The sequence below is a fragment of the Gossypium arboreum genome, chromosome 9, assembly GCF_025698485.1.
Source record: "Gossypium arboreum isolate Shixiya-1 chromosome 9, ASM2569848v2, whole genome shotgun sequence".
NCBI lineage: Eukaryota > Viridiplantae > Streptophyta > Magnoliopsida > Malvales > Malvaceae > Gossypium > Gossypium arboreum.
The window spans coordinates 81,599,735-81,665,569 of NC_069078.1; the positions used below are offsets into that span (position 1 = coordinate 81,599,735).

Sequence of the window (65,835 nt, forward strand, 5' to 3'; positions counted from 1 at the left end):
TGAGACAAGGTCAGAATGAATTCAGGTTCCCTGTTCAGACTTTGAAAATAATAAAAAATGAAGAAAAATAATTAGAGGCTTAAATTTATATTTATAGAATCCTGAATGAGTCTAGTTTTATTAGAAACAAACTAGAACATCATTTGAATTCTGTAAAATGAGATAACTAATTTTTAGTGAAGAAGGGTCAGAACTGTCAGACAGCAGAACAGGGTGACTTTAATGAATAAACTGTACTAATTGGCTAAACCAAAAATTCTGAAAATTTTATGATAAGAATACATGTGAGTCTAGTTTCAGGAAAAATTAACGGATCTTAATTTCGAGTTCTGTAGCTTAATATATAAATAATTTAGTGACTATGACGCAAATGGACAGTTTTGAATGTACATATAAGTAAATAGTGAAATTATTGATAATGTTACTTGTTGTATGTTATATAAATTAAGGATGTGGAATGGAGCGGAGGAGGAGGAGGAAAATATGTATGAATATTCATCTAGCATGGCTAATTTGCATGTTTTAGGCTCGTGGACTAAATTGAATAAAAGTAAAATTTTATGGGCAATTTTGTAAAAATGTCGAAATGACTAAATTGCATGAAATAGATTATTTTATTATTTAAATTACAAAAATTTAACGAAATTATCAATTTAGTTCAAGATCGGGGAAAACATGTTTTAGGGATTAAATTGAAAAGTGTTGAAATTATGGAAAATTTTGATACTTTATAGAATTCATGGACTGTTATCAATATATATGAGAATAATAGTTGGAAATAAGGATTAAATTGCAAGAATTTTACTTTCCGTCCCTAAGGATGAAATCGTCATTAATTAAAGTTTAGGGCAAAATGGTAATTTTGCCTAGAGCATTAATTAAATGTATTAGAATATGAAATGAATGAAAATGATAATCAAATTTATTTATAAAGATCCGGACGACACAAATACGAGACTTGATCATGGAAAAGAAAATATATCATAATAATGAAATAATAAACACGAGCAATCAATGAGGTAAGTTCGTGTAACTTGAATTATATTCTTAAATTACTTGAGATTGTATGTTTTTTATATGAATATGATTTGAATGTTCATTGTATGAAAATTTATAAAACATTGATATATTTGATAAAATGGGAAGAAATCCCGGTTGAATGAAAGGAAAATTCGATGGATCTCTGAAAAGGAATTGACGGTAAAAAGGATCTAGCCTGGACGGGTGATCCTATCCTGATATAGCCCTCCCGAAGAATATGTGTAAAATGGATTTAGCCGGACGGGTAATCCGAATTAGGGTCTGAATTTAGCTTTGGATGGTAATTGGATCCAAGCTCATTAGAGTAATTGTCGTTGCGAGGATTTAGCTTTGACCGGTAATCCCGACAATACTCTATGAGTTTATATTGCGGGATTTAGCTCGACCGGTAATCCCGCTGCAAGGATGAGGTTCACGGGAGTGTGCTCTCTGATATGAAATGTGTAAGACCATGGTTGAAAGATACCATGGCAACCCGAGTGTAAGACCATGGTTGAAAGATACCATGGCAACCTGATATAAAATGTGTAAGACCATGGTTGAAAGATACCATGGCAACCTGATATAAAATGTGTAAGACCATGGTTGAAAGATACCATGGCAACCTGATATGAATGTGTAAGACCATGGTTGAAAGATACCATGGCAACGTGATATGAAATGAACAAGACCATGGTTGAAAGATACCATGGCAACATGACGAAAATGAGTAAGACCATAGTTGAAAGACACTATGGCATCATGTCAAAGATAAATAAGACCGTGGATGGGAGACGCTCTAGCATCTCATTGAACAATTGATATTCGGGTAATATGTATCGATGACGAATGGTTATATGAAATAATTATGAAGATAGATAAACGAAATAAGTATAAGTACATGAAATATAATTTATGTTAAGTTTGATATAAGCTATTACCTAATAAATATACATAAAATATATGGAAATGATGGAGAATGAAATATTGATATAATGAAATGAATGATATATGCTTATGAAGAAACGGTAAGAGCATGATATGTTTCATGACATGTACATATATGATTATCCATGATATGTTGATACAAGGAAATTATGTAATTGAGACTATTATTAAACTTAAGTGTGATATGTCGAGAAAATAGATATATCAGTGTTGAATTTATATGAGATATGTGCAAGTATACTAACAATGTTGCTGTTTGATGTTTATACAACTGTCAAACTGTTGATTGAATGGTAATATATTTATTTATATGATGCATTGAATCGGTAAGTATTTAAATTTTTTAGTGATCTGTAAATGGTAGTAATGTTCAAACCCCTTCGGCAAATGATACGGGTTAGGGGTTATTCTGATCTAATATTAATCTCTTTGGACAACAATGCTTGGAAAGATAGAAAAAACCCTTTTAGATTTCAGGAAATGTGACTCGTTCATGATGATCATTTCCCTCACATAGTCGAAAAGTTTCTGGAACCAACCTAGCCGCCCCTTAACGCCTACCATTAAAGCTTTTACTCAATTCCTTATCAGTTGGAATAATAATTTTTTCGGTAGCGTCTTTAAGAAAAAGACAAGATTACTTGCTCGTATTACAGGCACTGAAATTGCCTTAGCCGAGGCACCAAACCAATTCCTTATCGACCTCCACTCAACCCTCCAAAGTGGTCTTTAATGCACCTATGACAAACGATTTGGGCACTTAAATCTCGGGCTAGCTGGCTTATTGACGATGAGGGAAATACGATATTTTTTCACCTTTCTTCGATGATCCATAGAAGCTTCAACAAAATAACCTGCCTGAAGGATGATTCAGGCTCCTGGATCAAAGACAAGAAGGGCATTAAGGATTTAATTCAATCCTATTTCATGAACCTTTTCAAGAGTTCCAACTTGGAAACTTTTTTGACCGTTACCCCTACTGATTTTGTTTGGCCCCACATATCAAGTGGCCAAGCTAATGGCGGTAATTCCCTATAGTTTACAACTATAGAATGGCGACTTTTCCTTCAGACTCCAACACTTTTTTGCCATCTCACTTGATGAGAATTATCAAACAGATGGTTAGCAGAGCCACTTCCGGTCAAAAGAATGTTGTGCTGAAGTGACCTACTGGACAAGGATCGGGGTTACAGGCTCCAACCAAATTCCTGCGCTGTGGAATTCTAAAGCTGGCGTGTGGTAATAACCTGCTTTCCCAGATTTCGGATGTGGAAATAACAAAAGCTACCTGTTCCTTTAAACCTAGAAGAGCACTGGGACTGGATGCTCTTCACCCACTCTTCTTTCAACGTTGCTGGCCTAAAGTTAAGCTCAATGCTATTTTATAAAAATAACCCAATGTTTGCAACATGGAAAAATGAGACTTTTCGTAAAGGAATCTTGGAAGAAGGCAACAATAATATCCTCATCACTCTTATCCCTAAATGTCAATGTGCTTTATCCATCTCCCAGTTCCGTCCTATCAGCTTGTGCAACACAGTTTACAAGATCATTACCAAAATAATGGTAGCGAGGATTCAATCAATTCTCCAAACTATTATTTTACATGTCCAAGGTAGTTTCTTCCCGAAAAGGCAAACAACGGAAAACGTCATTATTGTCCAAGAAATCCTCCGCTCTCTCAAAAAAATGAAAAGCAACATCAGAGTGATGATTGTGAAACTTGACCTTGAAAAGGCTTACAATAGGCGGGAATGATCTTTCACTAGAAAAGTTCTCTTTTTTTATTTCCCACCCTCTTAGGTTAAACTCATTATGCATTGCATTTCCTCCACTACGACCACGATCCTTGTCAATGGTTCAAAGCTTCACACCTTTTCGAGGTATTACACAAGGAGATCCACTCTCCCCATACTTTTTTATTTTGTGCATGGAGTGCCTTAACTTTCAAATTTCAAAAAAAGTGGATGATGGAAATTGGAAACCTATAAGAGCCTCGAGAAATGGTCCCCAAATCTCACATCTATTTTTCGTGGGATAATGTTATTCTATTTACAGAAGTTGACTCGAGAACCACAAGGACTATCAAACGTGCTCTTGCAAATTTTATGGAAGAATCCAGTCAAAGTATTTGCTTTCAAAAGTCAAGAATAGTATTCTCCTCAAAACGTCTTGCTCGAAATAAAGAGGCAACTAATGGCCTCAATATAAAGGAAGCGCAAGATCTCGGTGAATATTTGGGCTTTGCTATCCACTCCAAGAGAGTCTCGAAGCTCGACCACGAGTTTATTGTTAACAAAGTGAGAGCAAAGTTGTGCTCTTGGAAAGCAAACATGCTCTCCCAAATGGGATGACTTGTTCTCATTCAATCAACCATGGCCTCTATCCCAACTCAAATCATACAATGTCCTATCTTCCCTCAAATACCTTGGAAGAGCTTGATAGAATTAATAGGAACTTCCTTTGGGGTGGCACGAAAGTGCAAGGAAAATACATTTGCTTATTTGGGAGAAAGTTACGTGTGAAAAATAAAATAAAATAAAATAAATAACACACAAATTTTACGTGGAAACCCTTTCGGGAAAAAACCACGGGCAGAGGAGAAGAAAATTCACTCTGTTGAAAATTTGAATTAATACAAAAGGAATAGACTATGTCTATTTATAGGCTTGTAAAGCCATATTCTAGTAGGATTGAAACACCTTATCCTAATACATATAAAATAGATGGAGTTTAATAAGGTTTAAAATACCTTATTCTAAAATAAAATAAAAAAAATTCTAGTTCTATATGGATTTTACTTTTATTTTATTTTCCACCGTATTTTATTTAAATAAGAATTCGGGTCACTTAATTCTAACAATCTCCACCTTGACACAAATTCTCAATGAACAAGTTCTTCATCGCGAACAAGTTCTCCACCTCTTCCATAAAACCCCTTAAGGGTTTAACTTCAACAATGAACACCAACTAAGTCTAAGCAATGCTCAAGCTTGGTTATAGGAAGTGACTTAGTCATCATATCTGCAGGATTTTCATGAGTACTAATTTTGCTCACAACAATATCACCACGAGCAATAATATCACGAACAAAATAATACCGAACATTAATATGTTTTGTTCTCTCATGAAACATTTGATCTTTTGTAAGGAAGATGGCACTCTGACTGTCACAAAATATTGTACTGATTTGAAGGTCTTCATTGAGTTCACTAAATAGTCCCTTTAACCAAATAGCTTATTTACAAGCCTCAGTAATCACCATGTACTCAGCTTCAGTGGTAGACAAAGTAACTGTAGTTTGCAAAGTGGCTTTCCAACTAATTGCACAACCTCCGATTGTAAAGACGTAACCTGTGAGAGATCTTCTTCTATAAAAGTCTCCAGCAAAATTAGCATCAACATACCCTATGACTTTATCTTTAGTTATTCCAAACTATAAGCAAACATCAGTAGTACCTCGTAAGTATCTTAAAATCCACTAAACTACTTTCCAATGTTCTTTACTGGGATTTGCCATGTATCTGCTAACTGCACTGACTGCATATGATAAATCTAGACGTGAGAAAACCATAGCATACATGAGAGATCCCACTACACTAGAGTATGGAACATGTGACATGTACTCAATCTCATCATCTGATTGTGGAGAGAAAGCCGATGAAAGTCTGAAATGGGCTGCTAAAGAAGTACTAACAGGCTTAGAACTCTGTATATTGAACCTACAAAGAACTTTCTCAATGTACCCCTTCTGACTTAGGTACAATTTACTTGCTTTTCTATCTCTGAGAATCTCCATACCAAGTATTTTCTTTGCTGGTCCTAAATCTTTCATCTCAAATTCTTCACTTAGTTGGGCTTTGACTTTTCTTATCTCTCATTTATCTTTTGCTGCTATCAACATGTCATCAACATAAAGAAGTAGATACAGAAAAGAACCATCACTGTTTTTCTTAAAGTAAACACAACTGTCTAAACTACTTCTTTTGAAATCATGAGAAGTCATAAAGGAATCAAACCTCTTGTACCACACTGTCTTAGTGACTGTTTCAAACCGTAAAGGGACTTTCTCAGCAAGTAAATATAGTCCTCTTTTTTTGAGATTATAAAACCCTCTGGTTGTTGCATGTAAATATCTTCCTCAAGTTCTCCATGCAGAAATGCAGTTTTTACATCTAACTGCTTAAGCTCCAAATCATGCATGGACACAATACCAAGCAAAGCTCGAATCGAACTATGCTTAACAACTGGAGAGAACACATCTGTGAAGTCCACTCCTGGAATTTGACTATAACCCTTTGCAACAAGCCTTGCTTTATATCTGAGTTCTTCAACTCCTGGAGTTCATTCTTTCTTTTTAAACACCCATTTACAACGAACAGCCTTTTTACCTTTAGGAAGTTTCACAAGGTCCCATATTCTGTTTTTGTGGAGTGATTCCATCTCTTCTTGCATAGCAAACATCCACTTTTCTGAGTCTTCACAGCTAACCGCCTCAGAATAATTAGATGGCTCTTAATTCGCATCTATATCTTCAGCCACATTTAAAGCATAAGCAACTAAATCTGTTTCGGCATACTTCTTTGGAGGTTTAATTTCTCTTCTAGTTCTATTTTTGGCGATAAAGTATTGTGGTGAAGAAGCAACTCTATTCTCAATTTTTGTTATGGCTTGAGGAGTTGACTCTGTATTAATCTGATGCTCCACCTGTTTTTAGTTTTCTTTATTGGAAGAGTCTTTAAGAGATAAGTTAGGTAGCATAGCAGTTTCATCAAAAACAACATCTCTGCTAATCACAACTTTTCTATTTTCAGGACACCATAACTTATACCCTTTTACACCAGCTTTATAACCAAGAAAAACACATTTAATGGATCTCGGTTCTAATTTTCCATTATCAACATAAGCATACGCAGGACACCCAAAAATCTTTAAATCAGAATAATTAGCAGGATTACCAGACTATACCTATTGTGGAGTCTTTTTCTCAATAGTAACGGATGGAGATCGGTTGATAAAAAAACATGCAGTAGAGGCTGCTTCTGCCCAAAATGACTTCGGTAAGTTGGCATTTGACAACATACATCGAACCTTATCCATGATCGTTCTGTTCATTCGTTCTGCAACACCGTTTTGCTGTGGAGTATGACGAACTGTCAAGTGTCTTATGATCCCTTCTGACTTGCACAATCTATTAAACTCATCAGAACAGAACTCTAAGCCATTGTCTATATGGAGGTATTTTATCTATTTTCCCGTCTGTTTTTCAATCATAATTTTCTAAGACTTAAATGAGGATAACACATCGCTTTTCTGCTTCAGGAAGATCGCCCAAACTTTTCTGGAAAATTCATCAATAAAGGTTAGCATATAATTAGCTCCACCTCTCGAAGGTACTTTAAATGGCCCCCACAGATCAGAATGAATATACTCCAACGTTCATTTCGTGTTTATGGATTCCTCTAGTGAATCGAACTCTTTTTTGCTTCCCAAAAACACAATGTTCACAAAAATTCTGTTTGCAAATTCCTTGCCCATCAAGAAGTCCTCTTTACTCAATTCTGCCATACCATTCTCACTCATATGCCCTAGGTGCATATGCCAAAGTTTAGTAATATCATCATCTGACAAGGAAAAGAAAGCGACAGCTGTATCACCAGTAACAGTAGAACCCTGCAAAACATATAACTTGGCAATTTTTATTTGCCCTTTCATCACAACAGGGGACCCTTTGGAAATCTTTAAAACCCTATTTCAGCTGTGTATCTGTACCCTTTTGAATCAAGAGTACTCAACAAAATTAAATTTCTTTTCAATTCTGTAACATGCTGTACGTCACTAAGTGTTCTGACAACTCTATCAAACATCTTAACTTTAATTGTTCCAACACTTGCGATTTTACACGAAACATTATTTCCCATCAAAACAACATATTCAGACACTGTTTCGTAAGTTGTAAACCAATCCCGATTGGGACTCATGTGGAAGGTACAGCCTGAATCAAGTATCCACTCCTCACTTACTTTAGAATCATTAACAGAAGCGACTAGAAGTGACTAGGAGTTCACCATCGCTGTAGTATTCTACAACATCAGCTTCACCGGAATTTTCTGGTTGTTTTCCCTTTTGATTCGCAGCCTCCCTTTTAATCTTATTTTGTAGCTTATAGCACTCAAATTTAATGTGCCCTTTCTTTTTGTAGAAGTTACAAGTTTTACTTCTATTTGAAGACTTCGATCTACCCTTAGATTTACCACGAGGATTCCGTTCCTGAGTCCTACCACGATCATCATCAGCATTCCGCTCTTGTCTCCCACGAACAATGAGACCCTCTCCTTGAGAGTCGGGTTTAACCACAAGATGTTTCATCTTATCATACGAGGTTAAAGAATCATAAACCTCATCAACTGTGAGAGACTCGCGGCTATATAAAATCGTGTCTCTAAAGGTTGAATAAGACGGGGGTAACGAACAAAGTAGAATCAACCCTAGATCTTCTTTATCATACTGAACCTCCATGGCCTCCAAGTTTGAGAGAATTTCTTTAAACACTGTTAAGTGTTGTGTACAGACGGACCTTCCTCCAAACGATAAGCATAAAGACGCTGCTTCATATGTAACTTACTTGTTAGAGTTTTCGACATACATATTTGTTCTAGCCTCTTCCATAATGCAGCGGCAGTCTTCTCTTTCATTACATCCTGTAAAATTTCGTTGGACAAATGCAGATGTAATTGTGTTAACGCCTTTCGATCCTTACGCTTCTTCTCTTCATCTGTTAATGTCAAATGCATCTTATCTACCCCTAGCAGGGCATCCTCCAGATCCATCTGCGTAAGAACTGCTTGCATCTTAATCTGCCACAATGTAAATCTAGTGTTGCGATCTAACAGCGGAATTTCATACTTCAAAGACACCATTACTGTGATTGAGATGAACAACCCGGAAGCTCGTATACCAATTTGTAAAAAATAAAATAAAATAAAATAAAATAAAGAACACACAAATTTTATGTGGAAACCATTTCGGAAAAAAAGCCACGGGCAGAGGAGAAGAAAATTCACTATGTCGAAAATTTGAATCAATACAAGAGGATTAGACTATGTCTATTTATAGGCTTGTAAAGCCATATTCTAGTACGATTGAAACACCTTATCCTAATAAATATAAAATAGATGGAGTTTAATAAGGTTTAAAAAACCTTATTCTAAAATAAAATAAAAGAAGTCTAGTTCTATATGGATTTTACTTTTATTTTATTTTCCATCCTATTTTATTTAAATAATAATTCGGGTCACTTAATTCTAACATTACGCAACTGAAGTCTCATAGAGGTTATCGCATTAGGAAGAGAAAAGCTAGGAACCAAGCTCAGCTTTTTAAGCTCGGTTGGCACTTAATTTAGGAAAAAGGCAAGCTTTGGTGCAAAAACTTTATTGTCAAAGTATACTCCAAATGGTGGCATTGTAAGATTTAAGAAAGACTTGTCTCTTACATCGAGTTCTTTATGGAAAGTTAGTCCTTTAATTGAGAAGGGACTAAGGTGGGTGATTCATAACAGGCTCTCAACAAGATTCTGGAATGATACTTGGTTAGGGCAAGGACCTTTAATGAGTTTGGTTACAAGCCCTTTGAGAGAGGAAGAGAGTTATTGGACTTTCAATCAAGTCTGAATTTTGCGGGATAGTTAGGGAGAAGACTGTTTATCAATCAACTCCCCTTGGAAATTGCCAATAAACTTCTAAGCACTATGTTGAGGCATGATGCTTCCCTCATGGACAAACTTTGTTGGGGCCCCTCAAAGAATGGGTCATTCACTTTGGCCATTGCCTATGATCTAACAAATGGATTCCTTGAGAAATCTCATGACATTAACAGGGACCTCTGGCGAACAATCTGGAAGCTGAAGCTTCCACCAAAACTAAAATTGTTTCTATGGAAATGTGGGAATAGAATAATCCCCACGAGAGCTATGTGTCCAGCCGAGGGTACTCGTTCGATAAGCTTTGCAAAGTTTGTCATGGTTCGGACGAAGACATTGGGTATATTTTCATTAACTGTCAAAAAGCCAAGGAGGCTTGGCTCGATGTTAAGGCTGCCATCGATTTCTCTCCACTGAGTTGGACAAATTGGAATGAATGGTTGCTGTCAATCTAATGTCTAAACAGTGGGTTCATAGACCAAAACTGCCTTTTTATCTGGTTTTTACCTGCTGTCTTTTGGAATTATGGTTGTAGCGAAACAATTTCATTTTTAACTTTGGCCACTAGGAGACGAGCTAAGTTTAGCTAAGAGCTTCAATATTAGTTACTCTTATTATTCATTTCATGTCTAATTTTAACTTTTTAAATATTAATCCTATCTTGTCCCCATTAATGCAGTACGCTCCTCCGTCCTTTGACGCCTACTAGCATCTCACATACTTTTCGGGAAAGAAACAAATGTGCAGAAGCTTTGGCTCTAATGGGAGCAATTCTCAATCAACTTCTTACTCGGATTGTAATTTCATCAAGGATTATATTTTTCATTAGTAATCACCCTTCTATATATTATTGTCATGTCCATTTTAGAGGCGGAGGCCAGAGGGACCGTTACTTATGGAACTCTTTTGTAATCTTTTGTTTTCTTTAGTTTTACGAATGAATAAAGTTCTTTTCTCGACAAAAAAAGAAAAAAAAAACACTTATGGTAAATAAATCGTATGGAAGAAGTTGAAGATTTCAGTGAATGAAGAGATTAATATTTTATATTAGTAGGTCGAATTATTGAAATTTTATAATTTTATAATATTTTTAGTATTTTTTACAAAATTACTTAAGCTTTTATAAAATTATTGAATTTCTTATAGCATTATAAAGTTTTGAAAAAATAATAAATTTCATGCAAAATTATTGAATCTCTTGATAACTTTCTAAATTTCTTTAAAAAATGTATAAAATCTTTTAAAAATTAAATGTGTCTATTATAAATTTACTATTTTCCTAAAAAAGACAATATTGAATCTCTTACAAATTTACTAAATTTCTTACTAAAATATTAATTTCCCCCTGTTTTCTTACTAAATCTCTTATAGCATTGTAACTTTTACCTATTTTCTTATAACTTTGTGCATTATTGGATTTCTTTTACGAAATTACTGAATTTCTTTAAAAATTTAATATTATGAAGTTTACTAAATCTCTTATTGTATCAGCTTCCACAAAATTATTATATCTCTTGCAAAATTACTAATGTGTACTTAATTTCATACATTTTGAAAATTATTAAATTTCTTTCAAAATTACCGAATATCTTAAAAATTACTAAATTCTTATAATATTATTGAATCTCTTACCACACTGTAATGCTATCTAATTTATCTCATAAATTACCATTTTTTTACAAAGTTATTGAAGTTCTTAAAAAATAGCAATTTTCTTAACAAATTATTGAATGCCTTGAAATTTATTAATTTTTACTGAATTTCTTGCCAAATTACTAAAATTCTCCTATAGAATTACTGAATTTAGTATAAATTAACTAAATCTCTTACAACATTACTATAGAAATAGAATAAGTGACTATTTCTAAAGCAATCAAATAAATAAATTTACTTTGAGAGTTTGTAATTGAACTCGAAATAACCCCTAATATGAAAAAATCTTTTACCACGTATTGTGTTTTGTGGATAATAGAGTAGTCATATTAACATCATTAAAATTGTGATGATAGGGCCACATTCCACTTGCATCGAATGTGGAAGTTGAACTTTGGGCATAAAAAAATGGTCTCGATCTTATTCTTAATATTAACATCAAGAAAATTGAAGTAGTAAACGGAACTGCTCTTGTAAGCCTAATTTCGAATAATATGCCTTCTAAATTATTGTTGCAAATGTTAATTGATGATTATAACACACACTTACTCGAATTCCAGGTCGAGACGTTGAGCCATATGTTTAGGGAAGTTAATTATTGAATTCGCGGACTTACAAAAATAGGGCTTATTTTCTATTGTTGACGTTGCTTATATCCATAATGAACCGCCCATTAAACTTTTTTTTTCTCTTTTCTTTCTGATGCCAATGGCTATGTTATGCACTGAACTATTATCTACATTAATGCTATGCTAATGTTCATCTATTTTTATCATAAATAAACAAAATAAAACACCCCTTCTCACTTCAAGGGAGTCGCCCTATAGGCTACAATAGATATAAATTTTAGAGAGATTATAAATATAATTATAATGTAATTGGTACAATTATAAATATATACTTAGAAAATTTATAAAATAAAAAAATTCATATAAAATATGATCAGATTAAAATTACAAATAATCTAGATTAAAACAAAATCATTAAACTAAAATTACACATAACAATAACATATATTGAAAGCGTGGCAGTAGCATAGGGCAATTGATATATATTCTTTTGTTGATGATAATTCTATTTTGCTCATCTATAATCTATAATATATAAAAATACGAATTTGAAATTTTTAAAAATTATTTATAGATATAATTTATAAATAAAAGTTTTATAATAAAATATTTGATTGAAAATATTTACTTTATAAGAAATTTTATCATACTTATAAACAAGAATTTTAATTCCACTAAAATATTCTTATTAAATGAATTTACATAATAAAAAAATGCGTTTCCATTAACCAAACAGTAAAAGAAACAATTATATTAAATTTTAATTATTAACTTTATATTTCATATAATTTTTATAATTATTAAAATTTTATAATGTATTATCAAAATAATTTATATAAGCTAAAGATAGTGTAAATTATAAGTTTTTTTTACCTGAAAAGTTAAAAAATAATTATTTAATTATTTAATTTTGTCACTTTTGGTAGGTTAGTTAATAGCAACAATTTTAAAACTGACATAATAACAACTCTTAGCATTTATAAATTATGTCAATTTAGTCTTAGTTCTAAAAAGACCCTTCAATATTTACACATGGTGTAATCTAGTCTTTTTTTCTTTTGTAATTTTACTTTTTGTGACTTTGATGATTAATTTTAAAAGAACAAAAACAATGAAAATTATTATCTTGAATTTTGAATGTTTCTATTTTTATATGTTTAAATCAAAATTAGCTAATAAACTTTTTAGCTTTTTAGGTGAAAGGATTACAAAAAGATTAAATTATCCAATGTGTAAATGTTGATGGTTAAATTTTTAGAATCGATGCAAAATTGACATAATATATAAATATGAGGGTTAAAGTTGCTATTATGTCAATTTAAAAGCCATTAATCAACCCGTGACCATACAAGATAAAATTAACTAATTATGTGATATTTTATAAATTTTCATAATTAAGTAACAAAACAAAAATTTACTAATAATTGGGTGTGATTACCCTTATCATTATTAGTTAACTAAGTAAAATAAAATTGTATTGTTTGTTAAAATAAAAAATAATTTCATTATAATTTGAATTTATTATTACAATATTTGAATGGTTAAATAAATTAAAATATTTTCATTTATTTAATAATTCAAATAATAAATAATTTCTGCTTTATTAATTTTCTTAAAAATAAAATATTTTAAAATTAATTTAAAATTAAACACGGAATATCACAAATGTAGCAATATCCAAGTGATATTACACCCCCCAAAAAAAAAAACAAACAAGTGAGATTGTTTTGTAACAACGCAACCAATAAATAAAATAAGTTTTAAACAGCAGTAGAGTACAGATTTATTAATACGGCAGCCATGGGAGCGTACAGTAAGTCTTTCGCTGCTCCCGAAGGAAGATACTGACTACAGAGCTGGTGGAGTCAGTGGGTAGTCCTACGGCCTTTTACCCTTTTTTATTTTATTTTATTTAATTTTATTGCAATAATATACATTATCATTATCATTATTAGACGATAAGCGGTTTTCCGAAGGCGGATTTCAGGTGGAACTTGTACGGCTTGTAGCTTTTTTTCTTATTGTTGATGGGTCTGCTTTCTTTAGCTCGGCTTCTGCTGCTCTTTCCTCATGTTTTGCGACGGATCTTTCTTTAGTAGCTTGTATTTCCCCCACTGTTTCTTAGATCGTCGTTATCTGCTTTAACTCAATAGGGTTTCGCTGATCTCGCCAAATTTTCATGCTATTATTGTTATATATGCTCTAGGGGTTTCTATTTCTCTGTTTCGCAGTTCATTAAGGTATGTTAGGGTTATTGACGCTCGCGCTTCTTTATTTATTTTTGCTTTGATTTATGTCTATATTCTCTTTTCCTCTCTGCATATGGGAATTACTCAATGTCTTAGTTTAGTCGTATTATTTTGGTGGAAAACGCTTTTTAAAGTCTCATTGGAGGAGCAATACCTTTTAGTTTTGATCTAAAACACTTGCTACTGTATAAATTGAGCTTTCCATCTCTCTTTTCTGTTTACTCCCCTGTGATACGAGTCTCCTTGTTACTTTTCTACCATGTTACAGTTACCATCATGGTTAGGAAGAAGAGAACTGATGTTCCTTCTGCTGGAGGTGAGAGCTCCCACTCCCATGACACGGGTGTTGGCAGTGGTCGTGCTACCCAACGCCCTTCTCAGCAAGGAGGAGCTGGAGGGGGAGGATACTCAACTGGAAGAGGTCTGGTTCCACAGTCCCAGCAAACTGGTCGGGGAGGTTACAGTGCTGGTGGTTGGGGTCGGGGTACGTCACAACAGCAGTTTGCTGAAAGACCCCCTGAATACCAAGGTAGAGGAAGGGGTGGGCCTCCTCAGCAAGGAGGTCGTGGGAGCTATGGCAGTGGTCGAGGCAGTGGTGGCAGTGGAGGAGGGCCTTTCCATGGTGGACCATCCCGACCACCTTATCCCGAGCTGCACCAAGCAACCCAACCTTTTCATGGGCCTGCATCATTTGAGGCAGGTTCTTCATCCAGACCCCCTGAGCATGCACCATCGGCACAGTCGCTTCACATCCCGGAAGAAGCTGGCCAAGCAATTCAGCCAGTCCCTTCATCAAGCAAGTCTGTGAGGTTTCCTCTTCGGCCTGGAAAGGGTTGCACTGGCACAAAGTGTATAGTCAAGGCTAACCATTTCTTTGCTGAACTGCCAGATAAAGATTTGCACCAGTATGATGTGAGTTCTTTCATTATAGTTGTGTTATCTTGATGTTTTATTAGCCTTTATTTACAGTTTTTTTATTGTTATTGTCAATGAAAATAGGTTACTATAACACCGGAGGTTGCATCACGTGGAGTGAACCGAGCTGTAATGGAGCAGCTGGTAAAATTGTACAGAGAATCATATCTTGGAAAGCACCTTCCTGCTTATGATGGTCGAAAGAGCCTTTACACCGCTGGGCCTCTCCCTTTTGTGTCAAAGGAGTTTAGGATCACCCTTATTGATGATGATGATGGGTCGGGAATGCAAAGGTTGTTGCTTACCTTCATGTTTCTTATGTGTTATGTACCTTCTGTTTTCTTTATGTTTTTTTTTGGTGCTAGAAATAAAAGAAAATGGATGGAAGTTGTATCCTTTTCACCTCAGTTGTAGGATCTAAGGATGGCTTTGAACTGCTAATTTCTGCTTTCTCCATGATTTGAACAGGTTCTTAAATGCCTACTAAGTGGCAATTACTATTAATCTTCCTTGTAAATTTTGTTGGTATAGAAGGAAAAATAGAAAAGGAAAAAGTTACAAACAAAATGGGGCTCTTACTTATTTCATCTATATTCCATCTCCTATTATATTTCTAATGCAGAAGAGAGTGCGAATTTAGAGTTGTGATCAAACTGGCTGCACGTGCTGATCTGCATCATCTTGGACTCTTTCTGCAAGGGAAGCAAGCTGATGCACCTCAGGAAGCTCTCCAGGTTCTTGACATTGTTCTTCGTGAATTACCTACTTCTAGGTACTGCTATTTGGATCTTCCCTTTCATATATGTTTACCACACTGCTTCTACTTCCAAATTTGATATGTGAGACTGAGAGATATGGTAATTGATTATAGGTACTGTCCTGTTGGCCGTTCATTTTACTCCCCTTACCTAGGGAGAAAGCAATCGTTGGGTGAGGGAATAGAAAGTTGGCGTGGTTTCTACCAAAGCATTCGTCCCACACAGATGGGGCTCTCACTTAATATTGGTACTGTGTTTATGAGGATACCATTTTCCTTGTTTTGGCCTATTTTGCATGCCTAGCTGTTTCCATTTGTGTGATTGTGCCTGCATTTGATCTTTTTGTTAATCGAACGTTGTCTTATGCTGACAATTTTCTCATGGACAGATATGTCTTCTACTGCTTTCATTGAGCCATTGCCAGTTATTGATTTTGTTGCACAATTGCTGAATCGGGATGTTTCTTCTAGACCACTATCTGATGCTGATCGTGTGAAGGTTGGGATTTCTTAAAATTCTATCTGATTAGAAATTATAGTTAGCAAGCACTTTGTCATCATTGCTGTTTAGTCTTTTTATTTGTAACATCAGCTAATTTCATGATATCTATTTTTAGGAAACGAGCATGATTGCTTTTGTCTCAGCAGGTTAAAAATTCTGCAAGGCAATAAATGTGTTCTCTTTCTATTGTTTTAGCTATTATTTTTCCTGTCTTGGCTCAACCTTTTTTTTTTCCTTTATATATTTTGTATACAAGCTCTTTTCCTTGGCTTAACTTGTATGCTTGTATTCCTCAAATGTTGTTTATTATTTCTCTCACCATGTTCATTGTATTTGCTTTTATATAAATAGATCAAAAAGGCTCTTAGAGGAGTCAAGGTGGAAGTTACGCACCGAGGAAACATGCGAAGAAAATATCGCATATCTGGTTTAACATCACAAGCAACTAGAGAGCTGACGTGAGTACTGCTATTATTCTGGGATATGATTTCTTTTTTTGTGAATCTCTATCTTCTTATTTGTTTCATCATACAAACAGATAATGTGTTTCATTTGTATCAGGTGAATAAGTTATCCTTTTAATCAGACAAAATCCAACAGCAGTCACATAAATGTTATTAAAAGTAAAAAGTTTTTTATCTTTGGGATTTTTAAGTGTAGTCCAATAATACCAGTACATATGATCTACGTGTGAAATTTCTTTGTTACATCATGATGTTCCATGAAATTTCTCTAACAAAGCTTATTGTTTTATAGTTTTCCTGTAGATGAAAGAGGTACAATGAAATCTGTTGTGGAGTACTTTTATGAAACTTATGGTTTCGTAATCCAACACACCCAATGGCCTTGTCTACAAGTCGGAAACCAGCAGAGAGCAAATTATTTGCCAATGGAGGTAAAGTGAACTCCAGTCTTTTCAATTGAAGATGTAATTGCTATGATCTGCATGCTAATTTGTAGTGATTCATGTAGGTATGCAAGATTGTTGAGGGTCAGAGGTACTCCAAGAGGTTGAATGAGAGACAGATCACTGCTCTGCTGAGGGTCACCTGCCAGCGTCCTCAGGAAAGAGAGTATGATATCATTGAGGTCTGACATTTTTGCCTTTTTTTGTTTTACTAACGTTCTTTTGTTTTTTCACGAGTCTTACAATTTTTTAAGTTGATTGTTTCTTTTGATGGGTTGATATGATGTATTGGTCTTCTGTACTTTTTGCCTCAAAGTTTTTTTTAAAAGTTCTCCTTTTTTATCCTTTATTTGCTGTTTGCACATGAACAAATTGCCTTGTAAAAATGTCATTACTAGTGCATGCAAAATGTTATATCCTTTAACAATACTAAGTGTTATATCCATCTCTATAGTACCTTTAAATCACACGGTTCTTGCTGTGTCTTTTGATGTGAACTTTTTAAGTCAAGAAGAAATTGTCCGGTGAGTTGCTGGTTTGTTACTGTTAGACTAATTTCTTATGTTTTCTCTTGTAGACGGTACATCAGAATGCTTACCATGAGGACCCTCATGCCAAGGAATTTGGAATTAAAATTAGTGAGAAGCTTGCTTCAGTTGAAGCACGCATTCTACCTGCACCATGGGTAAGTTATTCATTATCATATTCAATTTTCTGCATTTTTATTTATTCTTGATTTTTAATTTCTGTTTTGCTTGTAGCTTAAATATCATGATACCGGTAGAGAGAAGAACTGCCTTCCTCAAGTTGGCCAATGGAATATGATGAATAAGGTATCTCTTGCTGCCAATGCTGGAGCATACAATGTGCTATTGAGCAGGATTTCTGTAATATACCTGTATCTGTGCTGTTGTAGTGTATTCGGTCATTAATCAAACTAATCTTATGCTCACCAACATGTGTTTGGAATTGATAAATAGTTTGATTATCTAGATAAATGTGAAAAGAAATTAAATTACAGTTGTCCTAAACTGGAGGACAAAGTTGCTGTAACTGCATCTGCATGTAGAATTGATAAGTAGGCACAAAAGTAGGTTTCGAAAAATGGAACCTTACCCTACTTTAAAGGAATAAACTCATTGCCTTGATTTAGTAGCATATATATATTAGTTTTTATGTGTTCACGCATTTTGTTAGTCATTTGACCTGTTACATCAAGCTCACTTTGGAGCTTTATTGTTGGTATATATTATTGTTTTAAGAAGTTGGAATTGTGGTCTCTCTTACTTAAAGATGATTTAAAGAAAAAACTTTAGGGGAAAGAGTTAGGACACCGAGGGAAGATAGAGAGATGCTATGTTCATCACTAGAAATGAAGGGTGATTTTGGTCCGAAGAGATGCCCTGAACATAGTTTGATTTTAATTTAGAGAACATTTATATCTTTATATATAATTGTGTAACTTTACGTAATGATTTTACAACATAATTATAGAAAGAAGAGAGCTTGGAGTAATTTAAGAGTGCTCAGTATTCTATGAACAAAGGAGCTAAAGTTTTTAATTTAGGCTTAGAAAACTTTTTAAATTTGAGCTTCAAATGTTAGTTGGAAGTAGATCTGTCAATGGTGACCCAAGCTTGAAAAACTAACTCGACTGACACGAAATTGACTTTACTTGATTTGACATTAAAAGTCAACGACCTGAACTTGAAATTAAACAAATATAAGTGTATGTGTTTTTAAAAACATTAGTTTATTAAAAGAAATACCTTTAGGATAAGTTATTAGTTTGTTGTAATTTTATACCTTGTAATTGCTATTTTGGACTATGATAGTATGCATTTGGTTATGTTGCTTTGACTCTTTATTTTCTGAATGCCTATGTCTGACACCTGGGTTCACTGCATATTTGTACTTGAGTACGGGGATATGACTCGAAAAAATTGAACAAACCTGTGTTGGACACATAAACTAATCTGACACTCACACCAATCCCAGTAACATAGCCATTTGGTGTATATAAATTTATCCTTTTCTTATACTTGTTCTCTTATCTATATGTATAATAATGCAATGACTATGCACGCACTCTAATATTGCATAAGATCTAATGCCTATAATTATGCTAATTTGACAATTTTTAGCATGTGATTAGTTTAAAAGTAGATAAATTAAATCATTGATGTGTGTATGTTATATTGTTTTGTACATTTCATTATTATAATCATTACATTGATTGTTCAAATATCTAAATCAATTAAGAACATAAGGGTTTTAGGTGTATAATAAATACTTATTTGAGAAACTGTAAAATAGATACTTAAGTCTCAAATTAAAAAATTATTGGATTATGTTCGAATAAAAAGAATCTAGTTACATAGATATCTATTTTTAAATTCAAACTACAATATCTATATTTATTTTTAATATTATTATGTAATTTTTAAAATTTGGTTAGGTTCTAAATAAATCTAACTTGATCAATATTTGTTAAATTTAATAAACTGAACCTAAATGATCAGAAAGATTGAACTCAAATAATTTGAGTGACAAACATGAATAACCTGAACACAAAATGACCCGACCTCAAATGATTTGAACCCAACTTGGGCGTCAAATATGAATGACCTGAAATAAAAAAATGACCTGCAGCACCTGAAGTGCCCGAACCCAAGTTTTAGAACTTGAAATAATCCAAATTGAATTGGCCCAACCTGCTCAATTGATGGGTCTAAATGAAAGGTATGAACTTGGGGACTCCATTATACATGACGAATTTGATTTTAGGTCACTCAATCAAGCAACTCAAGTATATATGACGGTTTTGATTTGAGGTTGTCTCAACTGTATTGTTGCATTAATGCTTATTTAAGTGCTTGTCCACAATCTATTGCCATTATCATTTTGTCCTTGATTTCATTTTCCATTATGTAAATGATTCCCGTGTTCATTACGTGCATCTGAATGATTGATATACTGGCAGGTGCATGCAGTTCATCTCTTCAGCTTGGAATGTTGAATTGAGCATTTTCTGATGTCTGATTATTTTGTTGCAGAAAATGGTTAATGGTGGGACTGTAAACAACTGGATCTGCATAAATTTTTCTCGGCAAGTCCAAGATAGTGTGGCACTAAGGTTTTGTTATGAACTTTCACAAATGTGTTATATCTCTGGCATGGTAAGGGAGTTGCTGTGATATGACATTAATGTCTGTGATCTGAGTTTTGTTGTTGAACAATTTTATTTTGGAAGGATTTCAGTGGACATCCAACATTGATATCTGTGTCATTTGTAGGCTTTTACTCCTGAACCAGTGCTTCCTCCAATTAGTGCTCGTCCAGAGCAAGTGGAGAAGGTCTTGAAAACAAGATATCATGATGCTGTGACTAAACTCCAAACCCAGCGCAAAGAGCTTGACCTGCTAATTGTTATTCTTCCAGATAATAATGGCTCTCTTTATGGTATAAATTTGTATATATTCTCTTAAAAAATTATACAATTCTTTGAAATATTCTATTGTCCTTGCAGGTGATTTGAAAAGGATTTGTGAGACAGATCTTGGAATTGTTTCTCAGTGCTGCTTGACTAAACATGTATTTAAAATGAGCAAACAGTATTTGGCTAATGTGGCATTGAAGATTAATGTCAAGGTTGGAGGAAGGAATACAGTTCTTGTTGATGCGATATCACGACGAATACCTCTAGTCAGTGACCGACCGACTATAATTTTTGGTGCCGATGTTACCCATCCGCACCCTGGGGAGGATTCAAGCCCTTCTATTGCAGCTGTATGCTCTTTAGTTTATACCTTTTTGCTTTTTGGGCATTAATTTCATAATCTCCTTAATTGGCTTCTTAGAAATTTTAACCATTAATATAATATTTAACTAAACATTCAGGTTGTTGCCTCCCAAGATTGGCCCGAGATTACAAAGTATGCTGGTTTGGTTTGTGCTCAAGCTCATCGCCAGGAGCTCATCCAAGATTTATTCAAGACATGGCAGGATCCAGTAAGGGGGACTGTTTCTGGTGGTATGATTAAGTATGTTTTTCTCCATGTGCTTCTAATTTGAATTCCATTTTGCCTTTGGCTGGCATCAACTGTAGCTTGTCTGAGAACTTTTCTTTTTGGTAATGCAGGGAACTCCTAATATCTTTCCGAAGAGCAACTGGACATAAGCCACAGCGCATCATATTCTACAGGCATAGTCAAGCTGCTGTCTATTTTATTCTTCCTCCCTAGGTTTAGTGATTTATTTTCTATTTTCTATTTGCAGGGATGGTGTCAGTGAAGGCCAGTTTTATCAAGTATTGTTGTATGAACTAGATGCTATTCGTAAGGTCAGGCTCTTTGTTGACCCATAATGCCAGTAACTTGTACTCGAGTTTGTTGTGTAGGCTCTGCATTTTATTCACTCACTCACTCATTTAAAATCAGGCATGTGCTTCTTTGGAGCCAAATTATCAGCCTCTTGTTACCTTTGTTGTAGTACAAAAGCGACACCACACAAGGTTGTTTGCTAACAACCATAATGATCGCAATGCTGTTGACAAGAGTGGGAATATTTTGCCTGGTAATTACTATTTAGTCTTATAATTGACAATGATCTTATCACAATATCATAATTTATTGTATTGTTGTATATATTTTGCAGGCACAGTGGTGGACTCCAAAATCTGTCATCCCACGGAGTTTGACTTCTACTTATGTAGCCATGCTGGGATTCAGGTCATACCTGCTTTGCTTCTTAATTCTGTGCTAGAATGTTATATATTTTGATTGATTTTGTAAACGAGTAGGTTGTAGTTGGTGTTTCTAATATCTTATCTACCTTGGTAAACAGGGTACAAGCCGTCCAGCTCATTATCATGTGCTATGGGATGAGAACAAGTTTACAGCTGATGCTTTGCAGTCTCTTACAAACAACCTCTGCTATACGTATGTTCTTGCCTTGATCTTTTAATGAGTTTGGTCTTTATATTGCCGCGATTGGTCAATAAGTGGTATCATAGCTTATTTAATTTTTTAAATAAGTTTCTATATAGTAATTTTATACATATAATACAAATGTTTCTATAATGTAAACTTTGTAGCATAAATAATTGAAATTTTATAATTTTAGTAAGTGGTCTAGTCTTAAATTGAAAATTTTGTCAACTATAGCAATTCAGTATAAACAATAACTTACTCTTATAAAAAGGTGATGGTAAATTAATTCTTTTATCAATTTTAAATAAAGTTCTATCATTTTAGAAGCAAAATTCTTTATGGAATTCATTTAATATAGGCTTATATGAAAAATAGGTATCCAAATTATGCAACTTTTCCCATTTAGATACCTAAAGTTTTATTCTAATACCACTTTAGGTACCAACCGTTAACTCCCGTTAAAAAGGACCTTTGAATCAATCAAATTATGGCATGTGACATTTTTAATGGAATAAAAATATTTAAGATGAAGATGGAGGTACAGAGATTGAGGGTGGATATTTTTAATTTAATTTTAAATATTTTTATTTAATTAAAAATGTTACATGTTATAATTTGATTGGTTCAGAGTTTTTTTTTTACAAGAGTTAACTGTCGGCATTAGAGGTGTGCATGGGCTGGGCTACCTGGCCCGGCTTGAAGGCCCGCCTGAAAAATGAGTGTTCGGATAAAAATAGAGACCCGAAATATGGGTTTCGGTAAAAAACGAGGCCCGTTTAGAAAACGGGCCAGGCCTCGGGTAAAACTTTTTTGGCCTGGGCCCGACCCGACCTGAATTATATACTATATATATATTATTTTTAATCATATTTACATTTTATTTTTAATTTTAATATAACTACTTTTTATTATATTTTCAATTTGTATATTGTTTTAAGAATTGTTTTAGTCTCATGTTTTAATATTTGTTTTTAAATCTATTTGATTTATTATATTTTAAAATTTTTATTTAATGAAATAAGTTAAAAAAAATTAATTTTGGACGGGCCGGGCTTGGGCTCAACAATTTTATTTTGGGCCGGGTTTGGACAATTTTTTAGGCCCATATTTTGGGCCAAGCCAGGCCTAGAAAACGTGCATAAAATTTTGTCTGGGCCAGGCCTGAACCTGGCCCGGCCCATGCACAGCTCTAGTAGGTATCTAAAGTGGGAAAAGTTGCATAGTTTGGGTACCCATTCTTCATATAAGCCTTTAACATAATTAGAACACTTTTTATCTATATTATAACTCAAACTGTTTTTATTTAGTAGTTATAATTAAAATTTAATGATTGTGTAGAAATATGATAGGTAAGGATGTCCTTCTTGTCCAAAAATAAGTTTTTTGCATCTCTTTATCTTTGAACACTGTGTTCCTTCTGAAATGGGAGGCAGTAATATGAGTTAGTATCTCTACTTATTTTCACCTATTGCAGATATGCAAGGTGCACGCGATCTGTGTCTATCGGTTAGTTCTCTTTACTTGTTCATCTTCTTCACCATACAAATGTGTCTTTGAGTGCTGTCAACTAGTTTCTCCCCATTCCTGTCCCCCATGGCTTAACCCCCCCCCCCCTTTATCTGCTTTTATCGTGATTACTAACATAGGAACTAATAAATGTGCAGTTCCTCCTGCATACTATGCTCATCTTGCTGCATTCCGAGCTCGTTTTTACATGGAACCAGAGACTTCAGACAGTGGATCAATGATAAGTGGCCTGGCAGCAGGGCGAGGAGGTATGGGTGGAAGTGCTGGTCCCCGAAGCACAAGAGCACCTGTTGCTGCTACTGCTGTGAGACCTCTGCCTGCCCTTAAGGAAAATGTCAAGCGGGTTATGTTTTATTGTTAGGGGTTCGCTTGATGATCATGATCCTCTGAGCAATCTATATATTTCATGGTATTTTCAATATCTGCTACTTTGTTGGTTGTATCATAATTGGACTAAACCTATCCTTTGTAAGCACCATTCAGCTGCTGTAGTATTGTTGACTGACTGCTTAACTTATCCTCTTTAACTTCCAAGTACCAGCTGTTGTAGTATTGTTGACTGACTGCTTAACTTATCCTCTTTAACTTCCAAGTACCAGCTGTTGTTGTGTTGTTGACTGACTGCTTAACTCTGTTAAATTACAATCTTGTGTTCCATTAGTAAACTAATGATGTTGAGCTTTATAACTTTGCTTTAATCATGATAAGCATAGCTCCACATTAGACTGTGATTTTATGGTTCCGACACTAGTGCACCGGTCTCATTCAAGTACCACTCACACACCCACACATACTATTACATGTAAGTTGACCCTGCGGATCGATCTGGCACTTTGGGACGGGTGAACACCCTGTATTCTTTCTTATTTTGAAGAGTATTTTTTACTGAAGTTTTGTTGATCTAATTTTAAGTATAAGTTTGTACTAATTTTAATAAATATATTAACAATTTTTTTTTGTTTTATTTTTATTAGCAACCAAACGAAGTATTATTATTTTAGTTCTGGTGCGAAGTAATATTGTTATTTTAGTTCTGCTTTAAAATTTATATTGGAGATGTTTTGGTTTGTTCATTTGATTAGTTATTAAATGATATATAGATGTAATAATTGATTAAGATGATAACGTCTATACATTAAAAAAGATATCATTCATCCGTTTTTATTTACTATTGAAGACTTTGCTTCACTAAATTTTTTTCCCACGCTAACCTAATAGCAGTTGGACCTGACAGCTATTTAATATATTTTTCTCAACATTTTTTTGCCAGGATATATATTTGAATAATGCTGACACATGGCATCAACCATGATTGTTTGATGCAAGAAAATAGGAAAGTAGGATGCTACTCTTACACTGAACACAAATCATCTGAAACAAGAGGGTTATGCTTATCTAAATCTTACGCATCAATCTCTGCCGCCAGCTGTTCTCGTTCAACACATTAAGAGCTCTATGAACAACTTCTGGATTATTAATTCTTCCTAACCATTAAGAAGCAAAGAAGACACTACCGATTGCTTCTGATGTTGCACAATGCAACAGTTTTGGACCTAAGAAACACAACGCTTGCCAGCTACCTTCTCAACAATATTAGTCATGGTGTCCTCCATCATCCAAAGGTCACACCAAAACCCCCCATGGAACCTACGCCACAATCGCCAATGTTCCTCGTTGCCAATTATGTGATCTTCTCGAACACACTGCCAAAGTCTGCTGATCTCAATCGCCAAACCATCATAATGCCAACGCCTACTATGTTGGATACATAACCCCAACGTAATTATGTTGTTGACTCAGGTGCTAGCCATTTCGTTCCTGTCGGTACAAGAAGCTTAATCACTACACAAGACTACCATTGCCGCACAGAGATCACTATGGTTAATGGTATTCTAATTCTGCACACTAAAAATCTTAATGCATCGAATCAGAAATTTCAACTTTTTAATACTTTTTTGTGCCCCAAACATATAAACAAATCTCATTTCTTTTTCTAAATTTTGCATTGATAACAAAGCTTCCAATGAATTCTTTACCTTTCATTTTCTTGTGAAGAATTGAAGACGCCTTTACTATAAGAACTGAATAAAGTTGGATTTTACGAATAATCAAAGGACAATTCAGACATGTGTCAGTTCCAATGCAACTTGGCAATTCATTCCCTAGACTTATAGTGTTACTGGTTAGGACATTTCAATCGACTCATTTTATTACAAATTTCAAATAAATTTTGAATTCTCTATTTTTAAAAACAAAACTACTAATAATTCTTGTGTTTCAAATAAAACCTACAAATTATTTTTTCCGAAAATTTACTGCATGATAATAAATCACCTCAAATTATTTATAGTGATTTTTGGGTAGCTTTCCTATAATATCAATTGATAAAAAAATATTACTATATACTTTTTTTCGATCAGTTTTCAAGATATATGGCTATATTGGCTATATACCTTCCAAACAAAAGATGAAGTTCAAAATATTTTCAGGAGAGTTCATCCTCTATTAGAATTTCAATTTAATACCAAAACTTATTCATTACACATTGATTGTGGCAAAGAATATACATGTTTGTTGGACTTATTTAAACTCAGATGGAATCCAACATTTAGTCTCTCCACTATACATGATAAGGCACAACGGATAAAATTAAGATAAAGTTGTTTGAGGCAAGAGAAAACTAAATGGAAGCGAGAAAATCCTATCTTTTAACGGCTAAGCAACTTAAAATGTGAGAACAAATTAATTGAGAAATAGAGTAATTCAACAACATATCTTCCACTTTATAAATCATATTTAAAATTGAGATTTTTTTTCTAAAATATTTTTAATAGCAATGATAAATACTATCAAATTTTTCAAAAGCATTTTTTAAGACATTTTTTAATTTCAATGGTAAACTAATGATAAGTCGTAATTTATACATATTTTGTCCCATGCTTAAGCGCATTTTTGGATAAATTATCATTAGATTTGTAGAATTTGATGCTCCTAAACTTTTAATTTCATGTTTTATACTTAGGTGAGCATAGGAGAGTAAAAAGAGCGAGAAACGGGCCAAAAACGGAGAAAATGGGTCAACGTGGGAAATCAACACGGCCTGTACTTCCCCACATGGGTAGACCACATGCCTGTGTCAATTTAGCAGACTCTAACACGGCCTAAGCCACCCCACACGGGTGTGTCCCTGTCGAGCCCAAGTTTAGTTCTATTCGGAAAAGGCCACTCTCGAGGGTTTGGAAGCATTCTAAAGCCTATATAAACACCCTAGAGGAGGATTAAAGGGACACACGGAGTAGGAGTGATACGAACACGCCCCGCGAACTTTATCGAGCAAGTCTGTCAAGCCGAGCATTGACATGTTGGCAAGCTGATCCCAGCTCGTTTCCAGCTCTACGAGCTCCGTCCAACTCAAATCTAGCTTATTCGAGCTCAATCCAACTTGCCTGAGCTAAACCGAGCTCACTCCTAGCTCATATTCAGCTCACGAGCTAAACCTTAGCTCACCTTCACTTAGGAGTTTAATCTCACTCAACTTTAGCTCACGAGCTAAAGCTTAGCTCATTTTAGTTTAACTCGATTTTGTCTTTAATGCATTAAATAAAATTTGCACATATTTATTTAAGCATTAAACTTGTCTTATATTAATATTTGTTATTAATATGTCATAGATATCACATAACTTAAATATGTTCACATTGTGCTGAATTTATGTGTGTTCACATGATGTCTTATGAATTGTTTTATTTCTTGTAGGTACAATGCTCATGGACTGCATGAATGAATGCTTGAAGAAACATCTCTTTGGACATCCCACATGCATGAATGAACAACATTTAATTAGGTGCATGCATGACCAGATTTAAGGTGTTTACAAGTTCATGTATTTGTCAAATACATGAATGCACAAAATACATGAATGTTTGGGTTCAAATGCACATTCGGTTACATGAATGATGAAGATTCATGCATGAATGTATCTAGAAGATCTAATCCTTTGACGGTACACATGCATGCATGGAAGGAAATTAATGCAAGTTCATGTAAGGCTTGGTGCAATGTATGAAGAGGTGCATGTAGAATTGAGGTTCAATGGACGACATTTAAGGGAGTACATGTACTGGAGACGTTCATGCAAGTAGGGGCTATTTAATGTTCATGTTTTGAAGGTTCATGGACCGAATTTATGGAGGAACATACATTGGGACGTTTCATGCATGATCCATACATTTTCAAGCTAACCATTCAAGTATTCAAGGTGCATTAAAGCTTCATTCGGAGGGGCTACACATTCATTGATATTCATGATTTTTCTTCTAGAATTATCTGGGTGTTTATGGCCGAATTTCTTAGCTTCTAAGCTTGTCCATTCAGCTACTTTTATTTAGGCTATAAATATATGTTATTTCATTTGTAAGGGGTTAGACTTTTCACTTAATAAAACTTTGTTAAACTTTTATGGAATTTGTGAGATTTCTTTCTCTCATATTTCGTTGAGGACTTCGTTGGCTTATCTAGGAAGCCTAGTGGCGTCAACCCTGTTCTTTACTATCCCGAACTTATCACTATCAAATAGTGTGGCGTTCACCCATATACCGAGGTTCCTACTTTGCTAAGTAGCGGGTCGAGGTTTATCACTTTCATCTTCCACCTTGAAAGCCTATAAGCATTTGGGTCGATATTTTCTAATATTGGTTCGTGCTTGCTTTTAAGAACCCTTTTCTTCCATATCCATCATCTATTTACTTCTTTCACTTTTCCTTCCAATTTAGCCGAATATTCATATTATTCTTATCCATAAACCATCATAGAACCATTATACATAGCTTCCGTCCTATTTTTTCCATCAACTTCATTTCAAAAGTGAATTGAACGATACTTTTTCGTAGACGATCGGGCAACTCAGCATACGACTCGACTCTCCTTGAGGCGGTTCGTATCAAGGAGGCAATGAATTACTCGAAGAAAGCCGATTGATCCATCTCAGAAGCTGGATTCTCCTTCAAGACTGAAGATCTCCCTTCAATTTCCTTCAGGGGTTTTTGAGTTATCTTTATGTTTTGTTATCATTATTCTTCTGAGATGTTTTCTTTTACACTTATGAACTAAATCCCATAAATACCTAAGGGGGATGAAACCTAAGACGAATCTTGTTATTATTTTCTGAATTATATGATAAGTACTTGATTTGTTCTTAATTATGTGTTCTTAATTCTTGCTTTAATATTCCAGGATATTGATTCAAGTATTGATGTGCCTATTCAGAGGAACAAAAGTCCCTGTCTAAGAGTAGATCTAGCATAATTAAGCGGAGTACATTGATTGCACCCCTAGACATAAGGCGACATAAATATGCCGGATTAGGGTCAAACCTAATAAGGGAATTCATAGATCGAATTAATGCAACACCAGGGGTTTTAGTTAGAAAGAGATTTCAATTAATCAACCTAGGGTTAAACGTTGTTAGTCTCGAGAGAGATAATAATATAAATTAGGGATTTCTACGGATCAAGTCAAGTGAATAAATCATCTAGTTCAAAGTCAAATAATAAGTGAAGTCTAGGTGGATTCTTCCTTGGGTATTGTCTAAATCAATCAGTTTTTCCCAAAAGTATTTCCCCAATTTACTTTCTGTGCATTCTTAGTTTAGTTAATTAGTTTAGATAAAGCAAATCCTCTTATTTTTAGGTTAGATAATAAAAAGAAGGTTAATACTAGTACTTTTAGATCCTATGGATTCGACATTCCGGTCTTCCTATAAGCTATACTACTGTTCGATAGGTCCGCTTGCCTTCATCGTGATAATAGTTAGTTTTCAAGTACGATCAATCATAAATATAAAACTTATCACGCACATGAATTTTTTAGCGCCGTTGCCGGGGAACTAAGATATTAGGAACGCTTAACTTTTATTACTTTAGCCATTTATTTTATTACAATTTAATTTTTATTTTAATTTGTTTATATTACTAAATTTTCTTTTATTTACTTCTGGTAGGTTTTTATAGTTTATGACTAGAAGAAACCCGTCAGGACTATTCCTTTTTGATAGTGAGATCAAAAGCATAGCTCGCAGAAACCGAAAAGAAATAAGGCGAAGCCTACAATACATAGAGAAAGGGCAAGAAGACGATAGTCAAACTACAACTAAGGGGATGACTGAAAATTAGAATAATCAGCTACCTCCTGTGGTTGCCGCAGATTCAATAAATCAGAATCCTACACCTCGTACTATGTATGATCATGCTAAACCTACTTTAACAGAAGCTGAATCGAGTATAGTTAGACTTATTATTGCTGCAAATATTTTTGAACTGAAACCTAACACAATTCAAATGATACAACAGTTTGTTCAGTTTGATGGTTTGCAGGACAATGATCCAAACACTCACTTGGTAAATTTTCTGGAATTCCACGACACTTTTAAAATCAATGGCGTTTCTGATGATGTCATTCGCCTTCGGTTATTTCCCTTTTGATTAAGAAATAAGGATAAACAGTGGTTGAAATCATTACCACGAGGTCAATCACTACTTGGGAACAACTGACCGAAAAATTTCTACTTAAATATTTTCCGCCGGCTAAAACGGCTAAGTTGAGAAATGATATCTCTTCTTTTGTGCAGATGGATCTAGAAACCCTTTATGATGCATGAGAGAGATACAATGACCTATTGAGAAGGTGCCCTCACCATGGGTTACCTCTATGGCTGCAGGTTCAGACTTTTTACAACGGTGTGAACCCCTCAACAAGACAACTCATCGACGCAGCCGCCGGTGGAACTTTAAACAACAAAACACCTGAAGAGGCTTACGAATTTATTGAAGAGATGTCAATGAATAATTATCAGTGGCAAGTCATGAGAATAAAGCCAACAAAAGCGGCTGGTGTTTTCAAACTTGACGCGGTTAGTATGCTATCTAACCAGGTAGAACTGTTAAATAAAAAGATTGACGGTTTGTATGGTTTTACTCAGGTACATCTAGTGATAAGGTGCGATTCAAATGGGGGAGGAGTACACACAGAATATCAATACTTCAACCCTAGCACCGAGGAGGAACAAATTCAATATATGGGTAAAAATAATTCTAGATCTCAAAATAACCCATACAGTAACACTTATAATGCAGGTTGGAAGAACCATCCCAACTTCTCATGGGATGGCCAGGGAAATCAAAGGCCACAAAATCCCCCAGGTTTTCAACAACCACCTTACCAGTAGGAAAAGACGCCGAACCTTGAAGAGATGCTAACGAAATTTATTTCAGTGTCAGAAAATCATTTCAGAATACCGAGACATCACTTAAGAATCAACAAGTGTCGATCCAAGGGCTCGAAACTCAGATAGGCCAGCTTGCCAAACTGATTTCTGAACGACCACAAGGCAGTTTGCTGAGTAACACTGAATCTAACCCAAGGGAACATCTTAATGCGATTACCGTTCGAAATAAAGAAGGATTAGTTGAACCTGAACCAGAACCGAGGCAAAGAATTGTGGTGAGTAAAAGTAAAGGTGAGGTGAACCATAATAAGTGAAAACCGGTCAGTAAAGAGTACAAACCTCACGTGACATATCCCAGTGCGACAATGAAAGACCACACAGACGAACAATTTGGTAAATTCTTTAAATTATTAAAGAAATTACATATTAACTTACCGTTTATTGAAGCTCTTTAGCAGATTCCAAACGCAGTTAATTTTTTAAAGTTTAGCAAATAAACGGAAGTTGGATGAGGCGTCGCATGTAGAGTTGAACGCAGTTTGCTCAGCTGTTATACAGAATAAGCTACCCAACAAGTTGAAAGATCCAGGGAGTTTTACGATTCCTTATTTAATTGGTCGTTTGAACGTTAATAATGCATTGGCTGATTTAAGGGCGAGCATTAATGTTATGCCTTATAAAATGTTTAAACAACAAGGTCTTTGGAAACCCAAACAAACTAGGATGAGCATTCTATTGGCTGATAAAACCATTAGATTTCCTAGGGGTATCATTGAAGATATTTTTGTTAAAATCGATAAATTTATATACCCAGTAGACTTTGTTATTCTAGATATGGAAGAAGATAGTAACTTACCTTTGATTTTAGGACGACCCTTTTTAGCAACTGCCAGAACTATTATTGATGTTGGTACAGGTGAACTCACACTTCGTGTGGGTGATGAAACAATCACTCTTCAAGCTCGTAATTTGAGTAACACATCGAATATTGAGGATGGTTGTATAAATTATGCTACTAATACTAATCATGTGGTGCAACCTTCTTTGTAGGAAACACGTTCAAAGAACATATATGACCCATGTTCAAGTAATAACAAAGGAATCATCTACGAAGAACGAAGACTTCAGATCGATGAACTAGATGAATGGCAAACACCTGTCAAGGAGAAACCGAAAGCACACGAAAAATCGAAGCGACACCATGATGAACATAGGGATGAAACAAAGCAAATTAAAGTTGGGGACAAAGTATTGTTAGATGAAAATGACCCCCGAATTGCTACTTTAGAGCACAATACGGACAGAGAGACTCCCTTCACGGTAATGAACATCTTCCCACATGATATAGTCGAGGTAACACATACTGTATTCGAAACTTTTAAGGTAAATAATACTTGAATCAGACCTTATTTTGATAAAACTGATAGCAGAGGTGAGGAGTTTCAACTCCTCAATCCACCGTAATCATGAAATTGAGGTAAGTCGAGCTTAGACTATAAATAAGCGTTTCTTAGGAGGTAACCCGAGCACTAACAGTGTTGAGTTCTTTAAATTTTAGTTTTTAACATCTAAATAATTAAATGAGTCCTTGAACATAGGTTTTCCAAATTCACACGGCCAGGCATACGGGCATGCCTTAGGCCGTGCTCATACCACTAGCGATGACACTGTAATGGCCTAAATTTAAGGTTATCGGAATAGTGGTTTCGTAACCACAAATCTGATTTAAAGAGAAATTATTTCAATATTTTTGCATGAAAATTGATATGATAGGAAAATCGCATGAAAATATTGATAGAAAAATTTTACCGATTTAGTGGTTAGTTAGAAAAAGAAATTATTGAAGAAATTGGGTAAAACAAGGTATCAGGACCTTTATTTCGTAAAACCGAATCGAAAATAATTTTATAAATATTTATGAAATGTAAGTAATGTGGTATTAAAATTTCGGTAGGAAATTTTAATGTTTGGATAGTTAATTAAATGAAAAGGACTAAATTGTAAAAGGTGTAAAAGTGGATGGGATGATTAAATAGCTTAAGTGTCTAATGAGAGAGGATTTAAAAGACAATTACACCCAAAATTTATTTGGGCTGGACGGCAAGGGCATGAAATCAACAGGAAAATTGATAAATTAAGGGCAAAATTGGAATATTACAAAATTAACTAAATAAAACTAGGACTAAATAGGAAATATCTAGATTTCTCTTCATTTCTCTTCAATTCGAGCAGCTAAAAACACCATAGGAGGGTTCTATAAGCTGGTATTCCATAATTTTTGCACCAAGTGAGTTAATCCTTGCCTTTTTCTTGTAATTTTTGTGATTCTAAGACTTTTACAAATAGGTCCTACTATTAAATTCATTAGTTTTTGATTTCATGGATGAAATTGAAAGTCACCATGGTTGAGTGCTGTAAGTTTATGATGAAATAGAATGAAATTAAAGCTTTAATTTGTTTATAAGATGATTTTATTAGGCAAGTTCAATAGAAATTATTTTTTAGGACCTAATTATGAAAATGTTTGGAATTAAAGTCTATTGCTGAATTTTTTATTCCTAAAGGTTGTAAACTAGTTTAAGGTGATATAATAAAGTGTTAATTGAGAAAAATAAGCTCAATTGAGAGGCTAATTGAGTAGGGATGAAATTGTTATTTATTAAAAGCTTAAGGGAAAAATGGTAATAAACATCTTGCACTAAAACAATATTGGACAGCAGCAGTAGACTAACTTTGAAAAATCACCATAAATTTTAGAAATCGAATTAGAAGATGAACAAAATATGAAATTAAAGCTTATTGAGTCTAGTTTCTCATAGAAGAAACGGTGTAAGCAATGGATCTGTAAATCATGAGATATAAATCATGAGAATTAAAAAATTACTAGGTTGTTTCCCTGAATTGAGGTATTATCTTGAAATTCTGAATTTACGGGATTGACATAAAAAATCCATAATTTCTGTGAGATTTTGAGCCTTTTAGAGCATATATTCTTATTGCTCACTGATTTTATTGATCATGAGTGTGTCAACATTGATTTGTTATTCTAGAATTTGCATCGATTATACATGTCGAGACCACACCATTGATTTGATATACTAAAATGATAAAGGCACTTAGGTTTTAACCCATTTTTTTGAATGCCTCATAAAAAGCCTACCTACACAATTGACCCTTAGTGAACCCCTTTGAGCTTAACAAACTTTTTTTTTTAATTTACCTACATTTTAACCCATAACTTAACCCTTTTTTTTTTTAATTCATTAAGAATTTTTCCCATGTTTATTAACTCCTTTTTTTTATCGAGATTTAATTTGAATTATTACCTAGCTAGGTTCGTTCTTTTTAGTCCCTAAATTATTTCTTATTATGTACTTTCCACACTTGATTTGTTCTTAAAAAAAAAAACAAACATGTATACATACATATTAGTAGTAATTCTTTTTTTTTTTGAGCTTAAGTATTTAATTCCATTTTCTGAGATGAAGCTCATATTTATTCAATTGATTTTAGTTGTTTTCCCAATTAGGTAATTTATCAAGTTAATCTCTATTCTAACCGTTTCTTTTTCAGCCTTTATCCACACCTTTAACCCAAAAGCATCGTTACAACCTTTCAAAGACCTTTTGATTTGTGTACCATCTCATTTATAGTGGTAGAGATTTGATTTTTTTGCAAGCCTACGGTAATAACTCTTCATGTTTGACTAATGAGTGCTTAATTTGAACTTTAAACATATCGAGTGATTTGAGTGAATCTTTAGTGAAGATGTCAACCATCGTCAATTTGGAATCAAAGATAATTACTTAGATAAAGTGGGATGCCTATAATTTTATGATTAAAATGCTCGACTTTGACTATTTGAAACTTTAATGTTCTTTTAGTTAAATTTTCAATGCATGACTGCTTGTAGATTATTTTGAGACATTATTAATGAGAATTATAAGTTGAGAATAATTTATTTTGGTTGTGAGTTGAGGATTTTGCTTGAGGACGAGCAAATGCTTAAGTGTGGGGGTATTTGATAAGTCGTAATTTATACATATTTTCTCCTATGCTTAAGCGTATTTTTGGATAAATTATCATTAGATTTGTGGAACTTGATGCTCCCAATCCTTTAATTTCATGTTTTATACTTAGGTGAGCATAGGAGAGTAAAAAGAGCGAGAAACGGGCCAAAAATCAAAAAAAATGGGTCAACGTGGGAAATCAACACGGCCTGTACTTCCTCACAATGGTAGACCACACGCCCGTGTCTATTTAGAAGACTCTAACACGGCCTAAGCCACCCCACATGGGCGTGTCCCTGTCGAGCCCAAGTTTAGTTCTATTCGGAAAAGGCCACTCTCGAGGGTTTGGAAGCATTCTAAAGTCTATATAAACACCTTAGAGGAGGATTAAAAGGACACACGGAGTAGGAGGCAAGGAATTACTCGAAGAAAGCTGATTGATCCATCTCAGAAGTCAGATTCTCCTTCAAGACTGAAGATCTCCCTTCAATTTCCTTCAGGGGTTTTTGGGTTTTCTTTATGTTTTGTTATCATTATTCTTCTGAGATTTTTTTTTTACACTTATGAACTAAATCCCCTAAATACCTAAGGAGGATGAAACCTAAGACGGATCTTATTATTATTTTCTAAATTATATGATAAATACTTGATTTGTTCTTAATTATGTGTTCTTAATTCTTGCTTTAATATTCCAGGATATTTATTCAAGTATTGATGTGCTTATTTAGAGGAGTAAAAGTCCTTGTCTAAGAGTAGATCTAGCATAATTAAATGAAGTTGATTGACCCTTAAACATAGGGCGACATAAATCTGTCGGATTAGGGTCAAACCTAATAAGGGAATCCATAGATCGAGTTAATGCAACACTAGGGGTTTAATTAGAAAGAGATTTCAATTAATCAACCTAGGGTTAGACGTTGTTAGTCTCGAGAGAGATAATAATATAAATTAGGGATTTCTATGGATCAAGTCAAATGAATAAATTGTCTAGTTCAGAGTCAAATAACAAGTGAAGTCTAGGTGGATTCTTTCTTGAGTATTGTCTAAATCAATAAGTTTTTTCCAAAAGTATTTCCCCAATTTACTTTCTGTGCATTCTTAGTTTAGTTAATTAGTTTAGATAAAGCAAATCCCCTTATTTTTAGGCTAGATAATAAAAAGAAGGTTAATACTAGTACTTTTAGTTCCTGTGGGTTCGACATTCTAGTCTTGCTATAAGCTATACTACTGTTCGATAGGTGCGCTTGCCTTCATCGTGATAATAGTTAGTTTTCAAGTACAATCAATCATAAATATAAAACTTATCATGCACATCAACTAGCTTTTAGTGTCAGAATTTGTAAATTAATTTAAAAGGGATTTTAAATTGTAATATTTTATACTATTTGTTATATAAGAAACATTGCTAAAATGTAAATTTTCTTATCTTCGAATTTATATAAAAATACATCTATACTAATATTTAAAGTTTTGATTAAGTTGGTGTTACCATCAATCAATTTAATTATAAATTTATTAAAACCCCTTATTTTTAAAAGGATAAATATTATTTTGAAATTTTTTTATATAAAATTTTAAAATACATTATAAAATTTAAACCCAAAATATCATAATTTCTACTCTCTTAATTTTACGATTTCAATTTACAGATATATTTGATATTTATATAAATTTTTTATAAATTTATTAAATAATTATTTTCACTTATTTATGAGTGTGTTATAATTTAATATTATCTTATTCATTTTATGGGAGTTTTAAAATAAGTTGCTAACTTAAGATTTGCTTGAATGATGCTTGATTGGGTAGCTGTACCTAACCAATCATATATATATTCATAAAATAGATGAGATTCTTGATTGAACACTTTTCTTTAAATTCTTTTAATAAAACACTTGATTTAACAAATAAACTGCCCCCTTTATTGAGCCATGCCTATTATTTTTAACTGAATGTTTTTGCTTTAGATTAGAATATCGGAAATCGAAGGGAAACAACAATACAGAAAATAAAAAGGGAAGATTGGGCATCGAAGAAGCCAGATTCTTATATCCCATGTCATGCTGTGCCATTTTCAGAGTAAAAGCAAGTCAATAAAAGACACACAAACAAACAAAAAAAAGGTCAGTTGAAGAAGATTATGATTGGCAATATTTTTGAAGTTGAAATAGGGAAAGAGAAGGACCATGTTCTTAATATTGTAGGTTTGGACCTATTGTTTTAGCTTTGTAGGGGCAGAGACAATGACGAGGCTTGAATGGAATTTAGGGTTGTGGATGATGATGAAGTGATAAAACACCATTACTGCAGTCTCATTCTGGTCCTAGTTTTCTTTTTCCACACTACTGATTTTGTGGACCATTGACTGGGTTTGAGGTCCAAGCTATTTGTACATTAGGGTTTTAGGTGTTTTATCCCTTTCATCTTTATTACTTTGTTGCCCAAATATCTTGCAAAATACTTGTCTTCAGACTTCAATGGCATTCCATTAACAATAATGCTAAATATAATTTAATGAGGAGTAATTTAAGCTGCCCACTACATTGCCGCTATAACTTTGAATAACTATAAAATAATGCTTCTTCTTTTTTAAAGAAACTATAAAATAGATATTTGTTTTTGACCAAATAATTAAATGTTGATATTGAATCTCATCTTTTAGAGGTTGCTCGTACAAGGATTAAAATTTTCAAAAGGATTTTTCATGTACTTCATCCAATCTTTTAGCCCAAAATTACATGAATATTAACGTGTTTAGAATAAAATATATGATAATTGAGTTAGATATTAATTTAAAAACATATATTAAATTTGAAAAGTCTTACATTCGAAAATGTTTTTGCCCATTTTAAAATATTTTAAAAGATTTGATCCTGTTTAAATACTTTTGAAAATGTTTCACCATTATTTGATATTTTAAAACTTTAATGTTTATATGAACAACCTATAAACGATTTGGTCCCAATTTAAGATTTAACCATAGAATAAGACAAAAGTATAAATTATCGTATTTGCATCCATAATAACAATATTTCATAATTTAATTTTTCATGATCAAAAGTGTAAATGAATATAAGGCAAATGTAAGATTTTAGTCTAAATTTATAGACAAAATTAGATCTAAATTTTAGTAAACTAATTTAAGAAAATTGATGTTATTTTCTTTAATAGCAATTAAATTATGTTCATTCATCCGGTTACTTAAAATATTTATAGAAAAACTAAAAGTTGATCATATTGTAACATCCCGAATTAAGGCCTAGTCAGAACAGTGGTTTCGAGACCACAAATCTGAGATAGAAATAATCATTTTATAGATGTTACGAGGTCCATGATATATATGCATGCCTGTGTGAAAATATCGATGAGAAATTTTACTGATAAAGTGTCCAATTGAGTTATTAGGACTAAATTGCAATAAGTGAAAAACATGTGTTCTAGTTGATTTAAGGGCTTAATTGTGATGAGATTTGAAATTTTGAAGTCCTTATTTGGAAATTAGACCATTATATGTCATTACGGACAAAAATGGACATAGAAGGGATAAAATATCAAAGTTTTAATGGAAGGGCATTTTGGTCTATTGGTTAATAACATAATTAAAAGGGAAAAATAGTCAAAATTAGTGTCCATCTTCATCCTCCTTGGCTGAATTTCACAAGAAGCCATAGCTAGGGTTTCTTTCATCTTTCAAGCTCAAAGTAAGTGCATTCTAGCCCCGTTTTTAATGTTCTTTATATTTTTTGAAATCCTTTAGCTCGATTTAGCTATTTCTACCTTTAATTTGATCTAGGGTTCATGTTCAAAAACATAATCATGAATGACATGTTTGTGATTTGATGTTTAATGGAAGAATATGGAGGTTTGAGGTGTGATAAACAACTTTTACTAGGTGCTTTTTGGTGAAATTGATAAAAAGGACCTAATTGTAAGATTTGTAGAAACTATGTGTAAATGTGTGAATAAATGAAAAATATGGGTTGATATAAGAGGGAAAATGATTCAGCTAGGCTTGAATAATGAGAAAAACAAGTACTTTTCATTTTACGAGCCTAGGGGCAATTTTGTAAAATATTAGGGGTAAAAGTGTAATTTTTCCATATCGCAATTTTTGGACTGAAATGAATAGTGCATGTATTAAATAAGCTAAATGTGCTATTATAGATCAAGAGGGACGAGGGATAGACCTTGACTAAAGAAAAGGCAAGGTTGTGGACTAAATCGCAAATTTGCCATATTTTGCACCGAGGTAATGTAAATTATTCAACAACTCCAATATTACGTATTTAATATTTGACATTATATGATACATGTATGTATGCTTTAATAAAATTGACTTGTGATGATCCAATGGAAGTTTAGTGATAGCCTCGTGTCTCAGAAGCCCGGGTGACCAAAATGAATACTTAAGACTTGGATGTCGTGACACAGTGCTAAATGTGCCTGTGTAAGACCATGTCCAGGACATGGCATAGACGATGATATATGTGCCTGTATAAGACCATGTTTGGGACATGGCATCGACGATGATATATGTTCCTGTGTAAGACCATGTCCGGGACGTGCATCGGCGATGATATATGTGCTAGTGTAAGACCATGTCTAAGACATGGCATCGGCGATGATATGTGTACCAGTGTAAGACCATGTCTGGGACATGACATCGGTGATGATATGTGGATTCATGTAAGACCATGTCGAGGACATGGCATTAGTACTTTAATTGGTGTATGACAATCCTGAGTGTCCTTTAGTATTCCGGTGGTTCAACGGGCCATTCAAGATGTTGGGTTAAGAAGTGGAGTGATATGAGTAAGAATGTACGGTACATGTATGTACGTAAACCTCATGAGTATTGAACTCGATTCATGATGGGAAATTTAGCATGAGTAGAAAGAAGTAAAATAAGCTTGATGTTTAATGACATTTAGTGTCAATTTTGACTACGTTCATGTGTGTAGTATGATATTGTGGTGATAGTTGATAATATGTTTAATCCATGAATATCTTGACTTATGTTGTTATTTATTTACATGCAACTTACTAAGCCCTGTGCTTACCCTTCTCTCCTTTCTCTTTTCTTTTAACATCGTCAAGCTAGCTCGGGGATCGTGGACGTCGGAGCTTGAGTCACACTATCAACAAATCTTTTGGGGTATAATTAGTTTACTACATTTAAGTATGACATGTATAGGGGACTTAGTATTTTGTTATATGTGTCATATTTGTTAGCCAAAGTGATGGCTCCTTTTGGTATATTATTCCATTTTGTATATGGACATGTATGAGATGTGTTATTACTTTTGTGGTGTGTGCCAAATGGTTGATAAAATATGGAATTTATGTTTGATAGATAAATGATGCCAATTCGTATGGTCACTATATTAATAAAGGTAAAGAAATGTATTGAATGAACTTAATAAGTCAATGAGTCCCAATTAGGAAAACTTGATATGAATTTATCATGCATGAGTTAAAGCTATGGATGTCTAAGTAACCCTTTTATGCCATGTCAACCACCATTGACATATGAGTGTGTGTTGGGGTTGTTAAGGGTGACAAGAGGGCTTGGAAAATAGTCTCAAAGTTGTCCACATGGGTAGACACACAGGCATATGTCTAAGCCGTCTGTGATACACGGTTAGCCTCACGGGTATGTAGTCTGGCCGTGTGTCCCCTGCACCCTAGTTTTACAAGTCAGTATGCATGGTTGTAAACACATGGGCAGAGACACGACCGTGTGTCTCAACCGTGTAGAGGACACGACCTTAGGACATAGGCGTGTGCTCAGGCCGTGTGAAGTCTGCACCTTAAATGCAAAAATTAAATTCGCCACACGGCCTAGCACACGGGCGTGTGACTTGGCCGTGTGATATTAAATTTATGCTAACGTCATGAACAGAGAGTTACACGGCTTTGGGACATGGCGTGTCAAGGGCACACGGGCATGTCCTTGTGGCCACATGGGCGTGTAACCTTGTTTTAAGAAAATTTTTCTAAAGTTCACAGTTTAGTCCCGAACCGCCCCTGATGTATGTTTTGGGCCTCGTAGGCCAATATAAGGGACGATATGCATGTTCTTGAATAAATTTTAAATTTGAACAAAATTTTATGGCCCAGTTTTACATAGTAGTGTATGTTCAAGTCCGATAATGCCTCATATCCTGTCCCGGCGTTGGACACGGGTAAAGGGTGTTACACATATATAAATTAATTTTCCAAATTTTTTAATTTTTATTTTTTGAAAGTTTATTTTTTTTAAAAAATTTGGATAAGGTTGAGTTAATGTAACTTCCTAATAATATTTGCTGGTTTGATTTGATGTCACTATTTATATATTTAATATGATGCAAAGATTCTTTTTGGTCTATTCTTTTTGGTCTAAACCATAAATCCAGATGAAAATTTCATATATATGAGGAGCCACATGAAAGCTTCAATTAAAAATATAAGGATTTATCATTAAGTATCAGATATTTGCTATAACTTAAGAGCCTTATTGTTATTTCAAAATTTGATGTTTTCGGGTTTAATGTTAAGTTTGGACATGACTGTTTCAATTTATTTAAGAATAATATTATTAGTGTTCTTGAAACTTTATTAATAGTTTATATAAATTGAAATTTCATAAATTTTTTGATGAATTCTTACTTATTGAACATATTAATGTTGAAATAAAATATAGTATGCTAAATGAAAATTATTCTTGTTTGTGGCATAAACATTTAAATTATATATAGAAAGAAAGACTAGAAAGATTAGTAAGAAGTAGATTATATCAAAATTAGATTTTGTTAACCTCGGTGTATGTGTAAATTGCATTAAGGGAAAGAAAACAAAACTTACAAAGAAAAGCACCATAAAAACACCCAATTCCTTAAAATAATACATATTGATATATGTGGACCTTCTAATGTTCCATCTTTTAATAGAAAAAATATCGATCATCTTTATTGATGCTTTTTATGATGTTACATCTATTTACTTAATGAAAAATCTCAATAGTAAATATCCTTAAATTATATAGTAATGAGGTTAAAAGGAAATTAGATAGAAAATTGAAAATAGTAATATCAAATAAAGTTGATGAGTATCATAAGGAATGCACCAAATCAAATAGGATGGGGTCTTTTTTTCTTAAACAAGGTGGTCTCATAAAAGATCTCTTGCAGCTTTCAACTCTTCAATAACCTTTTAATTCCTTTTGTTTCTTTGGTCAAGTTGGCGTTGACACTCTTATTGTTTTTAATACAATCTTTGTTGTGCAAAGAGTTACTCCTCTAACACCCTCATTTTCTCTTGAATCTCTACCAATTGTTGGGACCTTGACCAATGGAGAAGCCAAGATGGCAGTGTCCTTGCTCTCTTAAAATGGAAAAATCTCTATTTAAATTATTTTATAATTTATAAAATTTTAAATTAGTAATAGTAAAATTTTACTTTGGCCCCCAAAATAATAAAAATTTGATTTAATCCTTTAAAATTATAAAGTTATAGACTATTCAAATGATGAAATTACATTTTTACTATCGTAAAAATATACAATTTAATTCCCCTCTCAGAAATTTTTTTTTTGATTTTGCCTCTAACTTTGAATACGGGTTTTGGAAGGTTTAACCCCATGATAAGGCACTAGTGTTACCTCGCAAATACTGAGAATAGTACTAGGGTGGAGGAAATTGGTAATGTAATAGGCCAATTTTGGCTTGGACCCAAATCACAAAAATAAAACAAAAAGAACCAAACCAATAAATAAAAACTCCGAAATTAAACAATCCATATTTATACATACCAGGCCAAAATCCCAAACTAAAACCCAATAACCCAAAACTAACCCTAGCCCAATTAGGCTAAAACTTTTTAGCAAAAAAAAACTCTAACCCTCTCCTACCCGCCCCTAGGCCTACCCTTGGCCACCACACGCCATCACCACGCATCTGACACATGCAAAACAAAGCCAACACGCAACAGAAGGGGACAAACAGAAGAACCAAGCAGAAACAAACAAAAAAATGAACAGTTGTAATATGCCTATAAAAGGCTCAACAGTCACTCTGTTTTTTTTCGGAAGATTAAACACAAAAAAAAAAAATCAAAGATTTGAACTTCTAAGTTTTTTAAGAAGGTGATATTCGTTTGATATTTCTATTTATTTTTACTTTTAAGTTTTATTATATTTATATTTTATTTTTTAATTTTTTATTTTTTTACCTACAAAAAAGAAAGAAAGAAGAAGGAAACCTTACCAGAATCATCCCGCGGTCTCGTTGTCAGAGGTCTCTTCTCCGTCGTCAAAATCGAACCTAAAAGAGGAGGAGGATGGACCTTTTCTTTTGATCTTTTGGGGGTTGAGAAAGCTTGGCCTTCAAATTGTTGAAAACAAGGCTAAGAAGCCCATTTTGTCTGTCGCCGGCGACCGGCCACGACGGCAGTGCGGTGGACGGACGGTGGTACCATGGTCAGCTGGGGAGAGGTTGAGAGAAGGGAAGAGTGATTCAGTTTTTTAAAAGGATAAGGGTCGAAATAGATTTTTTTTAAAAAAAACTGGGTTTAAATAAGAGTGCAAAACGGCGCCGTTTTTGGGCCGAATTTTAGACGTCTAAATGATGTTGCTTGGAAGACCCGCAGTGCGACCCGACCTAAACCGCCTGGGGTCCGCATGTTTTGACCCGAGGGGTCTATTTGTGCTGCTGGTCCTTCCGCCTTTTTTTTTGTTTTAATCCAGTCCTTTCGTTTCTTTTAATTTTTACCCCGCTTAATTTTAATTTGTTTTATTTTAATCCCTCTAAACGGTGAGCATAAGGGGAGTCTATTATATTTTCCCTTTTACCCCCTATTCTTTCTCAACGCACTACATTTAGCCCTCTCGTTATTTATTTTTTCTAATCTATCCTTGTAATTCTGTCTAAGTTTCAATTAAGCCTTTTTTCTTTTAAATCCTTTATTTTTATTTATTTACCTGTTTATTTATTCATTATCCATTTCATTTTATTCATTTGCTTGCTCATTTACTTATGCATTTATATATTATTCATTCATTCATTCATTTATTTATTTTGTTTTAATCCTTGTATTCGTTTATTTTATTATTCCGTCATTTTTACATTAATACTTTTATCTATGCTTTCATTATTATTATTCTTATTATTATTTATCCATCTATTTATTACTCTTTTATACATATATTAAAAGAACTAAATTATATATTTTTTACCATATATTATTCTTATTATTATTACTATTATTATCCATAGTTATCCTTATTTACGTATTTTGTTAAAAGTTATACTCCTAATTTCATTTATATCTTAATTTGGTTCTTTTATTCTTATATTTATTAATTATTTTTCTTAATATTTATTTATTATATCTATTTATTTATCCTTTTCTCACACATTTATTATTATTATTATTTATCCTTTTGTTCACTACTAAAATTTGCTTATTTATCCTTTTGTTCATTATTTGTTTCCTTTTTACATATGGTTTCGTTATTTCATCCATTCTTAAACATTTTTACATTATGTTTATTTGTTCTCATATCGTGCATTTTCGTTTTATTCCTTTATTTATCAAGGCTTGTATACTAATATTATATTCATCTTTGTAATTACATCATTGTTATTGTAACATTTTATCGTAATATTGTACGTCATTACAAATGTCATTCATTTTCACCCAAATTCGTAAAAAAGAAATTTTGGAAATAAATGTAATGTTCTGTATTTAGAAATTCGAGAAAGTCGTACCCTAACTTACGGGTTTTTTTTTCTCGTTGAACCAACATGACCAAATATCCTTATAAAATTAAATACATGAGTTTTTAACATAAAAATTAAAAGGAAAGCTTATTCTTGAGGGTTCAAAGTGCCGTGTTCTAACTTACGGGATGTGACGTTTTGTCATATCAAGACGAGGGAGTCTTTAACACTCGTTTCGATTTATTCAAACACTTTTAAAAGTTAACATTAGTAAAAAGAGATCGTATTTCTAGTTCTTTTCAAATTTTGAACATTCGACATTAAGACATTAATTAATCAATTAGGTACCAATTTTGGACGTGGCGAGGGTGCTAACCCTTCCTCGCACGTAACCAACTTCAAAGCCCGTTTTTTTGAATTTCGTAGACCAAAATCGTTGTTTTAATAAATTAAAATATTTTATTAAAACGATCAAATTATGAGGTGATCCAATCACACCTCATAAAAAAAGATTGGTGGCGACTTCATTTCCGTTTTTTTTAAAGTCGATCGGTTTTTCAAAAAAATAGTTTCGACAGGTAATATTGAGGATGAGTTGCATAACAAGGGTATTGATAATTATGAGGCTGCTAGGGTTCTTAAGGATACCTAGATGGGATTGGTTGACGTTGTCTAGTGCTAATTTAAGGCTGGTTTTAGATAGTCTATGGTTGGTTCGATGTTAGGTGTCGTTGGTCTTGATTTCTTTCTTCAATATTTTCGAGGTGGCTAGTTGTTGATTAAGTTATGGTCACATGCATGTTCAATATGTACTCACCGCACCAGTTCTTGATACTAAATATTAAGAAGGCAAGGAATGAGGATGAGGGATGAAGTTAATTCACTTGTGTGGTCCGAAGAGTTGTCAAAGAAGGAGGTTGAAGAAGGTGGAGGAATGAAGACAATAAAATCGATCCCCCTTTTTCCCTTGTGCTCTTGATTTATATTGTGGATCACTTTTCATCTCATAGCGACATGTAGTAGACTGTAGTAGCCATCAGAGGTCAATGATCAAAGATCAGTAGCCAAATGGGTATTGTTGCTGATGTAGGTAGGTGGTGTTATGATACGTGGTTTTGCCTTTATCATAGGTTGTCCTATTTTGACATTGCAATCTCATGCAATATCAATTATTGAATGAGTTCACTTATTGTACGAACCATTAATCGAGTAACTTTCACAAGGAATTCCTTACAAATGGTTATCAAGAAAAATTTTAAAGGATTCACACGATATATCCTATTTAGGTATAACAATACTAAAAATAATAATAAACACATATTTACCAAAGTAATGTGTAAGATACGAATACTTTACTTGAGCAAGCATGCAGAATTACGTCTCAAAATGCCCAAGTTAGCGTCTACTATGCACTCCTTAAAAAAGTCAAATGCACTTGTTAACCTCTAAGATACTTATTATTGGAGTCAAGTATGCTAGAGAGAGTTTAAGAATGGTTGGAAGGAAACGTACAAATGTGAGTAGGGTGGCTCCTATTTATAGATAATTCTCTTATATCAAACGGTTGATATTGTTACGAGGCTCAGGATAAATGGTCCAGAAATAATTCCAGAAACGGAAAGGCAACACCGGGCTTTGGAGACATCAAAGGTGCTCTTGACAGTCAACAAGATGGCGTTCTTCAGGACCTTCTAGAAGTCGTCCTACTGCCTCCCCCAACTAAACCCCTTTACGGACCTCCAGAAGCTTTTGAAGCCAGAACTACGCGCATGGTTCAATATTGCGCATGCTGATGTTGGTGCCAATGGTTCTCCTGTCCGTGGCTATACCTTCCCCTCACTTTAGTGGCATGGTGCCAGCACTGCTCTTGCCCGCACCCTGCCAAATGCACTTTGCTTCCTCAACTATTAAACAAACTTCAAGGGGCCTGAAGGTCATGAAAATGATAGTTGGACTTTAACAAAAAGTAAAATAAACTATTAAATCACATTTTATCTTCCATTCTCATTCAGATTTCTGTCTAAATCAAAACTCCATTATTTTGCAACTCAAAAAAAATTAGACAGCATTAAATATTAAAGGTTAAAGCAAATTTTGAGGATAAATAAGAAAACCAAATGACGAAGTAAAGGTTAAAAAAAATAAAGCTGAATAAAAATTAAAAAGTAAAAACAAAAACAAAATGAAAGCAGTTTTTATCTTAAAGCAGAGCACTTTCCCACTTCCCCCCCATTTTTTTTCCTCGTCCTCCTATATAACCCATTATTCATTTAAATATATAACAGCGAATCTATACTTCTTAGTGCCGATTGTATTAGAGATCTGAAATAAAAAAATATGGTATGGTGGGATTTATTGATTCCCGAGAAAACCTCGACTGAAGCATTGGCCAGGGTGTTCTTCCTATATACACCCTGCAGTTACCTGCTTTACTTCACTTCATTGTTTCTTTACACGAATTTCGCACGTTTTGGTTTGCTGAAGAAAACAATAAATGCCCAGTGTATCGATTTTCTCCATTGATGTGTGGATAACTTGAAAAACTTTCTCTTTTTTTGAAATCTTTGAAGTTGTAGAAGCAAACCGGTTGAGCTACTTGTTTTTCATGCACAAAATAGGACTCTGGGAATAGGATTTCCAGGGTCCAGCTAAATCATCTCTTTCGTTTTTATATTCATGGTTTTGCTATAATCACTCTCCTCTTGCTTCTTCAGTAGTTCGTCGGTCTTCACTTGCTAACTCTCTGTTTCCTTTATCCTCTGTTACTGCACTGGAGTTTTATTTGCGAGAGAGATGGCATACATATTGAGTGTTTTCGCAGTGAGGAACTTGCTGGTTTTGTCACTGGCTCTGAATGTGAGTTTAATTTTGAGGGTCCTGCTTTTGCATGATTCTCAAGATGGGAGCTTTAATGGCTTCTTTTTTGCGGAGCAGAAGGAAGAGGCGCTTGCTACCAAAATAACACGTCTCTCTTCCTCTGTTTTACCATCTTCTTCGTCTCTTACGATGGCTCAAGGCGACGAAGACAGGGTTATCAACCTCGATCAGTAAGTTCTCTTATTAATGTTAATTAATTTGTCATTATTGGCAATAGTAGTATCAGTTTCCCTGTCTGTTTGTTTAACATTTCTAGCACTGCAATCTACACAATTAGTAATTTTAGTGACGCTTTGGCGTAAGAGGTCATTTCATGGAGGCAGGAAACAGGGGTCAATGATGCTGTCTGTCAGTATGATTTCCTATAAATGCTCACAAAATTAGATTTTTTTTCTTGTAAAACGTGTTTTAGTGATTCTTTTTTATTTGGTTTTGTTAACTAATGATCAGCAATAGTTAGTAACTTTATTGTTTTTAATAAATTCAGTGATGAAAACTATTATAATAATGAGGAGAAAATTGTGGTTAACAACATTCTTGCTTCTCTTGGTGATGAGTTATTTATTGAGATTTTCCATGTGCATGTTGAGAGCAGAGGTGACTTTTCAGGGAAATTGATGACATGTCTTGTGTGTGTTCCCAACCGTAGGTGGTGGTGGTACTACACATTTTGACATTTTCACCACTGCCTCATCATTATGCACATTACATCTTGTGATTGTGGACCTCCCAAATTGCACAAATCAATGCGAAAGAAGAGCAAATAAACAACGTACATATTGGGTTTTCAGCTTTTAGTTTGCAGCAGCAAGTGGGATTCCTCCTCCGTGGTGCATAATAGCGCAACCCCACTATAGGCTTCGAACTAGGAAATAGAGATTAGAATAATAGATGTCGGTTCTTTTTGTGGGGCCATGCCCCTCTGAGTGACCTTTGGGTGCATTGCATGTGACCCACCTTCTATCCTTGGGCGACATCTAATAATAATAATAATTAAAAAACAAACACTAAAAAGCTTGTCTTTGAGCTATTGACTTCAAGATCTTTTATAACTTTTTAGAAGCACCATAGGCGGCCTATGCTACCTGTAAATCAGACCTCTTTCTTGCTTTCTGTAAATCAGACCTCTTTCTTGCTTTGCTTTTCTGGTGGACTCAATTACGAAAGTGGGGTTGTCTGAAATCCAGCACCTTTGTGTCGTTTTGGTGGTCCTGTTTTAGAATTTATTTGTGCTCCAATATTGAAATGATCTCTTGGTCGTCACCTTTACCACGTAGCACAACAATTTATTATGTGTCCAGCTGATGTGACCCATGCATACGCATGTAATCATTGATCTCCTGATCACAGGGTCCCACCATTGCCTGCGCTCCCCATGGCCCATTCCCCAATGGCAGCTGATGTCAGATTCTTTTCCGCTACTATTTACCATCATCTTTTACTTGTTGTGAACTGTTTTTACCCTTCATGAATTGTAGTTCTTCTTTTTTTATTTTTTTGGTTTTTGTATCTAATATCCTCGTTGAAATTTGCTATTTTGAATCACCCCGGATGAATAGAGTAGATAGGGGATCATCCTTCATGTGCATCAACATGTTTTCTGACTTTTCTAAATTGAACACTCTAATTATATCTTAGTTGTATTTCATGAACATAATAATTACAGTGGCGATCCGACAATGTACGAAAGCTATTGGCAAAAGAAGGGAGATGAGACCACCGTTGTTATTCCTGGATGGCAGTTCATGAGCTACTTTTCGGATGCCACTAGACTTTGCTGGTTCTTAGAGCCTGAATTTGCAGAACAAATTGTCAGATTACACAATGTGGTGGGAAATGCAGTGACGGAGAACCGGCACATTGTTGTTGGGACGGGTTCAACGCAACTCTTCCAAGCTGCACTCTACGCACTGTCGCCCTGCGCTGAGGCAGAGCCCATTAGTGTGGTTTCAGCAGCCCCTTATTATTCTGTAAGTACATGAATTCTAGAAGAAATAATGCATATGCAATGTGTTAAGATATGTTTAACTTGACCTCAGTTGAGTTGATTACTTGCAGTCCTATCCTTTGATTACTGACTGCCTCAAGTCGAGGTTATATAAGTGGGCAGGTGATGCCCGGAGCTTTAGTAAAAATGGCCCTTACATTGAACTCGTTACCTCCCCCAACAATCCTGATGGATTCGCAAGGCGCTCTGTCGTCAACGGTAGTGAGGGGATATTAATTCATGATCTTGCCTATTATTGGCCACAATATACTCCGATATCCTCTCCAGCTAACTATGATTTGATGCTATTCACTGTGTCCAAGAGCACTGGTCATGCTGGGATGCGCATTGGGTAAGTTGTATATAATTTTTTTAATGAGAATTCTTTGGACATAAGTGGTTAAGTCATTAGACTTGCTCAAATACACATATTTCAGGTGGGCTCTTGTTAAAGATGAGGATGTTGCAAGAAAAATGACAAAGTACATAGAGATCAACACCATTGGTGTGTCCAAGGATTCGCAGGTCAGAGCAGCCAAAGTTTTGAAAGTTATATCGGACAACAGTGAAGGACCAAATGAAGGCGATTCCTTCTTCGAGTTCAGCTACCGTGTTATGGCCAAGAGGTGGAAGCAATTGAGAGAGGCAGTGCAACAGAGTGGGCTATTTAGTGTGTCAGACTTCCCTCCCCAGCTTTGCATGTTTCTCAACAGGGTCTTCGAGCCTCAGCCTGGTAAGAAAAGGAAAAAGAAGGTTAAGTGCATCAATGTGATACTCCTGGTCCTGTGGACTAACCTGAACTCTATCCTTTGCAGCATTCGCATGGATAAAGTGCGAAGGAGATATTGATAATTGCGAAAGCTTCCTTCGAGGGAAGAAGATCTTGACGAGGGGTGGGAAGCACTTTGGGGTTAGCCCTAAGTATGTCCGGATAAGTATGTTGGATCGAGACAAAAATTATGAAACCTTTGTACGAAGGTTGTCTACCATCCGGTCCTGACATTCAAGATTCCTCTGTAAGCATAACAGAGGGAAATGGGGAGTTATAATTCTTTTGTATATTAGCCAGCAAAAGAAGTAATAGATTATTTTTCTTCATTAATCCATCTGTGAATGCTCTCATGCTATTTGCAGTTAATCATGAAATCGAGCCCTGTACAAGGCTTAAGCTTCTTAATGGCACCACGAAACCCAGGGTGAGATAATTAAGAGGAAAATTTTCTAAACATTATATAACAAATTATAATGGTTTTATTTGATTCTTTTATGTTCCAATACTCTACATGACACTTTTTTTTTTTTTTGATAAAATATAAGTTTAAACTCACTCACACACTATACTACCACACAAGCAAACTTACTTACGAATATGAAAAAGTGGTAAACTTTTTATTGTTTATTTGCAGCTAACATAGGAAAAATTACTAAAATAATATGGTGTTATTTTGATCATTATTTTATAATTACCCATTTTAATCAGTATTCATCGTCAAGCTTTGATCATTCTCTTTATATTTTACTTGGACCATTTTCTTAATCCGTATTCGATCAAATCTTCTCTAGCTTCTTCTTTCAAAATAAATGCCTAGGTGCCTTTGGGTCGCACCATGCCTTCAGTGAGTTTGCAGCTTAGGAAATTTTTTTTCTACTTTCAACACAAATGCACTGGACCTTCAATTCTTTTGCCATTTGAATTGCCCATTTTCAGTTGGCTTTTTTTTTTCCCACTGATCTTTCAATTTTCAGTTGAAGGAAAGGGTCTAGTTGAAAACTGGACCTCCAGTGGAGTAATAATATTACTTTTTCAACCTTTATTTCAACTCCCCATTTTCATTTCTTGTCTTTTAATTTTTTTATCATTTATATTTCTTAAATATATCTTAAATTAATTGTGTTTAAAATTTTCATGGGTGTTAATTCATTTAAATTTTTTATTTAAAATTTTTAATAATAAATAACTTCATAAGTGATATAATTAGTTAATTTATTGAAATGTTTAAAAAATTTTAAAAATAAACATACATAAAATGATACATCTTTATATTAATGTCCTTAATGACATTAAATAACCAAAAGAGTAAATGAGTAACTAAGGACGATGCTTTTAGCTGATGAGACCTCGAGGCCTGCCTGCCCACTTAATATGGATCAGTCTCCTAGTCAGCTAAAATTTTCATATTCTATTTTAGGACTAAATTAGCACACTTAATTCCGATTTGGGTCTTCACTAAATTAATTCTTTTTAGTACAAAAACATATTATTTCAGTAATAAATTTTGAAATCATATTATTTTAATAAATTTCTCACTAACATAACAATTATTTTAAGCTTTTTGAAATTATTGTATGGGTTTTAATATTTGCTTATTAGGGGAAGTGTTGCCAGAATTTAGGGGGTAAGCTTCTAACAACTTGTCATAAGATATCCAAGGATAGAGGTTATATGCTTAACTGGATATTTTATCATTTCTTGAGCTACTTTCTGCCCTCTTACAACCATCGCAAAGTAAAATAACATGTTTAAAAAGAAAAGGAAAAAAATTTATTCTAACTTTTCTATTGAGGTTTATTTTTCTAATTTAAAAATTAAAAAGTATATGAACAAATTCTAGATATTATATAGAAAAATTGCTCAAGTGACTGATATGGTTCTAACATCATTCGGAGGTGTTGGGGAAATGATTACAGTAACGAAGTGCAATTAATTACAGCTAGCATTCTCTCGAGTATTTTAAGGAACAAAATTGCTTTGAAGGAGGACGACCGAATCCGTTTGGAAGCAACAATTGGTTCAAGGCTAAGCCCCAAAGGGAAGGAACACTAATCAACATGAGAAATTAATGACTTTGGGTTATAATACTCCAATAATTATATTCCTATGTGTGAAAAATAAAATAGAATAAAATAAATAAAAATAAAGAACACATAAATTTTACGTGGAAACCCTTTCGGGAAAAAAACCACGGGCAGAGGAGAAGAAAATTTACTATGTCGAAAAATTTTTACTCTAATACAAGAAGAATAGACTATGTCTATTTATAGGCTTGCAAAGCCATATTCTAGTAGGATTGAAACACCTTATCCTAATCAATATAAAATAGATGGAGTTTAATAAGGTTTAAAACCTTATTCTAAAATAAAATAAAAGAAGTCTAGTTCTATATGGATTTTACTTTTATTTTATTTTCCATCGTATTTTATTTAAATAAGAATTTGGGTCACTTAATTCTAACAATCTCCACCTTGACACAAATTCTCAATGAACAAGTTCTTCATCGCGAACTTTCAATAAACAAGTTCTTCACCTCTTCCAAAAACCCTTAAGGGTTTAACTTCAACAATGAACACCAACCAAGTCTAAGCAATGCTCAAACTTGGTTATAGGAAGTGACTTAGTCATCATATCTGCAGGATTTTCATGAGTGCTAATTTTGCTCACAACAATATCACCACGAGCAATAATATCACGAACAAAATGATACCGAATATCAATGTGTTTTGTTCTCTCATGAAACATTTGATCTTTTGTAAGAAAGATGGCACTGATTGTCACAAAATACTGTGCTGATTTGAAGGTCTTCATTGAGTTCACTAAATAGTCCCTTCAACCAAATAGCTTCTTTACAAGCCTCAGTAATCGCCATGTACTCAGCTTCAGTGGTAGACAAAGCGACTATAGTTTGCAAAGTGGCTTTCCAACTAATTGCATAACCTCCGATTGTAAAGACGTAACCTGTGAGAGATCTTCTTCTATCAAGGTCTCCAGCAAAATCAGCATCAACATACCCTATAACTCCATCTTTAGTTCTTCCAAACTGTAAGCAAACATTAGTAGTGCCTCGTAAGTATCTTAAAATCCACTGAACTGCTTTCCAGTGTTCTTTACCAGATTCGCCATGTATCTCGCTAATCGCACCGACCGCATATGATAAATCGGGCGTGAATGCACCATAGCATACATGAGAGATCCTACTGCACTAGAGTATGGAACATGTGACATGTACTCAATCTCATTATCTGATTGAGGAGATAAGGCCGATGAAAGTCTGAAATGGGCTGCTAAAGGAGTACTAACAGGCTTAGCACTCTGCATATTGAACCTGCAAAGAACTTTCTCAATGTACCCCTTCTGACTTAGGTACAATTTACTTGCTTTTCTATCTCTGAGAATCTCCATACCAAGTATCTTCTTTGCTGGCCCTAAATCTTTCATCTCAAATTCTTCACTTAGTTGGGCTTTAACCTTTCTTATCTCTCTTTTATCTTTTGCTGCTATCAACATGTCATCAACATAAAGAAGTAGATACACAAAAGAACCATCACTGTTTTTCTTAAAGTAGACACAACTGTCAAAACTACTTCTTTTGAAATCATGAGAAGTCATAAAGGAATCAAACCTCTTGTACCACTGTCTTGGTGACTGTTTCAAACCGTAAAGGGACTTTTTCAGCAAGCAAACATAGTCCTCTTTTTCTGAGACTATAAAACCCTCTGGTTGTTGCATGTAAATATCTTCCTCAAGTTCTCCATGCAAAAATGCAGTTTTTACATCTAACTGCTCAAGCTCCAAATCATGCATGGCAACAATACCAAGCAAAGCTCGAATCGAACTATGCTTAACAACTGGAGAGAACACATCTGTGAAGTCCACTCGGAATTTGATGTAAACCCTTTGCAACAAGCCTTGCTTTATATCCGGGTTCTTCAACTCCTGAGTCCCTTCTTTCTTTTAAACACCCATTTACAACGAATGCCTTTTTACCTTTAGGAAGTTTTACAAGATCCCATGTTCTGTTTTTGTGGAGTGATTCCATCTCCTCTTGCATAGCAAACATCCACTTTTCTGAGTCTTCACAGCTAATCGCCTCAGAATAATTAAATGGCTCTTGATTCGCATCTATATCTTCAGCCACATTTAAAGCATAAGCAACTAGATCAACCTCGGCATACTTCTTTGGAGGTTTAATTTCTCTTCTTGTCCTGTTTTTGACGATAGAGTATTGCGGTGAAGAAGCAACTCTATTCTCAATTTTGTATCTTGGCTTGAGGAGTTGATTCTCAGATTAATCTGATGCTCCACCGCTTTTGGTTTTCTTTATTGGAAGAGTCTTTAAGAGATAAGTTAGGTAGCATAGCGCTTTCATCAAAAACAACATCTCTGCTAATCACAACTTTTCTATTTTAGGACACCATAACTTATAGCCTTTTACACCAGCTTTATAACCAAGAAAACGCATTTAATGGATCTCGGTTCCAATTTTCCATTATCAACATGAGCATACGCAGACACCCAAAAATCTTTAAATCGTAATAATTAGCGGGATTACCGCACCATACCTCTTGTGGAGTCTTTTCTCAATGGCAACGGATGGAGATCGGTTGATCAAAAACATGCAGAGAGGTCGCTTCGCCCAAAATGACTTCGTAAGTTGGCATTTGACAACATACATCGAACCTTCTCCATGATCGCTTCGTTCATTCGCTCGCAACGCCGCTTTTGTTTGTGGAGTATGACGAACGTCAAGTGTCTCATGATCCTTCCGACTTGCACAATCTATTAAACTCATCGTAATGTAACTCTAAGCCATTGTCTCATGCGGAGGTATTTTATCTGCTTTCCGCTCTGCTTTTTCAATCATAATTTTCCAAGACTTAAATGTGGAAAACACATCGCTTTTCGCTTGGAAGAACGCCCAAACTTTTCCGGAAAAATCATCAATAAAGGTTAGCATATAATTAGCTCCACCTCTCAAGGCACTCGGACGGCCCCCACGATCGTAATGGATATACTCCAACGCTTCCTTCGTGTTATGGATTCCTCTAGTGAATCGAACTCTCTTTGCTTCCCAAAACACAGTGCTCACGAAATTCAGTTTGCAAATTCCTTGCCCATTAAAAAGTCCTCTTTGCTTAATTCGCCATGTCATTCTCACTCATATGCCCTAGGCGATATGCCAAAGTTTAGTAATATCATCATCCGACAAGGAAGAGGAAGCGACAATGCATCACCATAATAATGAGAACCTCAGAAACATATAACTTGGCAATCTTTCTTTGCCCTTTCATCACAACAAGGGACCCTTTGAAATCTTTAAAACCCCACTTTCAAATGTGTATCTGCACCCTTTTGAATCAAGAGTACTCAACGAAATTAAATTTCTTTTCAATTCGAACATGCCGCACGTCACTAAGTGTTCGACAACTCCATCAAACATCTTAACTTTAATTGTTCCAACACCGCGATTTTACATGAAGCATTATTTCCCATCAAAACAACACCCTCGACATCGTTTTCATAAGTTGTAAACCAATCCCGATTGGGACTCATGTGGAAGGTGCAGCTGAATCAAGTATCCACCTCGCTTACTTTAGAATCATTGATGAAGCAACTAGAAGTTCACCATCGCTGTAGTCTTCTACAACATCGCCTTCACCGGAATTTTCCGGTTGTTTTCCTTTGATTCGCAGCCTCCCTTTTAATCTTATTTTGTAGCTTATAGCACTCAGATTTAATGTGCCCTTTCTTCTTGCGAAGTTGCAAGTTTTACCTCTGCTTGAAGATTTCGATCTACCCTTAGATTTACCACGAGGATTCCGCTCTGTGTTCTACCACGATCATCATCAACATTCCGGTCTTATCTCCCACGAACAATGAGACCCTCTCCCGAGAGTTGGGTTTAACCACAAGATGCTTCATCTTATCATACGAGGTTAAAGAATCATAAACCTCATCAACCGTGAGAGACTCATGCTATATAAAATCGTGTCTCTAAAGGTTGAATAAGACGGGCAACGAACAAAGTAGAATCAACCCTAGATCTTCCTTATCATATCGAACCTCCATGGCCTCCAAGTTTGAGAGAATTTCTTTAAACACTGTTAAGTGTTCGTACGACGCACCTTCCTCCAAACGATGAGCATAAAGACGCCGCTTCATATGCAACTTGCTTGTTAGAGTTTTTGACATACATATTTATTCTAGCCTCTTCCATAATGCAGCGGCAGCTTTCTCTTTCATCACATCTTGCAAAATTTTGTTGGACAAATGCAGATGTAATTGTGTTAATGCCTTTCGATCCTTACGCTTCTTCTCTTCATCTGTTAATGTCGAAGGCATCTTATCTATCCTAGCAGGCATCCTCTAGATCCATCTGCAAGAACCGCTTGCATCTTAATTTGCCACAACACAAATCTGTGTTGCGATCCAACAATGAATTTCATACTTAAAAGACGCCATTACCGTGATCGAGATGAATAACCCTAAGCTCGATACCAATTTGTGAAAAATAAAATAAAATAAAATAAATAAAAATAAAGAACACATAAATTTTACGTGGAAACTCTTTCGGGAAAAAAACCACGGGCAGAGGAGAAGAAAATTCACTATGTCGAAAAATTTTTACTCTAATACAAGAGGAATAGACTATGTCTATTTATAGGCTTGCAAAGCCATATTCTAGTAGGATTGAAACACCTTATCCTAATCAATATAAAATAGATGGAGTTTAATAAGGTTTAAAACCTTATTCTAAAATAAAATAAAAGAAGTCTAGTTCTATATGGGTTTTACTTTTATTTTATTTTCCATCGTATTTTATTTAAATAAGAATTTGGGTCACTTAATTCTAACACTATGGATATCGACAATGAGCTTACAACATTTTCAAAATATATTTATAATACTCCAATGATTATAATTAAAATGTTGTAAACAATTAAAATTAAAAGATTTGATTATTAATTGAGAGAGTTGTCATTATACAAAACTAATGAATTATATCTCTTAACTGCTGAAAGTTATGTTATTTGATTATTAATAAAGAGTCATGATTATTGAAATAGATATTTATTAAATAATTATGTTTATTGTTAAAACATGTGACTGTCTACTTGAATAAATATAATTATATGGACAGACATGAGAATTCTTATAAATATAACTCAACATTCACTTGAATGTGCACATAAAGATATATGCAAAACTAAGAAATGTTTTTTTTTCCCTCTTCTCTTCCATATTCTAATATTCAAATATTATTCTATAAAAGAGTTACTATAGAAGTTCTTTGTAGAATTTGATATTCTTGTTATACTCTATTTAGTGCTCAATAGACTATTTTTGTTAGTGCAAAACAGAGACAATCATTAGACTTTATTTTATCGTTAAGATTCATTTGCTTATAACTTTTTTGCATACCAATATATATGGTGGAGATGAATAGAACCTTATAAAAAATTAACGAATGTTTCTATAAGTTTATTTTTAACTCCACGCATTAACAATTCGAAAGTTATATATTTTCACAAATTGATGAGAAATTAAAGAATGTATGTTTATCCACATGGCACTACAAGCATAGTAATACGAGGAAGGTTATCGACAATAAGGTCACATTGATTTTGTTTATATTTTATTTATAAGACATCTTTGTAGCAAGAAAAAAGTATGCCATATTTAATGTTTTACTCTTGTTGCATAAATTAGATTTTCATTTGTGATGTGGTTATTGAAGTATTACATGCAAAAAGTATGAATGTATGCATGATATTCTACATACATAGTTATGATTGGTATAAAATTATAAAAATGTATTATATACATACATATATATAACAATTATGAAAGAAAGAAAGAAAATGACTGGAATGCAAATGCATGGTTGGAAAATGTTGTATTAATGGATTGAAAGAATACTTTTTATTTTATTTTATTTTGAGTGATGATGCTATTCTTCAAACATTAGTTGAAAAAACTTCTATCCAATTGAAGCATCATCACCATTTGAAAGAGTCTTCCCAAAATGAAAAGTTGTGCAATTGAGTTCAACGGTTTCTAAAATAAAAAAAGTGCAGATTAGAAAGTGATACTTATAAATAGACCACGGGTTTGGAGAGTTCAAATCTAATTTATTCCATACAAATTGTTAGTGAAATTTTTACTACATAAGTATCATGAATATATATTTAACTTGAGATATATCATGATATTAATAATCAATGTTTGGATGTTATTCATGTGATGAATACACTAAATTAAATTTTATCGCATGCGGATGAACATATAAAATGAATCATTTTGGTTAATTTAAATTAACCATAAACTAAATGGATTTTATATATGATCATACATTTTTAATTCATATTAGAAAAGTGAATAAAATTATAATTATTTAACCATAGGATTATATTGGTTTTATGATATTAAAGGTTAGATCTTCTAATGAGAATATGTAACATGATAATCATATATTTAAAACTAGGTGTTTGTTATGATAGTGTACCTTATTTTTTTATATAAACTGCTTTGAATTGTCCTCACCTAACTATTTCTTTTTTTATTATCCTTTAAAGAAATACAATCCTTTATCTTGTGGCCCATATCGCCATGAAACTTACACTTCTCGAATGAATAATTTTTAAAGCAACTTTGTTTAATTAGAAGTGGTGCTTTAAAGATCCCATGATCATAACAAGCCAAACTATTTTTGGGTGAATTAGGGGAGTGAGAAAGATGCCCCCTTATACTATGATTGGGATGTGTCCTTTGAGACTCCTAGTTGGACGATTTGCTTCAACTTGAGTGATCTTGCCTTTGGCGATATAACCCTAATATCTTGTATTTACTTTTGTATTAGACAGATTCATCTATTCTATCTTAGCATCTACGCTAAGATTTATTTTTTGTAAGGACATACTTCATATGTTCATGATTAATGTTAGCTATAAAAGTATTAATAGCCTGCTAACATGCTAGACCTTCGATCTACAAGGTCACTGTGTTAAAACGCTTAATGTAATCTCATAAGAGCTTGCCATCTTTTTGTCTAACAACTAAAAGACTAGTAGGCATTTTTAACATCTTTTTATATGCGCAAAAGCCCCCAAGAATTGGGCAACAGTCTGATTTTCAGTGGTGCTAGAAAATGCGATTTCGAGGACTAAATTTTTAATTAATCAAAGGTTCCAAATGGCAAATAAACCATTTTCTAATATATGTTAATGGGATATGATGGGAGAATCCACTTATATTAATTAATGGTGGATTAAGTTAATAAATTGTATAGTTAATTTAAGTTAATTAAGGTGATTAAGGCATTAACTTAAGGAAAACCATTTTTAAAGCTTTAGCATTCGGTATTCAATTGGTAAGCTTTTCTAAGTCTTTTTCTTGTAATTTTACATTTTTGAGGTCATGGAAGCTTAATCTAACTAGCCCATGTACCAATTTGTAAAACTTTTAAAGTTTTTGAAAGTTGCCATTGTTGATTATGAAAAACTAGATTGTAAAGTTTAATTTTTAGTTTTTTACATAAGAACTAAAATGTATAAATGATGAAACTTCGGTGAAATTTTAGTAATCTAAGCTTAGATTATGAAAAAGGACTAGATTCTAAAGTTTAATTGTTAATTTTGTACTTAAGAACTAAAATGTATAAATGGTGAAATTGAGGTGAAATTTTAGTAATAATAGATAGTGGAGGGTCTATAATGTTTGCAACTGAAATCAGTTTAAAAATCAAGGCTCAAAATTTAAAGATATAGTTATTTCGATTTTAGGGGCTAAATTGAATACAATGTAAAATTTTAGGGGTATCAAAAAACAAAATTGTATAGGTTCATATATATCATGACATAACATGAAAATGTTTGGTATTGATAAATTGCCTAAAATAATTGTATAAATAGAGAATTGGATCAAATATGAGATTATCGGGCAAATGTTAAAATTATCGATTAGTCCCTAAATATCCAACTTGTTTGCTATTTTGACTAGGTAAGTTCATACGGTATTTATAACTTAGATTATATGCATTTGAATTATATATATGTATGCTTGATTGTAAATTAAATTTGTTGTGAATTGGTACAAAAGGTGATAAATGAACTAAACTGAAAGTGATGATTATATGTGTAATAGATGTCCGTGTGAACTTAGTACGGATCGATTATAGATGATTACTGAGGTCCAACATTTGTTGTGGATACTCAAATACATGTGAAACAGGTTTAGCTTATGTTAGAATTAAGTGACCCAAATTCTTATTTAAATAAAATACGATGGAAAATAAAATAAAAGTAAAATCCATATAGAACTAGACTTCTTTTATTTTATTTTAGAATAAGGTTTTAAACCTTATTAAACTCCATCTATTTTATATTGATTAGATAAGGTGTTTCAATCCTACTAGAATATGGCTTTGCAAGCCTATAAATAGACATAGTCTATTCTTCTTGTATTTGAGTAAAAATTTTTCGACATAGTGAATTTTCTTCTCCTCTCGCCTGTGGTTTTTTTCCGAAAGGGTTTCCACGTAAAATTTATGTGTTCTTTATTTTATTTATTTTATTCTATTTTATTTTTCACAAATTGGTGTCGAGCTTCCGGTTATTCATCTCGATCACGGTAATGGCGTCTTTGAAGTATGAAATTTCATTGTTGATCGCAACACCGATTTGCGTTGTGGCAAATTAAGATGCAAGCGCTTCTTGCAGATGGATCTAGAGGATGCCCTGCTAGGATAGATAAGATGCCTTCGACATTAACAGATGAAGAGAAGAAGCGTAAGGATCGAAAGGCATTAACACAATTACATCCGCATTTGTCCAACGAAATTTTGCGGGATGTGATGAAAGAGAAACCGCCACGCATTATGGAAGAGGCTAGAACAAATATGTATGTCGAAAACTCTAACAAGCAAGTTGCATATGAAGCGGCGTCTTTATGCTCATCGCTTGGAGGAAGGTGCGTCAGTACACGAACACTTAACAGTTGTTTAAAGAAATTCTCTCAAACTTGGAGGCCATGGAGGTTCAAGATGATAAGGAAGATCTAGGGTTGATTCTACTTTGTTCGTTGCCCCGCCTTATTTAACCTTTAGAGACACGATTTTATATAGCCGCGAGTCTCTCACAGCTTGATGAGGTTTATGATTCTTTAACCTCGTATGATAAGATGAAGCATCTTGTGGTTAAACCCAACTCTCGTGGAGAGGGTCTCATTGTTCGTGGGAGACAAGACCGAATGTTGATGATGATCGTGGTAGAACACAGAACGGAATCCTCGTGGTAAATCTAAGGGTAGATCAAATCTTCAAACAGAGGTAAAACTTGCAACTTCGCAAGAAGAAAGGGCACATTAAACTGAAAAGTGCTATAAGCTACAAAATAAGATTAAAAGGAGGCTGCGAATCAAAAGGAAAACAAACCGAAAATTCGGTGAAGCTGATGTTGTAGAAGACTACAACGATGGTGAACTTCTAGTTGCTTCATCAATGATTCTAAAGTAAGCGAGGAGTGGATACTTGATTCAGTCGCACCTTCCACATGAGTCCCAATCGGGATTGGTTTACAACTTATGAAACAAGATCTCAAGGTGTTGTTTTGATGGGAAATAATGCTTCATGTAAAATCGCAGTGTTGGAACAATTAAAGTTAAGATGTTTGATGGAGTTGTCGTAACACTTAGTGACGTGCGGCATGTTCCGAATTGAAAAGAAATTTAATTTCGTTGAGTACTCTTGATTCAAAAGGGTACAGATACACACCGAAAGTGGGGTTTTAAAGATTTCAAAGGGTCCTTGTTGTGATGAAAGGGCAAAGAAAGATTGCCAAGTTATATGTTTTACTGGGTTCTATCATATCGGTGATGCAATTGCCGCTTCTCTTCCTTGTCGATGATGATATTACTAAACTTTGGCATATGCGCCTAGGGCATATGAGTGAGAATGGCATGGCGTAATTAAGCAAAAGAGGACTTCTTAATGGGCAAGGAATTTGCAAACCGAATTTCTGTGAGCACCGTGTTTTTGGGAAGCAAAGAGAGTTCGATTCACTAGAGGAATCCATAACACGAAGGAAACGTTGGAGTATATCCATTCGATCCGTGGGGGCCGTCCAGAGTGCCTTCGAGAGGTGGAGCTAATTATATGCTAACCTTTATTGATGATTTTCCGTAAAAGTTTGGGCGTTCTTCCGAAGCGAAAAGCGATGTGTTTTCCACATTTAAGTCTTGGAAAATTATGATTGAAAAACAGACGGAAAATGTAAAAAATACCTCCGTATGCACAATGGCTTAGAGTTCGCTCGATGAGTTTAATAGATTGTGCAAGTCGGAGGATCATGAGACACTTGACAGTTCATCATACTCCACAAAGAAAACGGCGTTGCAGAATCTAATGAACGAACGATCATGGAGAAGGTTCGATGTATGTTGTCAAATGCCAACTTACCAAGTCATTTTGGGCGTAAGCGACCTCATCGCATGTTTTTGATCAACTGATCTCCATCCGCTGCCATTGAGAAAAGACTCCACAAGAGGTATGGTCCGGTAATCCCGCTAATTATTCGATTTAAAGATTTTGGGTGTCCTGCGATGCTCATGTTGATAATGGAAAATTGGAACCGAGATCCATTAAATGCGTTTTTCTTGGTTATAAAGTCGGTGTAAAAGGCTATAAGTTATGGTGTCCCGAAAATAGAAAAGTTGTGATTAGCAGAGATGTTGTTTTGATGAAACTGCTATGCTACCTAACTTATCTCTTAAAGACTCTTCCAATAAAGAAAACCAAAAGCGGTGAAGCATCGATTAATACGTAATCAACTCCTCAAGCCAAGACAAAATTGAGAATAGAGTTGCTTCTTCACCGCAATACTCTATCGCCAAAAACATGACAAGAAGAGAAATTAAACCTCCAAAGAAGTATGCCGAGGTTGATCTAGTTGCTTATGCTTTAAATGTGGTGAAGATATAGATGCTAATCAAGAGCCATTTAATTATTCGAGGCGATTAGTGTGAAGACTCGTAAAAGTGGATGTTTGCTATGCAAGAGGAGATGGAATCACTCCACAAAAAAGTAACATGGGATCTTGTAAAACTTCCTAAAGGTAAAAAGGTCGTTCGTTGTAAATGGGTGTTTAAAAGAAAGAAGGACTCAGGAGTTGAAGAACCCAGATATAAAACAAGGCTTGTTGCAAAGGGTTACATCAAATTCCGTGAGTGGACTTCACAGATGTGTTCTCTCCAGCTTGTTAAGCATAGTTCGATTCGAGCTTTGCTTGGTATTGTGGCCATGCATGATTTGGAGCTTGAGCGCTTAGATGTAAAACTGCATTTTGCATGGAGAACTTGAGGAAGATATTTACATGCAACAACCAGAGGGTTTTATAGTCTCGTAAAAAGAGGACTATGTTTGCTTGTGAAAAAGTCCTTTACGGTTTGAAACAAATACCAAGACAAGGGTACAAGAGGTTTGATTCCTTTATGACTTCTCATGATTTCAAAAGAAGTAGTTTTGACAGTTGTGTCTACTTTAAGAAAAACAGTGATGGTTCTTTTGTGTATCTACTTTTTATGTTGATGACATGTTGATAGCAAAGAAAAGATAAAAGAGAGATAAGAAAGGTTAAAGCCCAACTAAGTGAAGAATTTGAGATGAAAGATTTAAGACCAAAGAAAGAAGATACTTGGTATGGAGATTCTCGAGATAGAAAAGCAAGTAAATTGTACCTAAGTCGGAAGGGTACATTGAGAAAGTTCTTTGCGTGTTCAATATGCAGAGTGCTAAGCTCGTTAGTACTCCTTTAGCAATTTCATTTCGACTTTCATTGGCCTTATCTCCTCAATCGATAATGAGATTGAGTACATGTCACATGTTCCATACTCTAGTGCAAGAGGATCTCTCATGTATGCTATGGTTTGTTCACGCCCGATTTATCATATGCAATCAAGGTGCGCTTAGCGATACATGGCGAATCTCGTAAAGAACACCGGAAAGCGCTTCAAAGGATTTTAAGATACTTACGAGGCACTACTAATGTTTGCTTACAGCTTGGAAGAACTAAAGATGGAGTTATAGGGTATGTTGATGCTGATTTTGCTGGAGACCTTGATAGAAGAAGATCTCTCACAAGTTACGTCTTTACAATCGGAGGTTGTGCAATTAGTTGGAAAGCCACTTTGCAAACTACAATCGCTTTGTCTACCAATCGTTGAGTACATGGCGATTCTTCGAGGCTTGTAAAGAAGCTATTTGGTTGAAGGGACTATTTAGTGAACTCAATGAAGACCTTCAAATCAAGACAAGATTTTGTGACAATCAGTGCCATCTTTCTTACAAAAGATCAAATGTTTCATGAGAGAACAAAACACATTGATATTCGGTATCATTTTGTTCGAGATATTATTGCTCGTGGTGATATTGTTGTGAGCAAAATTAGCACTCATGAAAATCCTGCAGATATGATGACTAAGTCACTTCCTATAACCAAGTTTGAGCATTGCTTAGACTTGGTTGGTGTTCATTGTTGAAGTTAAACCCTTAAGGGGTTTTTGGAAGAGGTGAAGAACTTGTTTATTGAAAGTTCGCGATGAAGAACTTGTTCATTGAGAATTTGTGTCAAGGTGGAGATTGTTAGAATTAAGTGACCCAAATTCTTATTTAAATAAAATACGATGGAAAATAAAATAAAAGTAAAATCCATATAGAACTAGACTTCTTTTATTTTATTTTAGAATAAGGTTTTTAAACCTTATTAAACTCCATCTATTTTATATTGATTAGGATAAGGTGTTTCAATCCTACTAGAATATGGCTTTGCAAGCCTATAAATAGACATAGTCTATTCTTCTTGTATTTGAGTAAAAATTTTTCGACATAGTGAATTTTCTTCTCCTCTGCCCGTGGTTTTTTTCCCGAAAGGGTTTCCACGTAAAATTTATGTGTTTTTTATTTTTATTTTTATTTATTTTATTCTATTTTATTTTTCACAGCTTAGACGAGTAACTTGATGTCGTTTTAAAGGTTTAACCCGGACGTGTAACCTGACATGTATATACATTTAGCTTGGACAAGCAATCGGATGTGTCATTATAAAGGTTTAGCCGGACGGGTAACCTGACATGAATATACTTAGCTTGGATGACCAAATGGTGTAACGAAGACACTTGTGTATCTGAATCTGTTTACTAGAGTTCATCGGGCGATGCAGTTTGTATGAAATGAGAAATTGAAATGAGATATAATGATCTTGATGTTCATAGATAGAAATGTTGAATTGAACTTGGATATTGGATTAGAGTAATGTCATGAACATACATGTGATTACATTATCCCATGTTTGAATGAGATTGAAAATTTTGTTGTACAAAATGACATGAATTGGTATGATAAGTGAGTAAGATGTTATATGGTTTGATTACATGATAAAATTCACCTTGTTGTTGTTGTTGTTGTGATTTGCCATGTCTCTAGACAATTTACGTTAAGCGAAGTTATAATACTTGGGTCGTTGTGTTTGATACTGGTGGTATGGGTTCTCATATAAGTTGTACCTATGCACACTTGGCTAGTGGAAGGTCA

The 65,835-nt window shown here is 34.1% G+C and overlaps 2 protein-coding genes, 2 long non-coding RNA genes and 1 other non-coding gene across 14 annotated transcripts; 4 read left to right on the forward strand and 1 right to left on the reverse strand.

Moving 5' to 3' along the window:
* Positions 1 to 13,565: 13,565 nt before the first annotated feature.
* On the forward strand, positions 13,566 to 24,367 carry LOC108456648 (protein argonaute 1-like). 10 transcript variants are annotated; one of them, XM_017755209.2, is made up of 22 exons: positions 13,566 to 13,764; positions 14,410 to 15,053; positions 15,141 to 15,349; positions 15,679 to 15,828; positions 15,928 to 16,061; positions 16,203 to 16,312; positions 16,667 to 16,773; positions 17,072 to 17,210; positions 17,288 to 17,404; positions 17,800 to 17,907; positions 17,984 to 18,055; positions 20,279 to 20,401; positions 20,519 to 20,684; positions 20,752 to 21,011; positions 21,123 to 21,265; positions 21,364 to 21,426; positions 21,501 to 21,564; positions 21,662 to 21,797; positions 21,879 to 21,952; positions 22,068 to 22,162; positions 23,628 to 23,659; positions 23,818 to 24,367. In XM_017755209.2, the coding sequence occupies exons 2-22, from the start codon at positions 14,418 to 14,420 to the stop codon at positions 24,039 to 24,041; spliced, it is 3,162 nt and encodes a 1,053-aa protein (XP_017610698.1). In that variant the 5' UTR covers positions 13,566 to 13,764; positions 14,410 to 14,417; the 3' UTR covers positions 24,042 to 24,367. The 10 variants fall into 10 exon arrangements, with proteins under 10 accessions (XP_017610698.1, XP_052875109.1, XP_017610701.1 ...); XM_053019149.1 differs by having other exon boundaries at positions 21,714 to 21,797; XM_017755212.2 differs by having other exon boundaries at positions 15,682 to 15,828.
* A 3,435-nt stretch (positions 24,368 to 27,802) lies between these two features.
* On the forward strand, positions 27,803 to 35,569 carry LOC128280897 (uncharacterized). Its single transcript, XR_008271095.1, has 6 exons — positions 27,803 to 27,938; positions 28,570 to 28,718; positions 29,679 to 30,202; positions 30,306 to 30,587; positions 30,657 to 32,222; positions 35,043 to 35,569. It is a non-coding gene; the product is annotated as an uncharacterized LOC128280897 (long non-coding RNA).
* Positions 30,273 to 30,379, reverse strand: LOC128280961 (small nucleolar RNA R71). Its single transcript, XR_008271178.1, has one exon. It is a non-coding gene; the product is annotated as a small nucleolar RNA R71 (small nucleolar RNA).
* Positions 35,570 to 36,775: 1,206 nt separating the features above from the next.
* Positions 36,776 to 37,341, forward strand: LOC128280627 (uncharacterized). The gene is made up of 2 exons (XR_008270724.1): positions 36,776 to 37,035; positions 37,137 to 37,341. It is a non-coding gene; the product is annotated as an uncharacterized LOC128280627 (long non-coding RNA).
* Positions 37,342 to 46,873: 9,532 nt separating this feature from the next.
* LOC108456650 (tryptophan aminotransferase-related protein 2) lies at positions 46,874 to 50,754 on the forward strand. The gene is made up of 5 exons (XM_017755213.2): positions 46,874 to 47,660; positions 49,157 to 49,460; positions 49,549 to 49,829; positions 49,915 to 50,210; positions 50,293 to 50,754. The coding sequence occupies exons 1-5, from the start codon at positions 47,407 to 47,409 to the stop codon at positions 50,475 to 50,477; spliced, it is 1,320 nt and encodes a 439-aa protein (XP_017610702.1). The 5' UTR covers positions 46,874 to 47,406; the 3' UTR covers positions 50,478 to 50,754.
* Positions 50,755 to 65,835: the final 15,081 nt, after the last annotated feature.

Excerpts from the sequence above, each read along its gene's own strand:
- LOC108456650 (XM_017755213.2), top strand. The coding sequence starts at position 47,407 with ATGGCATACATATTGAGTGTTTTCGCAGTGAGGAACTTGCTGGTTTTG. Across the intron at positions 49,461-49,548 it reads CAGCAGCCCCTTATTATTCT|TCCTATCCTTTGATTACTGA; the intron begins GTAAGTACATGA and ends GATTACTTGCAG. Across the intron at positions 50,211-50,292 it reads GGTCTTCGAGCCTCAGCCTG|CATTCGCATGGATAAAGTGC; the intron begins GTAAGAAAAGGA and ends TATCCTTTGCAG.
- LOC108456648 (XM_017755209.2), top strand. The coding sequence starts at position 14,418 with ATGGTTAGGAAGAAGAGAACTGATGTTCCTTCTGCTGGAGGTGAGAGC. Across the intron at positions 20,402-20,518 it reads TGTGTTATATCTCTGGCATG|GCTTTTACTCCTGAACCAGT; the intron begins GTAAGGGAGTTG and ends TGTCATTTGTAG. Across the intron at positions 21,427-21,500 it reads CAGCGCATCATATTCTACAG|GGATGGTGTCAGTGAAGGCC; the intron begins GCATAGTCAAGC and ends TTCTATTTGCAG.